The sequence below is a fragment of the Heterocephalus glaber genome, unplaced genomic scaffold (assembly GCF_053883595.1).
Source record: "Heterocephalus glaber isolate CG9 unplaced genomic scaffold, H.glaber_assembly_v1.0 deba00000546, whole genome shotgun sequence".
In the NCBI taxonomy this organism is placed as follows: domain Eukaryota; kingdom Metazoa; phylum Chordata; class Mammalia; order Rodentia; family Bathyergidae; genus Heterocephalus; species Heterocephalus glaber.
In genome coordinates, this window is record NW_028258147.1 from 37,849,604 (window position 1) to 37,921,692 (window position 72,089).

At 39.8% G+C, this 72,089-nt stretch overlaps 1 protein-coding gene, 1 long non-coding RNA gene, 1 other non-coding gene and 1 pseudogene across 3 annotated transcripts; 3 read left to right on the top strand and 1 right to left on the bottom strand.

Annotated features, from left to right (window-relative positions):
- The first annotated feature begins 7,137 nt into the window (after positions 1–7,137).
- Positions 7,138–25,774, top strand: Steap4 (STEAP4 metalloreductase). Its single transcript, XM_004862403.3, has 5 exons — positions 7,138–7,266; positions 18,115–18,572; positions 19,229–19,756; positions 20,976–21,140; positions 22,455–25,774. The coding sequence occupies exons 2-5, from the start codon at positions 18,117–18,119 to the stop codon at positions 22,752–22,754; spliced, it is 1,449 nt and encodes a 482-aa protein (XP_004862460.1). The 5' UTR covers positions 7,138–7,266; positions 18,115–18,116; the 3' UTR covers positions 22,755–25,774.
- A 6,780-nt stretch (positions 25,775–32,554) lies between these two features.
- On the top strand, positions 32,555–32,880 carry LOC147829683 (Nuclear RNase P). Its single transcript, XR_015448824.1, has one exon.
- A 15,358-nt stretch (positions 32,881–48,238) lies between these two features.
- LOC147829684 (uncharacterized) lies at positions 48,239–66,473 on the top strand. Its single transcript, XR_015448767.1, has 3 exons — positions 48,239–48,569; positions 61,582–61,701; positions 64,321–66,473. It is a non-coding gene; the product is annotated as an uncharacterized LOC147829684 (long non-coding RNA).
- On the bottom strand, positions 59,560–60,480 carry LOC101702147 (eukaryotic translation initiation factor 2 subunit 2 pseudogene; annotated as a pseudogene).
- Positions 66,474–72,089: the final 5,616 nt, after the last annotated feature.

Consider the following 72,089-nt stretch of genomic DNA (forward strand, 5'->3'; position numbering starts at 1 on the left):
CCCCTTCAAACCATTCATTCTTCAATCATTCAACATTCTTTATTGAGACCCTACTATGGGCCAGTCACCATTCTAAGTGTTGGATGTACATCAATGCACAAATTGCACACACACACACACACAAATGTTTTTTCTTTGTGCTTATGTCACCTCTGTTCCAGAAGAAAAACAAGTCATAAACCTGGTAAAGAACATACACTGTGTTAGAAAGTAATGAGCATTGTGGACAGAAGGTAGAGCCAAGTAAAAGAAAGCAAGCATAGCAAATTGGGCGTGTGTGTGTGTGATCTTAAATAGGACTGCTTCCCTGCTTTCTTAAGAATGATCTCCCAAGTTACATTGTTAAGGGGGAAAGCAAGATGTAGAAGGATGACACTAGTAGGCTGCCACTTGTATTTTTAATAAATACATATGCTTTTACTTGTGTAGATACCAAATCGTTTCTCTGGTGTGAGAAACTGAAAGTGTTAATAAGGATCAAAATGTGTACTAGATAATGTGAAATAGGAAGAAAAGGTCCAAAGGGGAAGGGGAAGTGGGAGGGGCAGGGGAAAGGAAAGAAGGGAAAGGAATCAATATAAGAAAAGGAAAAAAATACATATGCTTTTATATGTATTGCCTGTCTATGAAAGGAGCTCAATAAATCATCAACACAGTTGCCTGCATGGAACTCAATGTCTAGAAGAAAAATATTTTCAATGTGCCCCTTTTTATTTTAAATTTTGCACTTATGCAACAATTCTTTAAGTATTTTAATTTGTTGTTTATAATGAAGTTTATATAACCCAAAACAATCAATTAGAATGAAAATAACTGTTCAGTAAATAATCTGTGAATATAAAAAAATCTAAATTTGACACTGCCAAATCATCTATATTTTATACCATAAGCATGATAGTAAGTTTTACTGTTATCTTTCAAATACTCCCTAGAAGGAAAAATAACTCTCAGAAAGTAATTGGTCTTTAGAGTCAAAAATATGTAGGGAAATGGCCTAATATTTTTGCTATTCTTGTCCTTTGTTTCTTTTATGATGATTTCTTTTATGCTAATTTCAATACTAGTTCCATTTGAAAGTTCCGGGCTGCCTTCATCTCCCCCACCCCCACTCCTCTTTGACTTGTGAAAATCTAAGTAACGTCCTTTACTGGCCCTGGACACAGCTCGACTAGACTGGAATGGCCTTCACAAGTGGTACTCCAGTACTAGCAGTAGCCACCAGCCATCTGTTGACTCATAGCTCTACCGACAGCTTAATATATCCCTTTGTGCACTAAGAGGCCAGAGTGCCGCTAAGGTGGCCTATCTTCAGTTTCTAAGTTACCAAAAGAGAATCTCTGTTAATATCAGCTGCATGTATCAAAAAAATATTAACTTGAAAGTTTCTTCACTTCTGTAAATTATTTTGAATGCCCTGTTCTTTGATGGCATCATCACTAATTAACCTCCTCAGAGGTCAGCAGGTATGGCGGGGGCCACCTCCAGATTTCTACTGGTCATGGCCAATGCCCCAGGAGCCTCCAAATTAGCAAACTTTGTGACCCAGGTGGATCACAAAGATAAAGAGGACCCAGATAAAGAGGACAGGGATTCTTTCCCCATTTTCAGTTCCTAGGGGTAGCTACAGCTGGCTGTGAGAACAGGCTTTGTCACTGACTTTTAAAGATATTCATTGGTCTCTCACCCTCAGGTCTTCTACTCACACCTTTTTTTGAATCACAGTGTTAGGCAGCAAGTTCACCATTAGCAAGCCTGGAGACAGCCAGCCGTGAGCTACCTGAAGAGCAAAGATATAATTTTTTTTCCCTTCGCTTTCTTAATCATTAGCTATAGGTAAAATCCACACAAGCATGTGGTTTCAAATTTTAGCTTAAAAGAATGTCACATTCTCTAAGTGTGCTGATAAGGTTTCTGTACAAAGTCTAGACCTTGGGTAAAAATTTGGAAAACCTCAAGGTCTCAAACTAAATAGAGACATCTACCTAAGGAGTAAACAGGGACCCACTTCTCTCTGGAGTAGGTAAACTTGGCCCATTTTATTCGTACAAATACAGTTACCTTGGAAAAAGGAAAGGATATTCTTTGAAAGACCCAGTTGATTAGAAAAACATAACCTGAGACCTCATTCAGTGCAACTGTGGCTTTGGAGCTTGCATTCAAATCCCTCCCACATCCCGTCGCTTTGTAATAAACTTTACCTTTCATTCTCTATGATGGCTTATGTTTCCTGCCTGAAATCTTTTGTCAAAGACACAAAGAATGAAGAATGAAGGTATATGGCCATTTTCCTGGGGTGCTAGGACCTCATTCTGTGAGGACCCTGACTTCCAGTAACAACAGCTAGGTCCCTTAGGCCATGTCTTATTTTTAAATGCTTGTGGTAATCCCTGACATCACAACCCAGCCTAGTCTCCCATATTGTCACAGTCTGGCACGTTTTCCCATCAGTGCTTTTTTTGGGTCCAGGTGGGTGGCAAATGTTTGGTTTTGCTTCCTGGTCTGGGTTAGCTGGAATCCAAGAAGTTGGGTAAAACCAAGTCACTGGCCTGAATTCTTCATTTTACCCTTCAGTTTCTGAGGATGAGGGAAAAGGAGAGAAAGAATCTGTTTGTCAACTTCACAGAATACGCAAGAAACAAAAAAGGAAGTTTGCTGAGAAAAGAAATTGCATTTCAAATTTACTAGGAAGTAGCTGAAAAACTTTAGTCACGGAAATCAACTATTTTCTCTAGTCCCAAGCTTTCTAAGAGAAAAAACAGACAGGATTGTTTTGTTTGTTTGTTTGTTTGTTTGGAACCATGAATGTCAGCCTTATTCTGACTGCATGATAGAGGAGTGTGACCAGAGAAGCTCTCCTGAGCAGAGGCATTCTTACCTACCTAGTCCCATTTATTAGCCAGAACCACACAAATACTTAACAGGCACCTGATTATTGACTCTTGTAACTAAAAATCTCAGAATATAGAGCCCTCCTCAGGTCTGAAGCTCCAACAACTTTAGAAGTCTGTCTTCTCCCATTTCCTTTCTCTGCCTTCCCCCAAAGTGGTTTCTTTCTCAGGCTTACTTTCTCCTCACAGCAATGCAGGTTCATATTCTAGCAATTCAACACCAGGTGTGCTATTTTCCAAGATGTTTTAAGGACTCTTATTGATCCAGCTGAAATTGTATCCCTTCATTAAACCAGGGGCTCTGCTTTGATTGGACAGGCCAAAGTCAAGCTCCTAGATTTCCAGTAATGTTGTCAATTTAACGTGCATGGTGAGGTCCAAGATAGTGCAAGGGTGTTAATCAAAGGAAAATGAAGACATAATTAGCAGGGGGGAAAAGTGGATGCTGCAGGGCGAGGACAACAGGAGGTCAGTGAGGATCAAGGGGCAAAGTTTAAAACACTCATTCTTAAAACTCATTCAGGGTGATGTTTGAAAGTGCTTTCTCAAACTGTGTGCCCTGTCCTAATTCCTCATCTTACCTTAGTCCTGGCCATAGGTGATAAGCAAGCAAGAGACAAAAGATTCCTTACAGGATTTTTCAACTTGATTAGATTCAGAGGCCCTAAAACACACTTCTGGGTGTGTCTGTGGAGATGGTAGAGGCATGACCTTGGGGATTATATCTGATCCCTAGCCCCTTCCTCTCGTGGCTCTTCCTCTGCTATTTCCCAGCTGCCTTGAAGTGAACATCTTTGCTCAAACATGCCCTTCCACCATAATGTTTCTGCTTTGGAGCCAGTCAACCATGGATTGAACCTTCTGAAACTAGGTGCCTCTCCTGTAAGTCAGTTATTTTGTCCCAACAATGGAAAAATCTAATACATAGCCATACTCAAAAATATATTACCAAAGACCTGAACATCCCATTATTAGAGATTCATTTCTTTAGGTTAGGAAGAAACATCTTTATAAGTACATCATCTTTTTCTCTTTTATTTTTCTCTTGTTTTCCAAAAACGGGGCAAATCTTTAAATGAGTAAGAGTTTCTCACACACATATCTTGACGATGATAAGCAAGTCAGTCACTTCCAGGGCCAGTACCTGTTGGAAGCCCCATCCTATAATAAGGTGTGGTATCTGTAAGGAGAGGTCTTCAGGAAGAGAGCAAAGGACCAAGACCAGAGAGAGAATGGAGTCCCTGAAAAGAAGGAAAACAACTTAGAAAAGGGGACATAAGATACTAAAGGCAACTTTTACTCAATTGCTTATGGATATTTAATGAACATTGGTTTTCATCAATTTGTGCAAATTCTGTCATCTGGGGTATGTGAAGTAGCAACTGGTGAGTGATAAAGCAGGAGGAAAGGTTCAGGACATAGCACACATAAGAATTCCTAAACAGGAGCACTTTGAGGGGGCACAACGTCTGGGAAGGCTTATCTAGATTCTCACCATCGGGCTACAAGAAAAAAGATGAATCCTGCCAAAAGCAAATCCTTGGGTATTCGGGATACTGGGATATTTTGGAAGTTTAATTTCCCCATACACCAGGGGTTTAAAGGAAAGTTATGAATTGTGTGTCCCTCCTAGTCCTATGGGAGGAAATTAATCCTTAAATGGTAAGATAAATAAGTCAACTGCCTCTTGAGGTAAGGACTAATAAAGACAAATTTTCCACCCATCATATGCCACTAATTTCATCTTCCTTTTTTGGGATTTTGGCTGCCTTTAGCAAAGAATATATCTTACATAACTGAAATAGATCTGCTTCTTATACCAATCAAATTTCAAAATTTTTCATTCACTTAATAGTGATAAAGTTATGATTCTGTTATTAGTTGGAAGCTGCATTTGGGAATATAGTTGTCATTGAGTTGATTTATAATCAATCCAGACAATATCTGGAAACCAAAGTGACCTGCACCATAGCTGCCAGCTCTCTACTTCTGGTGGCAGACAGGTAAAGGGCAAATCTTTAAATCTGTCTAAAAATGTTCCATACGTATGTTAATAATAAACTACAAAGTCAGTCACCTCTAGACTAGCACCTGTGAAAGCCCCAGCCCATAATGAAGCATGGTACACTTTAAAGAGAAGCCTGGGGGGAGAAGGAGAAGGGACCTGTACCCTCCCCATATGGGGAGAAGTCCTTGAAAAGAAGAAAAAGCTTAATTTCCATTATATCAGGGTTTAAGGAAAAACTAGGAGACATAAATTTTGTGTCCTTACTAGGCCTAAGGGGAAAATCAACTGTTAAACTACAAAATAATTAAGTCAAGTGACTCTAAAATTTAGTGCTAACAAGGCTATTTACTAGTATTTTTAGTTTGTTTATTTGAGACAAGATGTTACTATGCAGTCCAGGCTGGCCTTGAACTTGCTATGTGCCCCAGGCCAGCCTTAAACTCGAAATACACCTGCCTCAGCCTCCCAAGTGCTAGGATTATAGGCTTGGGCCTCCAAACCCAGTCATTAGTTATTTTATGTCACCTTGCTCATAGCTGACTTTCTTAACCAGCTGCCAGTCAGCTGCAGAAACATACCTCACCACTTCAGTGAGTAGCCTTCTGTATGTAAAACGGCTTGCAGGGAAGAGCCTTCAGGAGGTGTGTGAGGGGCCAGAATGTCTGGTGCCCCGGCAACTCTCTCTTCATAGTAGCTATTTGTTTTATATTCCACTGGCTACTAATAAGTCTTTGTTTTGGTCGTAAATATCAGGATCGATGCTTTAAGAATCAAGTTTCTGTACCAACAAGCCTTAAAGCCAGACCTTAAGCCAGAGGCAAGTCATCGTAGCAATGCACTCCTGCACTCCCACTCTGCAGCCTGAAACCCAGCATCCCCCCAGTCTGCTGTTCATCTCCATCCAGTCCACCAGTCACGAGGCTCCTTAGGGACACACCTGTGAGCCTTCTTCCCTGGCACACACCCTCCACATCAGAATCTTCAACTGGGAATTCAGATGCTGTAAAATCAATTAATTCCTTTTTAGGTTCTTCCCTGGCCTAAGATTACTATCAGATGAACTCTGAAAATTATAACAATCTGTGGTAAGTTTATTAACAAATGCAATAATACATTTTCTATGTGAAGCACTGTGCTCATCTGGGTGGAGAATTCCTGGCTGAGCCTGCACTCCTGGGGAGCAGACACATTCACAATAACAACTCTCAGATCTAAACACTGAGGTACACCATAACCTACACTGTGTGGAACAAGAAAACATTTAATTACAACTAATGGCCCAACAAGACGTCCTAGAAGACAAGGCATCTTAGGTGACTCTGTGAGATGCGTGGAGAGAATTACAGTCTAGGGGGACACCTCTCCCATGTGACCAGCATCTGGACCTTGGCAAGCACGCTATGGCCTTTAGGACCAGATGGCTGAGTGGGAGACAAACTCTGACAGCAGAGTTTGGACACACAGGAGTTCTTCCTTCCATAGGTCATCATGATAATGGAAACCCTAACCTGCTATAGCTGTGGCTTTTTAAGTCTGTCCACATTGAGAGATGCACCAATCCAACTATACAGGCAGTCGGCCCTCCACACTGTGGGTTCGACGGCTGGGGGTCCCACATCTTTGGGTTCAACCAACTACACCTCAAAAATATTTAGAAAAACATTTTAACCTGTACCGAACATGCAGACACTTTTGTCATTATTCCCCAATGCAGGGTAACACCTATTTAAATAGTATTTACATCGTACTATGTATACATGATAATCTAGAGATAATCTAGAGATGAGTTAAATTATACAAGAGGATGCGTATATGTTGCACACGGGCTTCAGTGTCCATGGAGTTTGGAATTAGCAGGGGCCCTAGCACAGTCCCCTGAGATAAAAGGGGGCAAATGTATGTAAGGTGCATACATTCAATGACTTGTCTACCTCAATTAAGACCCGAAAACTCAAGGTCATCCCAGCTTTGAGCCCCATTGAGAAGCCAGGGCTTTCTGCGGAGAACATAGAACATTTCCCTCTGAACCAGATGCCAGGAGAGCTCTGCCAGGAGCCCAGCTCGGGGTTTCTCGGCCTCCCCAAGCTCCCATCAGCTGGCTGCACCCCCAGATCCAAGGCTGGGGCGGGTGCTATCAAGGCCCGGGTAACATCTGCAACCAGAGCAGCACAGGATGTTCTGGTTCCTCAGGCTGTCTGGGATTCCCAGCTTGAACACTTCCTGGAAACCTTTCTTCACCGCTTCTCTTGCGAAATCTAGCGGGCCCTCCCTCCGCTCCTGGGCTTCTTATAACCGCGGAGCGAGCGGGCGCCAGCCCGAGCCGAGCTGCGCTTCCTCCCGCCTCCCGCCGCGCCGGACCAGGCCTCCCAGGTAAAGTTCCCTCGGGTGGGCGCCTCCGCCCGCTTCCAGCCCGGTGTCCCAGGTTCCAGGTCCCCGCCCCGAGCTCGCGGGCCCTGAGAGTTCGCCGGCTCCTTCCCGCTCGCTCCCCGGCGCCCCTCCCGGAGGTCCGCCAGGCTGCTGGGCGCAGTGCCTAGGGCGTTCGCGCTCCCGGCGCCCTGAACTCTCATTGCTCAGGGGCAGCATCCCGTGCAGAGTGCGGGAGGTCGGATTCTCTCTGTGTCTCGCTTCTGGGTTGGCGCGAATCTTTGGTGCCGATCAGAAGGGAGACAAGAAATGGGGGTTGGCAGTCTGTTCTATCTGAGGCTGATTGTTTGTCCCGACTGTACCCTCTTTGATCTGGATCTAAATTTCCTTAAGCAATTTAATAATTGCTTTTCCAGAGAAATATTGCTTAGATTGTAATTTACAATGAAAAGGAACTAAAGCCTCACTTCTCTGTCCGGAGACAGGTGGAAGGTAGCTTTGTTCTCTGGATGGTTAACTTGAGCACTTTCTCTGAAAAATGACTGGTGTAGTGGAAAATGAACCCTAAGGAGCATGCGAGAAGGCATGGAGAATGCTATTCTTGGTTCCAACTAGAAGCCGTGTCCAGCCTCAGTTTCCACAGATGTAAACTGAAAGGCTGTTGATTCAGGTGATCCACAAAGCCCAACGCTTAACAGGGAGAAAAGCCCTGTGACTTGAGAAACTGCAGTTTTGATATGTGTTGGAAAGTTCATCAATGCTACGGGTATAGCTGAGTAATTACTTTTTTGTAATGACACGGGTTCATTTTCCTAAGGAAACTTCTCAGCTGTGAAGAGCATTGCCCACAGGAGCGTCCTGAAGCCCTAGCACATTTAGGGTTTGGAGAATACTCTCAGCTTTCAAAGCCACTCTTCAGCCTTGCTGTGTGAGACTGTCTTATTCTCTATAAATGGCAGTCATATAAATGTCACTCACATAAAAGAATATTTTTTTCTGATATAGTGTGTGCAGTTTTATAAAATGCCACATTTATTTGAAGCAGTAACTTTTGCAAGGCCCCAGGTTTTTCAGAAGTCTGTGATTTAGCACCATGCAAGGCTCTACCTGCATGGATTCCACTTGCATGGTAAGCACAGCCAGCCCAAAAGCAGAGTGAAGCACCTCCTATCATCAGGCTCAGGCTTGAGGCTGTAAAGCAAATGGTACACATGTACAGAGAAATTGGGTCGCAGCACTTTCTCCGTTTGACAGCATTTATGGTTTTACTGAAGTTCAGAGAGCAACTGGAGGCTCAGAAAACAACATATACAAGGCCTGACCCCTAATTTAGGAATGATTTCTAGACATCGGCCTTGCTTAAGCTTGCTGACTATTGTTTAGAAGGAACTAAAACAGATTCTTATTAATCTGTAAGTAAATTGGAAATCCTAAGCCTTGCACAATGTTGTAAACAACTTTTACAAATTTAAAGTTGGAGCAGCCCTGAGCAATCATTCTGTGTTGCTTTATCTTTTAAAAGGCTACCCCTAAACCACCCTACAATCAGCAATGGCGCTATTAAATGGACACAGCTTCTCCTTTCAAGGTCTAAGGAGCCGATCTGCAGCCAGCCTCAGAGACACATTTCAGTGTTTCATGATCCTCACCATCTACTTCTCATCATAAGTAATTTAGGCACTTTTATCAACTGCTATTTAGAAATCATTTCCTTAGAAAATCTTAGGAAGACTGACAAACTATCAGCCAAACAAAAACCCTACAGTACAGCAGCCCGTCAAAGCTCCGGGACTTTCTAGGGCACCTTGTAGCTAGTTTCTCCAGGCTGTCTGCACAGAAGAAGTCATTTGTTAAGCGCCTACAGCTACATCTACCCATAAGCCCTGCTATGAGACTCTAGAATACAGTGATTAATAAATTTTTCTGGGTGGGATTTTGGGATTTTTTTAAAGCTTCAGCTAGAAAATAATAGAAATAAGATTTACAAAGACAAACTGTTTGACTCTGCTTTACAGATTCAATGGGAATAAATAGTTCACTGTGAAGACTTCCTGAGGAGTTCCACATGATATGTTAAACCTACTCAAAATTCTTTCAGTGTTTTTTTACAACATTTTCCAAAATGGCTTAAACTAACACTTTTCTTTTGTTAAGAAGAAATCAGTTCAGGGGTGTGGATTTAGCTCAGTGACACCACGCCTGCCTTGAAAGTGCAAGGTCCTGAGTTCGATCCCCGGTACCAAAAACAAAACAAAACCAAAGAAGAAATCAGTTCTGCAAGGAATAAAACTAAATAAATAGCTAAAGGATAATTAATGCTTAAAACAATATGATAAAATATACTTGGTCTGTATGTATAAACAATTTGTTCTTTCAAAGCCAGTAAGGCATTTAAAGAACAGAGAATGTACATGCTGTTTGAAGGTTACCGTTCAGAAACACATCACTTCAGAAAGAATGCATTAGGCCACCAAAAAAAAAAAAAAAAAAAACTCCATTCTAATTAACCAGGCAGGACATTGACATCCTATTCTAAATTTCTCTCTGCAATATTCTAGAAGAGTATATTTAGCCATGTGGAGAGAGGTTTTACCACATTGTACTTTGACAGTCACATACTTCTGGAAAGTTATTTTGAGAGCTATGTTTCCTTTATGTGTAGATTATATGGTCAGTCCTAATCTCAGAATAAAATAAAGTTCACTTTTCATCTTAAAGGAAAATGTGCTCAAAAGATAATTTTGAAAAGTAAGGAACTATAAGTCTGAATAAAAAGACACCCAAGATGTGACTTAACTATATCCCCTGTTTCTTAAAGAGTCATTAGTAAAACATAAACTAGATATTCTTTTGGGCCTCAGCATTCAATTAAAGAAGAAAAGCTGCATTAAGAGTGGCTCTGAGGCTCCTCGAAGAACTGCAATGTGTGAATGGCCTCAGCACTGTAGACTCTAAATAGGAGGGGATAATTCACAGTTCAGCACTGATGATGCATCTCTTATTGTTATATATATATATATATATATAGGAAACTTTAAGCCCAAATTAAATGGTGGCCAAAACAATGGAACAGGCTTTGGTAAACTATCTTGTCCTGTTTCCCAGGACAAGTCCTGGGAGTGTCCCTCCTCTGGGTCTCCAGCCTCTCCGAGAGGCTACATTATCACTTTATCCCTGTTGTACAGCATAGAGGCTGTTCAGTAAATCTCTGCTGAAAACATGAAGTAATGCCAAGTAATTGGAGATAACACCAAAAAATCTTTGGCAGTTACTGGCAGTTATGGACAGAGTACCTGAGTATGGGTGCTGCCTGCACTGGATTAGTTAACAGGATCAGAGTGCAATGTCAAAGTCCAGATCCTAGCTACCCAACATTTGGGGGAAAAGTATGAGATTACTTTGTATGGTACAGTACATATAAATAGCTCAAATGTTGTAGTTACTTTAAGTAGAAGAAACAGTAGGAAACTTGCCGTTTCATTTTCCTTTTCTTTAGTAACCTTATTATGTTGCTACACTGGGCATGTTTTTAAAATAAATTTACAACTATAATACTTAGCATTCTAAAAGAATACTTTTGATTCTATCTCATTTAAAGAGTAGGTTGAGGAAAAAGAAGTTAGGTTGGCAAAGGAGTTATTATAGTTAATAATAAAAGTGTTCCAATTGCACACTTTTCCTAGATTGAGGTGCTAAAGTGTGTTCACCCTACCCTTCAGGCATACTTGGAAAACTAGAAGATTGTGTTTGGGGATAGTGGTGCACTATGAACAAAATGTTCCCTGTATCTATTTCCATAAGGGAAACAAGAGTCTAAATAGATCAGTTTTACAGCCAAAACTATCTCAGCTCTGTAGGTAGATGGACAGGGCCTAGGACTTCTGCTGCGATGTGATAACCACATGAATTCCATTTTCATAAAGAACTTAGAAGCCTTCAGGGAAGGGAGGCCTCTAAGGAAAGAGATTCAGGCCTAATGTATAGTCACAATGGGAAAAGTGGTATCACCCTGCCAGCCCAATTACCCTCCCATCGCCTTGAGCAGGCTGCCATAGTTTTGGTGAGAAGGGGTGAGAGACAGGGAAACAGCCAACAATGCACTTTACCTGGCTAAAGAAAAAGAAAAGTCCCGATTTGTAGCACTGGGTGATTTTCATGGTTCAAATACTCACACCAGGGAAGATTTCAAGCTTGCAGCTGGCAAGGCATCTCCAACCATACCACTGAAAGGGGCTGAGACTAAAATCTCAGGGATGTAGCTGAGTGGTAGAGTACATGCTTAGTGTAGGAGAGGGCCTGAGTACTTCGGGAAGTAGTAAGGAGATACTCTGACACAGAATGGAGTTCCCTGCAGCGAGGCTTACAGGACAGGGTCAAAGCCACTGCAAAACTGCTCTATCCCTAAACTACAGTGGCAGTTTTCATATGTACATAGTTCCCAGCGACCTTAATATGAAGAAGACACATGCCCATTCATAGGAAATTTTGTTTGAACTAAGTTAATTAAAATTATCAAAACACTTCCCAGATGTCTCTGACTACAGCAGACCTAGAAAAGCAAAACCCCCTAATTGACATTAAACCTTAAGTAGATTGTTGCAGACCATCAAGTTAAGCAAATAATTGTGCAATGTATAAAATCACAAAAAAATACCACAAAATCAGCAGGCTAGATTGGTTTACCTAATAGTGGCAATCTACTGGTCCTGGTCCTAGTGCCAAATCTTTGGTGAACCCCAGCTTTGTGAGTTGTTCAGGATTAAGAATGTGAGGTGAGGCCACTGTAAATTATCCCAGACATGACTGGATCAGTGACCTTGTCATGTGCACCAGGATTGAATTAAATGGAATTGACCAGCCTAGACAGCAGCTAATGAACTTACACGATGAGATTCTTGGCCACAAAATCATAAACGCCTCTTAATTTATCTCATCAGATGCTGCTGATATCCAAATGCAGCAACATGTATGAATGAAATTTTGAGTTGAACTCGAAAAGCAACAAAGAACTTAATTTTTCTGTGAAGTACAATTGGAATCGTTAATAAACGTGCATCATACCTCACTGTCACAGCTAACTTGGTGGTAGTGAGATGTTGCTATAGAATCAATGTAGTTACAGCACGGGGCATCACTGCTATCCAGCTAGTGATCAAGAATTTGTGTGGAAGTAAAAACTGCAGTGAGGGGCCAAGTGGCACCACACCTGTCTCACAAGTGCAAGGTCCTGAGTTCAATCCAGTACAAAAAAAAAAACCTGCAGTGAATATTTAAGTTTTTTAATTTATTACACTCAAAGCTGCATTGCCATTAGTCCCCCTCAAAATGCTCCCCCTCTTCAAACGTACATATCCCATCATTCTTGCCACTGTCTAAGAAGTTCTGAAAGTCTTATTTCTTGAGTGTTTTTTACAAGGGGTGATTAAAAACATAGTGAATGCTCCCTCAGAGTCTCCTCTGATACAAAGGCAGGCCCCTAAAAATGTTGCACTGTGTCCGCCTCCACCTTAGTCACCAAATCTGGCATCATGCATGTTCTGACTCTTCCCCAAAGTCAAAATGACCCTGAAAGGTAAACATTTACAATCAATTCAGGACATTGAGCCAGCCATGTCAGTGCAACAGTGACAAAGAACAGTGATGTAAAGGTTATCCTCAGTTGTGATCTTGTTGATTACTATTTTCTTTTGTGTCATTTTATTGGCTAACATAAAAATCAACCTCAAACCAGGTGTGGCGGTATACACATATAAGCCCAGCACTCTGGGAGACTGAAGCAGGATTATAAATTCAATCCCAGTTTAGGCAACTTGGTGAAACCTTGTCTCAAAATAAGATAAAAGAAATTTTAAAATTTTTAAAGGACGAGGGCTGAGGCTCCATGTGAAGGCCCTCTGTTCATTCCCCCATATGACTGGGAGGGAGAGAGAGAGGCACCCCACCTCTCTGAGTAAATTAGGTTGTTATGGTATGAATAACATTGTCTCACAAAACAATTGAAATAATTTGTTTTTCAGAAACAAATCTTCAGTTGTTTATTTAAACCAATAAACTTAACTACTTCGTTTTGTTTGGAGTATTTTTAAGACATTGGATTTTCTAAGTATAAGGATTACATATGATTATTCTAAACCTTATATGGAAAAGAGAAGAAACTAGAATGGCTATAATAATTTTGAAAAAGAATATAGTAGAGAGAATCACTGTACCTAAGTTTAAGATATTATATAGCTATAGCCATTGACATCATGTGGTATTAGAATAGGAACAGATATTTGGATCGATGGAACAGAATAGAGAACCCAGAAACTAACCCACACCTACATGAACAATTGACTATTGTGTGTTTGTGTGTGTGTGTGTGTGTGTGTGTGCTGAAAATCAAACTGAAGGCCTTATGCATTCTAGGCAAGTGCTCTCCAATTGAGCTGCATCCCCAGCCCAACAATGAATATTTTACAAAGGTGCAAAAACAATTCAATGAAGTACAGTATTTTCAATGAATTACAAGATAGCACTGTTACACAAAAATTAACTAAAAATGGATCATGGATTAATGTGTAAAATTTAAACTTTTAGAAAAAATATATAAGTCTTAGGACTTCAAATGAGTTTTTAAATATCAAAAGTAAACTGAACATTATCTTTTTTTGTTTTTTTTTTGAGACAGGGTCTCACTATGTAGTTCAGGCTGGCCTTGAACTCACTATGTAACCCAGGCTGGCCTTGGACTCACAGGCTTGTCTCAGCCTCCCAAGTACTAGGATTACAGGCATGTGCCACCATTCCTGGCTGACATCATCAAATTTAAAAACTTTTTTCCAAAAAATAAATAAATAAATTAAAAGTCTTATTCTGTGAAAGAACCTAATAAGACATAATAAATAAAACAAGCTATGGGCTCAAAGGACTCATTTTTAAACTATATAAAAATAATCAAAACCCAAAGCTAAAATATATATTCACTTAGAAAATGAGCAAAAGACATAGAGAACTGTCTCACCAAAGAGGACTTGCAGATGGCAAGAGATCATGTAAAAACATGTTCAGCATTATTAGCCATTGGAGAAATGCAAATTGAAACCACAATGAAATATCAGAATAGCTAAGAAATGCTCCTACTCACATGTTGCTACCACAGTGCAGCCACTCTGGAAAACAGTACGGCAGTTTCATATAAAGCTAAATGTATACTTACCAGATGACCTAGCAATTGCACTGCTGGCCCTTTATCCCAGGAGAATGAAAGCTTATTTTCATGCAAAAATCTATACAGGACTGTTCATGGCAACTTTGTTTGCAATGCTCAAAACTGGAAACTATCAAAATGCCCTGTATTAGATAAAGAGTTAAACAGCGCTGCGGATGTACTCTGTGGTCTGGGATTCAATCAACAAACAATGGTACACATATAAATAAAATAAAAACACAATACACACAGCATCTCAGATAAATCTCAAAGGCGTCACACTGAGTAAAGAAATGCCAGTCCAAAAAGTCTTACACAGTGTGTGTTCGTTGATGTAACATTCTTGAAATGGCAAAATTGTGCAAACAGATGAACAGCCTGCTGGGGCTGAAGCTGACATGGGGAGAGGGAGGGTATGGCTATGGAGGATGAGGGTATCTTCATGGTGTTAAAGTGCAGCAGTGAGCATTCAAATGCACACCTGAGATACGATGACGTGGAAATGCACATGTACGTTGTACGTGTGTCGGTGTCCTGGTGGGATATTGCACCATACTTGTGTAAAGACTCCCACTGGAGGGGAACCAGGAGAAGGGTGGACAGAGCCCACCTTTACTGTCTCTTGAAGTCCCTGCTAATCTATAATCATATATATGTATGTGTGTGTGTGTATATATATATATATGTATGTATATATATATATAAACTTCGGGAAGTTTTTGTAAGCACTGATTTGTTAAACATAAGCATTTAAAGTGTATAATTTTTGTAATTCTATTTGAACATTTCCATGTGTTTCAAATGCTGGAATCCTCAAAAAAGCCTGGAAGTGGCCTAGGCCTCTCTGCCCTCTGGGAGATGAGGAAAGCGGGTATCCACACGCCTGCCTGGCCCTGACATCCTCTCAGGGAGGCCTTGTTGGGAATATCCCTGCAGGCTGCACTTGGTTCGACTCCTGGTTCCACGGGTGTGACTCACATTTACACGATTCTCAGTGGCAACTGCTGCTTTGCATCTGCGTCCCTGGGGGGCTGACCCTGGATCTATGTAACAGTCCCATGGGAGGACTGCATCAACGTGGCATCCTCCCCAGAACTGCTAGAATGTGCTTCCATGGGAGGGACATGTCCTCAAAACCTTGCAGGCCGAGAGACATACCTATTGCATATGCTATTACACACCTGAGGCTTATGGGGTGCCCACGGGGCTGAAGGAAAGGGAAGACCACAGTATGTTATGTTCTATTTTAATCCATCTTTTCTTAGTAAGTCTTCTTCCTATTTACCACCTATCTTATTATTTTCTTTATTTTTTCCATTGAAGCCTTTTTTTAAAGTCTTGGAACAAGAAATCTTACTAGTTCCATGAATTTATGATAATGCACAGCTATTTTGAATTACAACTGTTTCTGCCATGAATATAACAGCTTTCTTTACATAATACTTATTGTAAAATGCATTCTTCACTTGATCTCCCTTGTAGTGCACAGTATGTCTACATCCATTTTTGTGAATTCTATTATTAGGATATTTTCCCAAGAGTTCAAAATTAAATTATTCCAAAGAATCACCAGAATTTTTGTTTTTTACGTTATTTATTTCATATTCCAATTGTGGTAACTTTACATGTGATGGTAGTTTTTTTGTTTTTTGGTTGTTTGCTTGTTTGTTTGAGACAGGGTCTCACTATGTAGTTCAGGCTGAGCTTGAATAACTCACGGGTAGCCCAGGCTGGCCTCTAACTCATGGCAGTCCCCTAGCCTCAGCCTCCCAAGTGCTGGGGTGACAGGCGTGCATGGCCATGCCTGGCCAAGTAATTTTCATTTCTTAAAAACATCATCAAAGTATTGTATTTTTCTGAATTATCTTGTGAGCAAGGGCTCTGTGCAGTTAATTTATTAAGGAAATGATACTAAGGAACTAGAAGTGGGGGCAGAGGATGAGGAAACAGGGGAAAGACAATACAAGCATGAGTTAAGCTGGCCACAGCTACAGTTGGCCAGTGCTCTGTTCCCCTGTGTCATATAAGGAGCCTTAAGAAACATGTCAGAACTGGGTGCCAGGCAAGTCCAGCATGGTGGTGCACACTTGTAATCCCAGCACTCAGGAGGCTGAGGCAGGAGGATCACTGCTAAATTGAGGCCAGCCTGAACTACATAGCAAGACTCTCTCAAAAAAGAAAACAAAAAACAAAATTGTGCACCAGAATAAAGGAGAATAGTTTATCCATGGAATCCTGCTCTTGTTGGACTGTAGTACTGAGAGCTATACAAGCACATGAGTAGCCCCAGGACAAAAATCAAGGAATATAAGATGAGGACCAAAATTGAGTTTCTGTTAGGCAGTGGAAGCTGGATAGAGCTCAGACAGTGGAAAAAGCACCATGAAGATTTGAAATGGAGCTGAAGATGTGGCCAAAAAAGTATTAACCTTAGAGTTTCTGTAACATACATGAGGAATAACCAATTGCCTAATGAATCACTAATGAATCACTAGTGATGCTTTAATGTCCCTTTACCATTTTTGCATCTTCCATTTGCTCAGTGATTTCTCCAAAGTTTTGAGAGTGAAAATAAAATTTAAGGATTGGAGTAACAGCCCGAATATGCTACACTGAACTTCCAAGTTGCATTTTAAGAAGAAAATAGTAAAATAAATTATGAACGAATTACAAAGAAGAGGAGGCATTCACACCTGAGCTGTTTTTTATATCTGCATTTTGATAAATTCATATGTTCTATAGCCATTTCATGTAGTAAGTCAATTTGGTCAACTGAAGGCTCAGGCTCCTCTACACAGCCTTAAAAGTCTTTCTCCTGTACACAGGCAGATGTGAGTGTCCTTAGAGAGACATTAGCCCAGGATTTCTCAATTAACTCCACACAGGAAAGGGTGCTGTAATCTTCCTTCCAAAACTCTTTAAGGATTAAATCTGTATCTGAGACCATCTGGAAGCACAAGCAGCCAGCCTTTAGGTCATAACTCAAGACTTTGTTCATAAGTTAAAACCAAAATTCCACTTGTAACCCAAGTTGCTCATATGTCAGGGTGAATGTGGAGGGTCACTGTGAGTGGGGTGGGTAAGAGCTTTCTAAGTATCATAAAACCTTATTACAGATAATTTTTATATATTTACAACAATAATGGTTCCAAAAATTCTCAGAGAAAAATCTGTCCAAGAGCTCATTATCACAGAAATTATAAGCCAATTCACTTATATTTAGTGACACAAAAGTCCTAAATAAAACATTAGCAAACATGATCTAGCAGCTTTTTAAAATACAGTGCACATGGATCAAATGAGGATTATTCTAGAATACAAAGATTCATTCTATAAACTTAATATTTGAAAATCTGTTAATATAAATACCATATTGGGAACCAAAAGTGTTTACTAAACATACTATCATTGCAATATAAGTCCATAGTTTAAAACATGCACCAGTATCCAGCATTTCTTTATCCAACAGAAAGTTTTTCACTGGTGATTTTGTTAAATAAACTATACATGACAATTTTTGCTCTTGCCTAATTTTGGGAGGAATATACTTGAAATAATTAGAAGATTAGAACATCAGTTAATTACACCACTTCCTGGATATAATTATAATTAATTTATCCATGCCCCACCCATTCATATTTTTTATTTTTGTGGTTTATTTTCAGGAATGGAAAACCCTTGTGCAAATGCACTTCCTCTTATTATGAATTCTTCACAAAAGCAAAAGACTGTGTGTATTTTTGGAACAGGGGATTTTGGAAGATCTCTGGGATGGAAGATGCTCCAGTGTGGTTATTCTGTTGTTTTTGGAAGTCGAAGCTGCCAGATGTCCAGCCTGCTGCCCAGTGGTACAGAGGTCTTGAGCTATTCAGAAGCAGCCCGGAAGTCTGACATCATAATCATAGCAATCCACAGGGACCACTATAATTTTTTCATAGAACTAACTGAGGTTCTCAATGGGAAAATATTGGTGGATGTCAGCAACAACCTCAAAATCAATCAGTATCCAGAATCTAATGCAGAGTACCTTGCTCAATTGCTGCCAGGAGCCCATGTGGTAAAAGCATTTAATACCATCTCAGCCTGGGCCCTCCAGTCAGGAGCACTGGATGCAAGTCGACAGGTAAGATTAAGTAAATTGCCGTCTGCTATTATTTAAAGGGTGATTCTTTTAATGTGCACTTACCCCAAAGATCTCAAAATAAAATGTCTAATCAGTATTTCATTTTTCTAATATATGCCAAGAATAATTTCCTTGGGTTTGACCATGAAGGGTAGTTGATTGCTGTGATTCATTTCCAAGTGTCTACACCCTCAGATGAATGTAACTGTATTGTATACCTAAAATGTACTAATAAACTTAATGGAAAAAATATAACAAAGTGTCTACACCCTCAGCTTTTAGTTTGATGGAATGGCAATGACCTCAGTCTCTGGAAGCCTCTTTTCTGTACTACAAGCTAATACAGCTTGTTAGGTATCTTTTTGCAGTCCCACTACCTTGTACAAAACTGGTTTCATTTATGCCCAGAGATTGAAAGCAATCATGAGCAATGTGACACCTACACATGCAGAAGGAAGATTGAACTACTCTCACTGTGGAGAATTGAGTCTTATGTCAGTGTGATGTACCTAAAACCACCCTTCATTTAACAACCTGGTACTTAGCTATCCAGCACAGTTCACTACTACATGTGATTCTGCATGGTGTTTATATATACTTTCAAAATAATTATTAAAGAACAAGCATCAATACAGAATTAATTATTTTTAACCCAGGTGTTTGTCTGTGGAAATGACACCAAAGCCAAACAAAGAGTGATGGATATTGTCCGTACTCTTGGACTTACGCCGTTGGATCAAGGATCTCTCATGGCAGCCAAGGAAATTGAAAACTACCCCTTGCAACTGTTCCCAATGTGGAGGTTCCCCTTTTATTTGTCTGCTGCACTGTGTATCTTCTTCTTCTTCTACTCTGTTATAAGAGACATAATCTACCCTTATGTTAATAAAAAGGAAGATAATACATTTCGCTTGGCCATTTCCATTCCCAACCGTGTCTTTCCAATAACAGCACTTGTACTGCTTGCCTTGGTTTACCTCCCTGGTGTTATTGCTGCCATCCTGCAACTTTACCGAGGTACAAAATACCACCGATTCCCACACTGGCTCAACCACTGGATGCTCTGCAGAAAGCAGCTTGGCTTGGTAGCCCTGGGGTTTGCCTTCCTGCATGTCATCTACACACTTGTGATTCCTATTCGGTATTATGTACGATGGAGGTTGAGAAACATAACCGCTACCCAGGTAAATCTCTTTTCATTTATATCCTCCTACTCCCAAATCCAAGAGGAATATTGCTATATCATGTTTTGCTTCACAATTACAGAAAATGACTCTTGTAAGAATATTTTTTAAGGTGACTAGAATTAAAAACATCATGTCTGCGTTTTTAATGAGTCCAGTTGAAATCTCACACAACTATAGAGAGTACAAGTTAGGTCCCTAGGCTCACTTGGATCCAGATCTGTATTCCCAGGACTCACTGCAACACTGACAAAGTTTCAGATTTTGGGCTTCGGAAACCTAATGACACTTACTTGAACTCCTTTGGGTGGCAGTCAATAAATACAAACCCAAGTTTTTCCAAACCTTTCTTTTATGCATGCTCCTTACATTTAGAAGTCAAATCTGACTATCTTGTAAAGAGGCTACTCAAATACACTGCAGCAATGCAAACAAGTTCATGAAAGGTTGCTTATAATGCCCTGAATGCTTTTGACTTGTAGAAAATTGTCTTCAGTAATAATAAAACTAAACAATTCTGAGCAAATATCAAATACCATGTTATGCATAGTTAAAGACTCAGAATCAGCTTAGGGAGTCTTAGAGCCCTCCCACAGGAAGTGCTCTAAGCCAGTTCTAGTTTAGAAATACCTGATTTTGACCGATTCTGGTGCAGACTGCAATGACTTAGTGATGAGTCAATAACTCATTGATGATACCTCTGTGGGATTCTTTTTTTTCTCTAACAAATACATGAATATTTCTCAGGAAAGAGTCTACAACAAGGGCCTGATTTCTCTCAACCTGTGCTATGAGAGACTCCCTGTTATATTATGACATAATCAAGGTGAAAGTACTCAAACTCTGTGTGTGTGAATAATCAGCATATACAGCAGATATGATATATTGTAGAATTATAGAATTCTGATGTATTGAGAGCATACAGTTTTGTTTGGGGTACAGAAAGCCATTTGTAAAGAAGGTTTATGTTTACTTTGTTTTAGGATTTATAAGGTAAATTAAAACTCCCTACACAACTTCTAGAATCAAGAATTATAATAAAATGCCGGCAGAACATACTTTTTTAACAAAAATATTTCTAAGTGCATTTATTTTTAAATGAACAACAAGAAATGCATACAATTTGCTTTGGGCAAATAACCCATGTTTCAGTTCCCTTAAAGTATGGGCAATTTGTAAAAAATGTATTTTTACAAACTGCTTATAATTTTTTTCTTAGGTGATAGACAAGAAAGACGATCCCTTTATCACTTCCACAGCCTGGCTCAGTGATTCATATGTATCTTTGGGAATCCTTGGATTTTTTCTGTTCTTACTCCTGGGAATCACTTCCTTGCCATCTGTCAGCAACATGGTCAACTGGAGAGAGTTCAGATTTGTGCAGGTAAAGATTTGAAAATTTAAATTTAATATTGCAGTATGAGCATGGCTTTGCAAATATTCTCATTTATCTCTCGTACAAGGCCTAATTTTTCAAGTTGCTCCATCACTTCTCTAGCAATCTCACTAAACATGCACATCTAAAAATTCTGAGCTCTGGTTACACACAGGCGTAGTGGTTTGATTTCCTCATGGGGACACCTTGCCATGATTTCCAACTGCTCCCAGAGCCACAGCTAAGATTCTACAGTGAAAAATGCCAAGAATTATTAAATTCTGTGTTTGGAGATGTGCTAGGTACAAGCTCAAAAGAAACCCAAAGACAAAATTAAAGTTACAATATGGACATATTCATAAAGAAAGACAGCCCTTGAAAAAACAAAGTTAAAAATCTTCGAAGTGAGATTTGATAGATACGTTCACTTCGGACTTATCACTGGTCTGTAAGAAGGAAAATTGTGTTCTCCCGCACGACAACCAACAGACACTTCATTCAAGCCAGTTAGCAATTATCCCTGTAAACCAGTGATTCTCAAAGTATGGCACCTGCAGTATCAGCTTCTGGGTCACCTGAGACGTGTTAGTCACACAAAGCCCCAGTCCACAACCAGACCTACTGAATCATAGGCTCTGGAGGCAGTTTGTTTTAACAAGCCCTCCAGATGATTCTGAGGTGCAACCACTCCGAATCAGTGTAATAAAATAAACCATTAGTCATTGAAATTAGATTTGGATGTCAAAGTTTGTGGTTCCTGCCAAGGACCAAATGCAAGCAAAATTTGCTCATGATAATGCCTTCACTTGAGGCATTAAGACAAAAGCAAACACTGAGTTTTAGAATTTAGTGGCACACACACACACACACACACTCACACACACACACCCCGCCCCGGAAAAAAAAAAACTGCAAAGTAAAATGTGGTAATTGCTCTTTGTGTAATAGGTAACATCTGTTTTTGGACAGTTACATAATAGTGGAGAGCTTGAAGTCATAGTCATCTCTGACCCCCAGAAAAGATGATAAATAAAAGAGTTTACCAATGGCAACCAAGGAAAGGTACATTATTTATTCTAATTCACAGGAGTTTCCTCCTAAGGAAACTTTTCCATGCAGCCAGGTTAAGGTGAAGCCATTTTTAAGCAACAATCTTTTTTTTTAATGCAATATTTACCATCCTAAACAGTTAATCACTTATCAAAGCACCCTTAATATTATAGATTTCAAATGTTTATGACTACTGACAAATAAACTTCATTGGTTTTTAGTGGTTTAAATGAAAATAATGTCAATATGCTTTGTTTGTTTGTTTGTTTATAGTCCAAATTGGGTTATTTGACCCTGACCTTGTGCACAGCCCATACCCTGGTGTATGGCGGGAAGAGATTCCTCAGCCCTTCAGCTCTAAGATGGTATCTTCCTTCAGCCTATATCTTAGCACTCATCATTCCCTGCGCAGTGCTGGTGATCAAGTTTATCCTCATCATGCCATGCATAGACAATACCCTCACTCGGATCCGCCAGGGTTGGGAAAGGAACTCAAAGTGCTCTAAATCAGCACTGTTTGGAAAATCAGATGTTTCAAGCAAAGCTGAATGTACCTGGGCTTCTGAACTGTAGTATTAAATGTTTAGAGAAAAGAAATGGACACAGTTAAGAAAGCTTTATTTCCCCAGCTTCACCTGAAGTTTATCAACACAGAAGGAAATTTTGCCAAATTTTGAGAAACTCACAGATTCAATTTTATCTAGAGTTAGTGGTGAGTCAGTGCAGGGCCTTACTGCTTCTTTTTCTGGAGGCAGTGGAGCTACATGTAGGATGGAGATTAGCTTTGTGGTTTCACACAAAGAATGTTCTTTGTTGTGGGCAGCCACCATGACCTAATGTCTTGCAAAATCCAGGAAAAGTACATGCAACTTCCTGCTCTGATTCAAGGGCTGAGTTAAGAGATAGAAAACAGCAGCCTGATGGTGGCCATTAATGCAGGCCTTGCTGGGTATGTCTGAAACAAAAGATGCAAATTGGCACAGTAATTTTTATTTTTGGTGCTGAGGTCAAACCCGGGGCTTTGCTCATACTAGGCAGGTGCTCTGCCCAACCACCTGTACCCAGAGCCCTGCAATAGTGAATTCCATACTTAAATGTATACCTTGGTTTCCCTTTTACCACTATGGGTAGCTTCTCTGGGGAACTATCTTATGACACAACAAAAATTGCACAACTGATTGGAAATGACCATGCCTTGGATATATCCAAATCTACATAACTGTTATACAACCCTTTCCTGTATAAGGAACGGGTGTGGGAGAGATTGAGTAAGACTGGAATGGATATCCTTTTGAGTTTTTCTCGATATGCAATAAACAAGGAAGGATTGATGCAACTCTTGTGCAAAAAGTTCAAATAAACCAGAACTTTAGATAGCAAGCTAAACAAGTATTGTCAAACTTTACTATATTAGTTTTGGTATTACCTAGCTATAGTGCAATGCTTTACAAATTATATTTTCTAGATATTATTCAATAATAGTCATCTATGAAATTAATTTCTAATACAAGGATATAACTTTTACAGTCTTAGTCTGTTATAATTTTAAGCAGTAAAATTATATAAATTTTCTGAAAATGTAAATTTAACCAAGGTATAGATGAGAGACAATTATGGACAGTTACAGAGCAGAGAGGTGTGAACATCAGTTGTTATGAGACTTGGTTTATTGTCAAATCCTTGCTGGAATGTAGGGTGGTTCTCACTGTTTTCCATGCTGACAATGCCCTTTCCAAGGTGACCTTCAGCAAGATCAGCCTTCCTAGCTCACAGGTGGTGCTAAAAAGAGGCTTAAACACAATCTTCTTATATATCACCTAGCTAACTAAGAGGCATTGGGTTTAGCACTTTTCTACTTCATCTACAAAGACCATTTATTTTTTTCTCTCTCTCTTTTTTAACTTTTATTGTTACATATTATACACGACATTTTACAGTGATGAAAATATGTTAAGACATCACCCACAATCCAGGGTATTTTTCTATAAAACTTAAAAATGGTTCTATCAATACTATATATTCAATTTTACTTTCTTCTTCACTTCTTAAATGCTTCATTGTCTTAAGTGGCCTAGATATTTATTTAATGGCTACCTAATTTTACAGCAAATAGGGGGTTCTTTTTAGCCACTGCCCTAATTGAGCATATAGGCTATATCTATATTATACTAAAACAAAAAATATTCAGAAAATATCTTCTGCCTTATAATATTTTTCCATAGTATCAATTATCTCCTTAGAATGCTTGCCAAAAATGGTAATTATGCAATTAGAGAATGTTTTCTAGTGTGTGCTAGGCACTGCCAATTTAATTGTAAAATGATCTTATCAATACCATTAGCATTAGATGCGGGCATTAGTTTCATCAAATCATTTTAGGTTTGGGGTTTTATTTCAATTTGTGTTTTCTTAATAATAGTTGCAAAGGTACACAGAGCATATGATCCTTTAATTTATTCTTGACCAACCCAAGCAAGGATACATAAAGCTGAAAGACTTTGAGCAGCTGTGGTATGTGGGGCTCCCTCTGGGGCATCAGTGAGAAGACAAACATCACCACTCATCCATGTTATGCAAACAGCCACTCATGGCATGGCTGACTGGAGGAGACAGTGACGTTCGCATACCATCCAGACTGGTCTAGGGAAACCTTTGGAGCTAACTGCACTCCCATTGCAGGAACAGTCACGGTCCCATCACTAACAGTAGAAAATGCTGCACCTAGGGAAAATACTTATCCATAGTAAAAAATAAGCCCTTCTTTTCCTAGACTTGGAGAAATGCTCAATCCAAGTACTTAATAAAAGTCATCCATCAAGCCTAAGTTAAAGAACAGCCCTTAGGTTTGGGCAAAAAGGCTACATTACCTGACCCTTGGCCCAGCCATAAGGGCACCAAGCCCTACTTCCTGACCAGAGACAGCCAGCTTCTTTCTTCCATTCCTTTCTGCACCCCTCCCTCCACTTTGGAGGAGGCTGCTGTCAGATGTATCAAAGCCCTGGCATCTGAGGGTGCTTGAGGGCACCTGACAACACAACTCCATCACATAGTGCAGGCACACGATGGAGTTGGTTATGATAATAATGAATCAGCATGGATGACTGTACACCTACCACACAGCCTGCAAGGTCTCACAGAATGTTTTGTCTTAGCTAAACTGATAAAGTACTACTATAAGTTCTATACTTGAAATTAAAGTTTGGTTCCTGCTTTTGTGATGCCTGTTCCACCCATGTTCTTTTCTCTGGGAACCTCGCCTGACCAGGCCTCCCTTCAGCCCACCAACTCAGACACACTTAAAGCCAACAAGTAACTGAATCATAACACAGCTGACTTCTCCAATTTACCTAAGGCAGAGAACAAGTTAGGGCAGGTGGAAATAAGTGCTTTACGTGCACTCTATTCCTTTTGGCACATCTAAACTATGCTACATTTTAAAAGTTAGACTGAACTTCTTTATTGCTGGTATGTTTCCTGTATTCTAGGAAAATTTTTGTTACATTCATAGACCATTTGTTCTTGTATGCTTTCTCCATGTTGAAAAAAGATGAACTTTTGTAAATGTGTATGCATTAAAGATTACTTTTGAAATATTTTCTGGTTTTGTTCAATTCTGATTTTGATTCATCAGATTTCAAAGAAAGTGATGGAAAGGTTTTGCATCCCAGTGGTTCCAGCATCTAGGACTGAAAGAACTTCCTTTCAGGGATAAGGAAAAGCAGGGGCAGCGCATGGGCTGGCAGTTCTGTGTACTGTTTGCCTGCACCCAGGCCATGCATTCCAGTATCCCGTGTACTGTGGTGTCCCTGAGGTGAGGTGAGGGGTCAGCTAGCTAAATGGGCAGGCTATCCCACTCTGGACTTCTATCAGAATTAGAGAAAGATTGTTTCCTTTACAAGCAGATGCCATCAGGACAGGGCTAATGGTTTGGTTTGGTTTTGTTTTTAGCAGTATAGAAAAGTTTATTAACAATAGAATGATATCTTAGTAGATAACACGGGATTAGTAGGAGAATTAACAAACTGATTATGAGAAAGAAAATAGTACACTTAGAAGCAAGGGAACTGAATCACTCCCTTCCCCCCATTCAACTGTAATTTATTTGAATTTGGGGGGTTTTATTTATTGGTACATATTAGGTGTACATAATGGTAACATTCTCCTGTACATGATACATCTTGCTTCCTCATTTTCTCCCATTCCCCTCTCCTCCCTTCAACTCCTCTTCCCCTCCTTATTTAAAAAGCTTTGGAAAATGTTCAAATGAGTAGGGGAAAAAGGAGGAGAGGGGAAAGAAAAGAAGGGACAAGAAAAAAAAATGGAAACGAAGAGCTAATGATTTGACAACCCAACTTCAGGCTGGATCAGACTGCGTGACCTGACACTGAACACTCCACAAATGGATAGCTGAATCTTCAGTGGGTACGACTGTGCTTTCAAAAACAAAATAAAGCTGGGCTGGGGGTTTAACTCAGTGGTTCCACTGCCTCCCTTGAAAGCACAAGGACCTGAGTTCGATCTCCGGTACCAAAACAAAACAAAACACAGCAAAAAAAACTGATAAATACAGAACTGACAACCTAGCTGGAAGCAAATGGAAATGCCCATACTCAAAACTACCTTACCCAAAAATTTATTCAAGAGCTCTTCATGCATTTATTGTTCTTCTATCACAAAAGAGCCACACACAGTGATGAAATATGTGTGATACATTTCATCTCTAGGAGCTCAAAAGATTCTGGAACTCCTCCTCAAATTAAGATATAATAGCACCCAAGGTGCTGCATGCAGAGGTCACCGTATTCCATTTCCATCACTACCATCAGTCCCAGCACCCCTGGCCAACACACACACCCCAGGAATCCACAGATATCCCTCAGGATCCTTTCCCAGTTTTCTGCAATCACAATCTAGAAAAATCCTCCATTCTAAAGATATGCTGTGTAGAATTTAGGAAAAGAAATAATTTATTACCTTACCTCAAGCTCAAGGCCAAACCCTGGACTCCCAAATAAGATTCAAATAGGAGAGAAGAGAGGCTCAAGGGTAAAGACATAGGTCAGAGAGAAGAATAAAGAAGAGCAGGATAGTGTTCCTGGCTCTGACTCTACTCTAACCAAGACTGAAAGTGTCCTTAGTACATGCTTTCTGCTACCAGGGAAACTTGGAAGGCTTTTCATGATGTTTATCGCATAATATTATGAGCAAAAAAAAAAAGCCTGTGCTAACCTGATGTGTATTATCTTATTTAACCCTCATAATTCTCTAAAGTACAATCACCAGGATCCCCAAAAGTTGTGGAGAGGACCTCAACCCCTCCACACAAACCATCACCACAGAGCAGGTTCATTGCCTCTCATCACAGAAAAAGAATTTCAGGACCTGTCAGTGAAAAGCAAAGGCAAATTTGTTAGGCAAAGTGGAAGAAGTACATATCAGAGAAAAAACAGGATGAGGGTGCTCAAGAGAGAAGCACTGTGGTGTGGGGTTGAGGTTATGTATGTGACCTTGGAGGTATCTTTTAAGATAGGTGATCTAAGAAGTTTTGCCTAAGAACATTCTTTTAATCTTTTGAACAGTTTCATCTTAAAGTCTGATTGCTGGCCTTGCTTTATCAATGATGTTAAGTATCTTTAAGGGATTTGAGTGTGATGGGCCTGCAGAAAAAAATAAACAAAGCTGTGGAATAAAACACACAAGCCTAGGGAATAAAGGTATGGAGTAAAGATATGGATAAACTTGGATCACTTTGGCCAAGCCTTAGAACTGTACTTTCCTTGTCTCCTTCCTACTTCTCTTTGTTTCTTCTATCCTACTTCAGTACTTTTATTATCCTTATCTTTCAGAAAACACTGAGTTTTAAACACTTAGTGCCTAGCCTAATGTCACACCACTAAAGTTTCAGGGCCATGCCAGCTCAACCCAATACCAAACTGTCCTCCAAAATTTCCCCTTTAATTCATGAATTAGGATAGGTTTAACCAAATCACGTGCAGCAACATTCTGAAACATTTTTAAAATGCAAAACTCATTAGCATTTTAAATGTGTCCTGTCACCCTGTTCTCAACACTGAGTTTACTCCTGTGGATTTCAATACAGCCTCCACAGCTGTGGTGAGGTAGGCCTTGCAGTTCCTGCCTTGAATTCAGCCCATTGCAACTCCTATTCCAGTCCTCTCACTGGAGTCTGGCCACCAGCTCTCCGGAGCTCCAAGGAGAGCTTTGTCCAAATGAGAGGAGACAAAGTCCCCTGACACCTGAAAGTGCAGTCAAGGAGGGTACAGCTCCCCTCCCACAGCTGAAAGGCAAATGTTTGCTTTGCTCTGGTTTCCATTTAATGCTTTCTGTACTTAGTGAATAAAACTATTTGTTCTTATGATTCATGGAGGAAATTTCACAACATCTTTCACATATTTCTTTAATGTTTGTTGAGGAAACTTAGTGTTAAAAGAAAAAAGTTTAGACCCATTTCCCATAACCTATAGCTGCCATTCTCTCAGTTTTGTAAATCTGAAGGGCTGTCAGACTGGACCTGATATAACAAAACTATTGGAACACGATCAACTGGAATCAAAGCTTCTCCATGAGTTTTGAGAGTCAAAGAGGTTTTTAAAGAGCACAGTCAGCGTATTAGTCTCAAACCCTTCCTTTCATACTGATAAGATAGAGATGAAAAAGAATGACAGAATTTCTACTCTTGTCTCCTTAGAGCAGAGTAGTAGAATCAGTGAAAGTGGGGGTCTCTCTCAACAACACAAGGGGCATCAGTAGAGTTCCTTCCCACCAGCAGTGCATGACAGTGTTGACAGCCACCAGGAGAAAATCTCTTTCATTTTTGGGCAAACTGGGCAATTACTAGTAAGTTCTCTCTTGCATCCAACCAGTTTTTCTAGTTGTACTTTTTTTTTTTCTGCAATTACTTAAATTCTTTTATTGGTACATTTTAGGTATACAACACACTTACATTTCTCATTGGGAACTTGTACCTTTATATGCTGCATCTCGGTTCTTATTCTAGTTGTACTTGTAAGGTCAGACTGAAGCATGATAAAGAGCACCAAAGCAGGCAAAAATCTAAGCAACATGTAATGAGTTTATCAAAGTCTGGGTGCAGATGGGCCAAGGGCAAAAAGATGATTGGCCCCAAGAGGAGGGTTGTGCAGTTGATATGAAGGAGTTTAGGTAGGGGAGGGGAATTGGTCAAGAAGGTGGAAATTTTAGAGTCCCGTGGCCTGGGGCTGGCTGATAAACAGGGTGGTGGTAGGAGCAGCAGGGTGGTGGTTTTTCATAGAATCAGCTTTCTTGTAGTTAAGTGTGGCAGCTGCTGGCTTCTTCTTATCTCTGTCCTCCTGTGGATGCAGGTATCAGGTCTGCTTAGGCAGGGGTCTGACTTGGGGACCTGTCATCCCTGCCTCTTTTGTTATAGAAAAGAATTTAGAAAGGGAATGGGATATAGATACTCATGACTTCTTTGAGCGTGACTGGGGTCAGCATGGGCATCCTGTGGGGAGAGAGAGAAGAGAAGAAAGAGAGAAAGGGTGGTTCAGTCTTGGAGAGAGGCAGTGGAGGTGTCAGGAGCATGATGACCTTCTGGCCCTTCTCAGGGATCAGCCGGAAGCTCCCGTGGGACAGCAGTGTAGTAGGAAGTCAGGAGGACTTGCCTAGATGTTATGGATCACATTCACTCCTGAACAAAATCTATCAAAAACTTTATTATGCGTGGCTCAATCAATAATAGTAGAAAGATTGGGACAAGGGGCTCTAACATGGGGAGAAGCCAGGGCATCCAGCCTGCTTTGAAAAGACCTTCCTAACCATTGATAGGACCACTTTTTGCCTGTTTTCTGAGCCTGGCAGCTTGATCCCGGTGGGGTGCTGAAGCTAAGCCAGCAGAAAATATGAGGGCCAGGGATATGTATGTGAGTAGAAAGGGAAGAGGGCAATATATAAGGGAGTTAGGCTGCTGGTGCGGCTAGACAGAGAATCAGGAGAAGGGTAGAAAGGTGGCTTTTGTCCAAGAAGAAGTAACAGAGGATTCCCTGGAATAGGAGGTCCTCGATGCAGAGGAGAAAGGATTCTAAGGAGTTGGACTGGGGGTGGAATCAGGGGAGATCGTGGCAGATTTCTCATAGGAATAAGGGAAACCTACATACGGGACAGGGGCCTGGCACTGGATCTAGTCCGAGGGTGTGTATTGATTGAGATCAGGAAATAGCCAGGAGGAGACTGAGAGAAGATCAGTGAAAGGCGGAAGCTCATCAGCCAAACAGGGCCAGGAGAAGGGTGAGCAGGTGGGCCTCATCTAGGGTGAGCGGGAGTGAGATCCCTCCAGCGACGAGATCTTCATCCAGGGAAGAACTGAAGCCAGGGAATCAATCTGAGGGTGGGAGAAAGGAAATGTTCTGCCCCAGGGCAGAAGGAATTCCAGCAAACAATCCTGAGGGCACTGAGCAATTAGAGTGCTGAACCCAAGGGGGTGGGTCTTTTGTTTTGAAAATGAGAGGGAAAGTAGAGGAACTGGAGGAGTTGAGGAGTTGGAGTGGGCCCTTCATTTCACATGGGGGATGATATGTAAGACAGGTAAGGGCCCAGACCTGGCTGTGTACTGTACATCCTGGCTGTAGAGCTGACTGTTGACTTGGAAATGCAGAGCCAGCAGTCTTCGGCTAAAGATGGATTGCATTGGATCAGCAGGGAATGGGTCAACTGCAAGGTCTTGTAAAGGTAATTGGGACTAGCAGCGGGGAGCAGCTGCTATTGCAGGGCTTGGAAAGAGAAAGAAAAGGAAGCCTAACTGGGTGAAAGGGCATAGGGAGGGGGAAGGGAGGTGTAGAAGGTCTTTCTATTGATTATCAAACAGGAGGAGGGTGAGAAGGAAAGAAAACAATTTGGTCTCTTCTGGGTAGAAAAGTTACAGAGCCAACTTTATCTAGTTAAGATAGGATTTGAGGGTGGAAATACGAAGGTGAGACCGTACAAGATTAAAGCAGACTGAATGAAAGGAGTAAATAAAATGAGAAGACACGCAAAAGTAAGGCATTCACATATCCTCTGGGATTTGGGTCAGTCTAATGGAAGTAGGGGAGATTATTTGTGACATTTTTATAAGGAAGAGTCAGGCATGTTGTCAGCTGGACACAGTTTTTGCCCAAGAACAATGAATTTACTGTAGGCTGACGGTGTTTGAGGTGTGGCTCTGGTCCCAGAGCCAGCAGAGGGCTTCCTGGGGTGCTGGTCCTTGACTGAGACCCCTTGTGGATGTGTACAGCGGTCTTGCTGGCAGCCAGGTACATGTCAGTCACTGCTGTGACACTGAGGGCAGGTTGCCAGGTGTTGATTTGTGTTGTGTTGGTATTTTGAATGAGGAGTGGGGGAATGACTTGTTGTCTAAGGTGTCTGAGGGGCCCCCTTGGGTTAACTCATAAAGGGGTTTGGTAAACATTGCAAAACCTGGAATCCAGAGACGGAAATTGCCAATGAGTCCCAAGAAGAAAAGAAGCTGTTGCACCATGGTCAGTTGGGATCTGAATAATTAAATACATGTGGTCAGTTGCGGGTGCAGAGGGAGTACTCAGGTGTGCTTGTGAGGGATGATGCCTAGAGATGTTACTGATGGGGAGCAAATTTGGGCTTTGGAGGGAGACGCTTGATATCCCCTCTCTTCTAGGTGTTGAAGGAGAGAGAGGGTGTCCTGGTGGCGAGAGCAGGGAGAAAGGCTGCAGAAAAGGAGGTCATCAACTTATGGGAGCAAGCAGGAAGCAGAAGGGTGGAAGGAGAGGAGGTCGTCAGCTAGAGCTTAGCTGAAATAGTGAAGGCTGTCATGGAACCCTTCAGGCAGGACAGTCCAAGTGAGCTGCTGTGACTGGTGGGTATCTGGATCTGTCCATGTGGCAGCAAAGAGGGGCGGTGAGTCAGGATATAGCAGAATGGTGAAGAAAGCATCTTTAAGATCAAGGACTGAATAATGGGTAGTGGAGGGGAGGATAGAGAAGAGAAGGGCGTAAGGGTTGGGGATTATAGGGTGGATAGGGAAAACTATCTGATTGACAGCATGGAGATGCTGGGCCAGGTGGTATGACTGCTCAGTTTTACAAACAGCAAGGATGGAGATGTTGAAGGGAGAGTTTGTGGGAATGAGGAGACCATGTTTGAGGAGGCATGTAATGATGGGCTTTAATCCTCTAAGGGCTTGATCTGACAGAGGGTATTGGTGTTGGGCTGAGTAGGGATGATTGTCCTTCAGGGGAATGTGGAGGGGGCTACAGTGTATGGCAACAGAGGGGGTGGAAGTGTCCCAAACAAGTGGGCTCAGGGAGGGAGAGGAAATTGGGAAGGAGGGCTCAAAGCAGGGAGGGGCAAGCGGAGGGTGAGGAGGTGGAGGAAACCTCATTAGTGGGGCTACAAGCTGAGTGTGTCACAACATTCTACCACAGCCCTTGGGAAGGTATGAGACTAGGGCCCTGAGCCCAAGGGAGGTGAGTTCCCAGAGAGTGGGGCTCTGCTTGACAGCAGCCTGGGCAGCAGGTGGTGCCAGGGCTAGTTTAGGTGGCAGACAGTTTAGTTAGATGTCTCTTCAGAGGAGTGGGATGGGGCAGGTGGTGATGACCAAGGAAGCATGGGAGAATGTGTGGTTTTGTAGCTGGTAGAGAAGTGGGGGAGTCTTAAGCAGCCTAGATATGGTGTCATCAATCCCCACAACAGGAATGTCAGCTGAAAGGAGCTGGCCTGGGAACAAAGGGTGGGTGGAATGAGTCACTCCCATATTGACCAGGAATGATACAGTCTTACCTCCCACCTTAAGCTTTACCCAAAGTTCAGCAGCTGTGAAGGTCCAGGGGGCATCTGAGCCCTTCAGGGAGTGTCAGTCAGTGGAGGCCCAACCGATTAGGTCTTAGAGAGCCGTTTTGTCTTGTGGGGTGTTCTGGGAGGGGATCCCCACAGCAATTCTGGTTGTCATGGGACAATTCATCCTCCAGAAAGGGCCTCCAGACGTAGGACAAGGCTTGGAAGTCCAGTGCCCTGACTGCTGACACCTGAAACAAGGTCCTGGGGGGCAGATTCCCCCATTGGAGTCCTTGGATGGCCTGCTGGCATCCTTTCTGGATTTTGGATTTCTTATGGTGGAGACAAGTAACTGTAAATCAGAGATGTATCGCTGGTGAGCAGCCTCACCCCGGCTGCTGTAGACCCTGAAGCCCTGGGAAATTAATTCCTGTTGGGGAGTCTGAGGGCAAGCCTCCATCTTTTGGAGCTTTTTTCCAGTGTCAGGAGCTAATTGGGAAATGAAGTACATTTTGAGGATCAGTTGTCCCTCTGGGCTCTCTGGACTAAGGGTAGTATACTTTCTTAAAGTGGCTACCAGCCAGGACATAAACTGAGCTGGGTTTTCATCTTTGGACTGGTTAATCTCCTTAAGTTTATCATAGTTAACTGATTTGTGGGCTGCTTTCTGTAGCCCATGGATGAGGCAGGTTATCATGTAATCTCTTGTGCTCTTGGCAGGACAGGTGTTTTCCTGATCTCTCTGGTTGAAATCTCATTGAGTCCTGACTCAGGGACAGCTGTGGCTCCATCCTGTAGCTGAGGTTTGAGCTGATTGTAGTCATCAGCATAGGCCTGCAGGAAGGCCCAGACCTGTTCCTGCTCCTCAGGGGAGAGTGTAAAAGTGAGGGTGACATTTTCATTGTCCCAAGTAAGGTGATATGTTTGAGCTAGGTATTGGAACTCCTGGATGTAGGTGCAGGGATCAGAGAGGAAGGAGCCAAGGTGGCAAGTGATCTGGGAGAGGACAGTAAGAGAAAAGGGGACATGAACTTGGATGATGCCTTCCACACCTGCAACCTCTCAGAGGAGAAGTTGAGTGGCAGGGGTTAAAGAGGAGCCAAAGTAGAGCCCAGAGCAGGTGTGAGAGGGAGTGGAGGGAGAAAGGTGGGCATAGGGGTTGTCAAGGCAGGAGCTTGGTCCAGAGGAGCAGAGGGTACATGGGGTAGGGTAGGGGAGACTGGTGGTGATGGGTTGTCAGGTGAGGGAGGGTGAGGTGCAGAAGGGAGGGTATGTAACAGTGGAGGACCAAGGAAAGAGGGGTCGGTAGTGAGGGCTGATTCATGGTCAGGTAGGGGCAAGGAGGAAGTGGTTGAAGGTATAGAAATGAGGAGGAATTCAGCTGGGGCACAGGAGGTACAGAAGGAGGGAAGTCTATGAATAGCAAAAAATGCCTGGACATATGGGACCTCTGACAATTTTCCTAGCCAATAACAGTAATTATCTAGGTCTCAGAGGACAAGGAAGTTGAAGGTGCCATTTTCAGGCTATTTTGACTTGTTATTTAATTTACATTGTGGCCAAGCCATATTGTAAAAATAAATGAGATGTTTTGTCTTCAGGTCAGGAGTGAGATGGAGAGGCCTGAGATTTTTTAAGGACACAAACCAGGGGAGAAGAAGGAGGAATAGAGGAAGGAAGGTTGTCCATTGTGATGTCTGACATTGGGAAGATGCAGGCTTTGGAGAAAAGGAAGGGACATCATCTCCAATGGATTTCCTGAAGCCAAGAGAATGGACAGACAACCAAGTCAGGTGTTCCTGAGATTGGGTGACATCGGGGAGTCAGACTCCCAGGAGTGTGACCAGGACTGGGTTTGGACACAACTCAGGCTAGGTCAGACAGAGCACTCTGGGCAAGAGCAGGGGGTGATTATAGAGTAAGTGTTACTTACCTGACCTGAAGGGGGGGCCTGGAGTAGCAGCAAATCGAGGCAAGGAAGGGCCGGAGGTCGGATGTCAAGAGTGACCTCAAGGTGCCCCAGTGGAGTTCAGGGAGGGAGATCAGACCCTCCTCGGTGGGGAGGGAATCTCAACCTTCCCGTGTGGGCCACCAGATGTAAGGTCAGACTGAGACCATTGAGGTAGTCGAAATCTAAGCAACATGCAATGAGTTTTTTGCAGTCTGGGTGCAGATGGGCCAAAGGAGAAAAGACCATTGGCCCCAAGAGGAGGGTGTGAGCAGTTGATATGGGGAGTCTAGGTAGGGGAAGGGACACTGGTCAAGAGAGGGGAAAATTTTAGAGTCCCATGGGTGATAGGCCTGGTACTAGCTGATAAACAGGGTGGTGATAGGAACAGCAGGGCTGCGGTCAGGTACAGCAAGTTTTTCGTAAAATCAGCTTTCTTTTAGCTAAGTGGGGTGGCTGCTGGCTTCTTGTTACCTCTGTTTCCTTTGGATGCAGGTAGTGGATCTGCTTAGGCAGGGGTCCAATTGGGGGAACCTGTCAGTACTTCTACCCATTTTTCTTATAAAGAGATGAGGGCCTTTATGTTTTTGTAAATTATACACTTAAATACCAGGACAGTATCAAACTTTGCTACGGAAGTTTCAAACTTTTTTATTTTTATTTCATTAATTTTTTTAAGTTTATTTTTTATTTTCAGTGGTACTGGGGATTGAACTCAGGGCCTTTCTATGGAGCTACATCCCCAGTCTGCTTTTATTTTTCATTTTGAGACACAGTCACACTAAGTGAGTAAGTTTCCCAGCCTGAGTTCAAATTTGGAATCCTCCTGCCTCAGCTTCACACTTCTTGGAATACAGGTATGCACCATCACACCTGGCTAAATTTCCAAATTTTTAATTTCAATTTCTGAGTTTATCACAGATTTATAGCAAACACCTCACAAATGAGTGATATCTACAGACCACACCTGGGATAGCACTCGATAGGGCTAGCAACACACCTTGGTTTGGTGCCTTTGGAAACTGGGACCTGAGGCAAGAATTCTAGTAATAAGCAAACAGCTTATTCTAGAAGTTGAATCATTAAGTGCTGGGAATGGAATAGACAGAGCAGGGAAGGAATAAAGTATGAATTTTCAACCCAGTGGCCAACTGGAGCTCAATTCTGCTGGGAAACCCTGGGAGGAAAGTGTTTCATATAAAGCAAGCTTATCACTATTGAGGGGAAAGAGAATTAATCTGCATCTACCAACTCCCCTTTATCACTGAGTGAGAGACAATTTCAAGGCATTCATTTTCCAGCACTTCTGACTTTTCCTACACACTCACTACATATTCCACCATGTCCAGGAGAAAGGCCTACAGACAAAGTGTAGCAGGTTGTAAAAGAGAGTGTCAAAAGGAAGTTGGTAAGGGCCGGGGATTTAGCTCAGTGGTTTTGCCACCTGCTGAACAAGTGCAAGGACCTGAGTTCAATCCCCAGTACCAAAAAAAAAAAAAAGAAGTTGGCGTGGCACTAACAAGTACTGCTATACATCCCAGAAGAAAATTATGCAGAAGGTATGAACAGCATTCATAAGGGAAACAAGACTCTTCAATGTACGAAAACATTTTCTACTTCATTCATTATGAGATGAATGAAAATTTAAACTGCATTGAAATGCCATTTCTCACCTGGCAGATGGGCAAAAATCCAAGTCTGAGCACTCACTCTGCAAGTGGGGCTGTGGAAACACCTATCCTTATACAGTGATCTGGATGTATGAAGTAGGACTGCCCTTATGGAGCAAAATTGGGCACAATCTTTCAAAATCAAAAAATACCTAGTAAGTTTTGACCCAGGAGATCCTACTTCAAAGAATTTATTGCAAGCATTTGAGATTAAAAATAGGCATTACTATTCATTGTGTGTGTGTGTGTGTGCATGCGTGCACACGCATCTTTGTAAATGAAAACATTGTAAGAGCAGCACACAGGCAACAATTTAACCCCTCGTCTGTGGGAATGGTTAACCAAACTGGTGCTTTCACAGGTTGGAATTTGATGCAACTGTTTGAAACAAGGCACATTCACATGTGTAGAAGATGTCAAAAAAAATATTATGAAGTAAAAAAAAGATACAAGTGAGATAGAGACAGATAATCTATATGTATATCTATTGATAGATAGACAGATGATAGATAGATGATTGACAGATAGGTAGAGAGTATGGTTTCTTTTGTAGCTGTGTATTTGCTTTTAATTGCCCAAAGAAACACTACAAAGATCCAAAAGAGTCACTCCTCCTCTGAATCGTGGCTGGAGGAGTGGGAACAGACACAGAGTGCTGTCTTTTACTTTTTACTGTTGTTTTGATTTTACAATTACACAACTGGTTTATGTAATTGTTAAAATGAATTTCATTTAAACATTAATTCTTTGCAGGAACAAAGATGACACAATAGCAACCCAAAGCAATCCGTAACTTCTCCAGGACCTGGAAGTGACACCCCTGGGGGAGGGGGGAACTATTAAGAAAGGAGAAAGAGAAGGGAATCTCTGGGAATCAAGACAGCTGAATCTCTGGGAATCTTTAGCTTTCCATGTGGAGGAAAGAATAAAGCAATCTGGAATGCTCAGCTTGGCTCCACAAGCACAAGGTAAGCCCAGAGAGGGCTGGCACCCCAGTGAGGAGCAACAGACCCGCAGTGCAAGCCCTCAGGAAAAGCCTATGGTTATGTGAGCTGTAAATACCATATGGGGTTTTTACTCTGAAAGTGACTCCTTCTGCATAGCAGGTGAGCTTTGGAGAAGAAATTCACTGCAATGCCTGCCATATTTAGGAATGGTGTAATCAGAAGTTTGAGAAGGGGTTCTCAAGACAGCTACTCCAGGAATCAGAAGTCACAGAACAATCACCATCCTGCAGTGACTGGTGGGAGACAGTCACAAAAGGCAGTTGCAGAGAGACAGCTAGTCACAGACCCCTGAGAAGTTTAAGCAGCCCAGGCTGTGGAAGACAGCAGTCCCATTCTCAGTGATTCGAAGCCAGGTGGGTCACAAGTGACTTCCTGAAGGGTGTGGGTCTGAAAGTGCTGGGAATGAGTACAGTGAACTGCTTGGCTCCCCTTCTGCCTACCTCCAGCACAGAACACAAAACCTTGGCTTTCCCACCTGACAGTGTGATCAGGAAACATCTCCATTTGGCTGTGTGCCAGATTCCTGGGTGTACGGATAGAAGGGACTATGGAGTGAGTAGGGCACCCCACAAGCCCACCGACTGCAAATAAATCGGGGATAGCGGCTTCTTGGGGAACACAGATCGTCACAAAGAAGCACTGAAAACTTGTGGAGTGAATACAGACCAAGGCAGACAACATGCCATGAACTGATGCCACCCAGTGGGGAAAGCAGGCAGGACTCAGCACTCACAGAACAAAAGTGGGTGTAGAAACCCAAGTCCCAAGGTGATCACTATTAGTGAAACAGAGTATTTTTTAAAAGATAAGCAAGATTAATAAACCTTTAGTCAAAATAATCAAAATGAAGAGAGATAAGACCCAAATCATACAATTAGAGATGAAAAATGGGATGTTACAACACACACCAGTGAAATCCAGTTTTATGGACTACTTAGAAAACCTATTCTCTAATAAATTGGAGAATCTAGAAGAAATGAATAAATTTTAGATACATATAACCTAACAAAATTAAACCAAGGTAATATAAAAAACCTAAACAATACACATTCCCTATTACAAATGTGATCATTATGTAGCAAACATGTACTAATAAAAAAATTAAAAATCCAAATAGATCCATAACAAGCAAGGAAATTGAAGCAGGAACAAAACTCTTCCAACAAAGAGAAGTCCAGGACCAGAACGATTCATAGAGGAATTTCACCATTCTTTTAGAGAAGAAGTAACGTCAATGCTCCTGAAACTATTCTATGAAATAGAAAGGGGAAAAATGTTTCCAGACTCATTTTATAAGGTCCTCAATACCCTAGTACCAAACCTGAACAAGGACACAACACAACAACAACAAACCTATAGACTGACATCCTTGATGAAGATAAATGTAAAAATCTTTAATAAAATACTCATCACCCAATTTCAATACATTAAAAAGACCATGTACCATCATCAAGTTGGTTTTATTCCAGGGATGCAAAGAGACTCAACATATGCAAATCAGTAAATGTAACACACTACATGAATAAAACCTAGGATTTTAAAAAATCACATAATCAGGGGCCAGGGACTTAGCTCAGTGGTTTCGCCGCCTGCTGTGCAAGCGCAAGGACCCAAGTTCGATCCCCGGTACCAAAAAAAAAAAGTCACATAATCCTCTTGGTGCACAAGAAAGCCATTAACGAAATTCCACATCCCTTCCTAATAAAATCCCTAAAGAAAATGTATATCAAAGGATCATTCCTTAATATAGTAAAGGCCATATATGACAAATCCACACCCAACATCATTCTGAATGGGGAGAAGCTCAACTCATATTCTGTCATATCAGGATCAAGGCAAGGATTTCACTTTCACTGCTCTTATTTAATATAATTCTTGAAATTTTAACTATAATAATCAGGCAAGAAAAAAATAGAAAGGGTACAAATAGGAAAGGAAGAAGTCAAGTTTTCCTGGTTCGCAGAACTTGTAGTCCAATATTTCCAAGACCCTAAAAACTCTAGAAAATAATTTTAGAACTCCTAAATAATTTTAGCAAAGTAGCAGGATACAATGTCAATGATAAAAATCAATAGCTTTATTATACATAACATTATACATAATAGACTAGTTGAGAAAGAAATCAGGGGAAAAATTGCACTCTGAATAACCTCAAATAAAATACAATACCTAGGGATCAATCTAACCAAGGAGATGAAAGACCTCTATATTGAAAATTGAAGACACTGAAGAAAGAAATTGAAGAAGACACTGGAGATGGAAAGACCTCTCATGTTCATGGATTTACAGAATTAATATTGTCAAAATTACTAAAAATTATCTACAGATTCAATACAATCATTATCAAAATCATAGAACTTGAAAAAATTCTAAAATTCATATGGGACTCTCGTAACTTTCCATGACCGCCCATGCTGTGTTTCCCAGACACAGCATGTATCTTTGCTCTTACTTTCTTTTTCTATTTACTTGGCCCAAGCTCACTCTGCAGAGCCAGTTTCTCTCCCGCTCTTCACTTCTACCTTCTCAAATAAACTTTACCAGCTGATTTAAAAAAACCTTTAATAAATAAAACAAAATTCATATGGAAACACAAAAGACCCACAATATCCAAAGCAATCCTAAGCAAAAAGCAAGGCTAGAGGCATTACAATACTCGTATTCAAATTATATTACAACACCATGGTAATAATAGCAGAGTGCTACAAAAAAAATACACAGATAGACCAATGCACCAGAACACAGGACACAGAAACAAACCCAATCAACTACAACCGATTCTGGGCAAAGGACTCAACAATATACATTGGAGAAAAGACATCCTCTTTCACAATTTGTTCTGGGAAAAGTGGGTATCTACTTGTGGAAGAGTGAACCTAGATCCCTATCTCTAGTACAAAAATCAATTCAAACTGGATCACAAACCTAGGTATGAGACCTAAAACAAAACTGCTAAAAGGAAACATAAGGGAAACACTTGAAGCCATAGACACAGATAAAGAATTCTGGTATAGGACTCTAATCGCACGGGAAATAATAGCCAAGAGTCAATAAATGGGACCACATCAAATTTAAAAGTTTCTGCACAGCAAGAGAAACAAGAGAGTAAGGAGACGGGCTACAGAACGGGAGAAGATCTTTACCAGTTACTCTTCCATTGGAGGATTGTATGTAGAATATATAAAAAACTCAAGCACAAAAAAATCAGATCACTCAGTCAGATCACTCAATGGGCAAATGAACTGAACAGACATTTCTTTTTTTAAATGACCATAAATATATGGAGAAAATGTTCATCTTTAACCACTAGGGAAATGACAAGCAAAGCTACATTGCTATTCCATCTCCCCCTAGTCAGAATGGCTGTCATCAAGAATACTGATGTTACTACTGCTAATAATAAATCCTGGTGAGGATATGAGGGGAAAGGGACCCCTGCTACATTGCTTGTGGCAATGTAAATTAGCTTAGCCACTAAGAAAATCAGTATAGAGATTTCTAAAACAACAACAAAGAAAACACCCTAAACTAGAGGCACCACTTGATCCAGCTATGCCAGTCCTTGGTGTATACCCAAAGCAATTAAAGTCAGCATACTGTAGGGGTGCCTGTATACCCATTTTACTGTGGCACAATTCATAATACTCAATATATGTAGCCAGGCTAGCTGTCCATCAATGGATGAATGGATAAGGACATGTAATATAAATACACAGTGGGGCACTGTTAAACCACAAGGAAGTACAAAATTCTGTTGTTTACAAGAAAATGAATAGATCTGGACACTGTGATGAGCAAAATAAGCCCGACTCAGAAAGGCAAATATTGTATTTTCTCCCTGATGTGTGGAATCTAAAAAAGACAGCAAGAAGGTACAAGAAGACTATGATTAGGCAGGAGGAAGGGAACAAGAAGGATGGAGAGAGGTGTGTTTATAGGAGGTAGGATTTGAGAAAAATATACTATAGACATTGAAAGCACTCCAAAAATGTCAAACCAGGGGAGGGGGCCTCAAAGGGATGTGATGCATGTGGAAATGATCCATGTATGAGCCAAGTACGTGGCAAGTATGCATGAATCTGCCAAAATGAATCCCATTAATCTGTATAACAAATAAAGAGTATCAATTAATTAATCATTTAATTTATCATATAACCCAGCTAAGTCTTTTTTTATTCACACTCAACCTTTCCAGTTCAGTCTCTCATCTTATATAATAATTTACAAATTCTTCATCATCATGGTCTCCTTCCTTCAGGTCTCCTACAAATACTTCAATGTTCTTTTTAAGATGTAGTTGGTTAAAAAAAAAACAAGAACTCCAGATGAAATATAGCCAAGTTAGAGTACAACGTGATCATGCTGGAGGGGGAGTCTTCATTTAGGTACTAAAAGTTTTCACGAGTTTTTCTCACTTGATAATCAGATGTAATTAGGATCAGAGCACATAATATGCCTAAATTTGTTTCACATAAAGCATTTGTCTGATTTCTATACAATCTTTCCCACTGCTTCCAACTCCACTTCCTTCCACCACCAATATCATCCACAAACTGCAATGCAAAGCAAAAACAAATAAGCACTCTGTATCATCTCTGTAATAATTCTATACATCTAAAAGTGTTTTAAAGTAGAAGTCTTCTTATTTTAAAATAAACAACTCAAGCTATCCGTATTAAAGTGTATCATGGAAATTAACCTAGCCTCCACCTTGGAAGAGTCCTTTAAATATTAATTCCACTTTCCAAAATATGTGCAATCTAAATATGACTTCAATTCCCTAAATATGACTTCCATGTCTTTATTTGAGATTTTGATAACAAATATAGAGACATTTGATCTGCAACCTCTAACTACGTCTACAATATTTCATGGACTGGATGAAACCTAGAAATTATCAGATCTTACAAGGTGACTTCAAAGGTGTGAAAACTGAAGTCCAAGAGGATAAATTTCTTCAAGGTCACACAGCTGCACTGGGCCAAAGCAGAATTAGGCCACCAATGACTTGACTTCCATGCTAGGAGATTTTTCTGGACATTTTGGGAGCAGGTGATTTTGTTAAAAACAGATTCACTGGAGAGAGATCAAAGGGGCAAAGGAACAGACTGATCAGAAACAGGTATATCCAGCTACCAATTTTGCGCTTCTCAGTCAGTGATAAGTACTTTACTTATAACAAAATGACCAGACTAAAGAAATAGCATATCCAGTGGTATGTTACATTATGATTATTGGAATACTCATATGAAGAAGACTTTGTCAAAACTGTTTTAATATAATAAAATCGCTTTTTATAAAATGGCTAAATATAGCACATAGTCCTCAGTAGCCATCATGGACTGTACATACTCAGATAACCATTCAAGAGAACCTACTGCCAGGGGTATAACTTACTGACAACATCCAACAGCCACATTTGGGACTGTAGCATGCCATTCCCAGCCAATGGAGGTGAGTGACTGAAATCCCCCAACTGATCCAGCCTGCCTAGAGCCCCTGTTTTCTAATGAGTAGCATTTACTTGGCTATCTCCCAAAGTCCAGCCTGTTTTGCACAGCTACCCTAACCCTAACTCTAACCCTAACCATAACCATAACCATAACTCTAACCCTAACCCTCTGAATCCCTTTCTACCCAATTTTCCATCACCTTTATCTTTCAAGGGTATAAAACCTGCAATGCAATATGAAGGCTTCCTCCTGCTTTAGCTTTTTAGGTATTTTCTCCAATAAATCTCTTAGCCTGGGACTGAGGATAGAGCTCAGTGGTAGAGTGTGTGCTTAGTATGAATAAAGTCACATGTTCAACTCTCAGCAGCAAAAAGAAAAACAAAAAGACCCTCTTATCTCTTACCCTAAGTTACTGTATGTTTCTTGGAAGACCCAGCAAGCACAAGTATAAAAGCTGAAAAAATCAAGTATTTTGATTAATAACGTCTGAATAACTGTAGCATTTTCTATGCCTTTCACCCAAATACCCTCCTCAACAGTCCATTTCACTGATTATTGCGCATTAAGTCAAGCACAACCAAGTGAAAATGCACATAACAGTACATTGGGAAGGTGCACCTCTTTTCTCAAGATCTAATCCCCTATTATAAGAGAGAAGACTGTATGCCCTCCTATAGACCTAAATATACATGTAAAATGCCCTTACAAACACATATGTGGAAGAAAATGTTTCTGTTTCACTGAATATCATGAAGCTGATAGAGAGGGGTGAAATATGGTGAGAAGCTAAGGAACAGAAAATGCTTGAACAAAAGTTGAAGATGGCTGAACCTGAGAAAGTTACAGATTTAACCCTTCTACCCCCGCTGAAAGAGGACTGCAGAATGAAGTATCCCATATGCTGAGAGATGCCTACTACAGTAAGTTTGCATAAGATACAGGGTTTTAACAGGAACCTTTATCAATGTAGTGAAGTACTCTGAGAAACATCTTCAAGACCACCAAAACAAAGTGCCCAAATTTAGGCAACATTTAACACCACTATCTGGTAGCCAGAGGGACCAGAATAACAATATCAACCACCAAAGATACAGTACCAGACCCTCTGTCATCTTCCAGGCCCAAGTAACTTCTGACTTCTGCTTTGATAAAAGGACAAAGTAGAATAACACACAAAAAAGTTACTTGGATAGGTGGGTGGTAGTTCACAAGTTACTCTGACCTAATAATGGCATTTCTTATACATAGGAGTTATGTAGAAAATTCTATGGAAGGGTAGAAAATGAGAATCAATCAACTTCAACAAATAGGGAGAACAATGAGAAATAAAGACTAAATTAAAAGAAAAACACTAATACATTCCACTAATGCTTAGTAAGAAAAATGGAGAAGGAAAGGATACAGCTCAGTGGTAAAGCAGGTGCTTAGCATCCTTGAGGACCTGGGTTCAATCCCAAACACCAAAAAAGAAAAACAGTTTTTAAAAATATTCACAAGAAAATAATACAAATAGACAAAGGCAATCCAATGTAAGTGTAATTAGAGAACCATAAAACAACACATAGAAAATAGAACTGTGAAAAGCATTTAAAATTGTAATTCAGGCATGTTTCTTGAATTTAAAAAGTTTTGGATCTATGTAACAAGGAAAATTAATCCCAACCAGAGAACACCAGATATATCTTATAAAATTACTGAACTTAAGGAAAAATTCCTCTAGGCATTCAGGAAAAATAAAACTTACATTCTTGTAAACAGAAATATTTTATAGTAGAAAATACTGGAGAAAGGGCCAGAGATTTAGCTCAGTGGTTCTGGCGCCTGCCTCACAAGTGCAAGGTCCCAAGTTCAATCCCTGGTACCAAAAAATAAAAAAGAAAGGAAAAAATACTGGAGCAATATTTAAAGCTATTTAACATTTTTTAAAATAAGATGTAACAAAATATAAGCTAAGCATTTTATATCTGGTCCAATTACTCTTCAAATGGAAAAGTCACCAAGATTTGTGAACATACTAGAAATCAGGAAACATTTTTCCTAAAAGCCCTTCCTGAAGAAGGTACTGTAAGACTACTTAACACAAGAGGGTTGGAAAAGCTTCAGGATAAAGTTGAGATGTAAACATTAAATACATTCAAGTATAGAACAAAGACTAAAAGATAGGCTGACAAGGGGCCAGGGATTTTAGCTCAGTGGTTCCAGTGCCTGCCACTCAAGCGTAAGGTCCTGAGTTCGGTCCCCGGTACCGGAAAAAATAAATACATATACATATATATATATACACATACATACATACATACATACATAAAGATAGGCTGACAGAATATAAATTCCAAATGCTCTGAAACTGTGCAGATAGTAGAAATAACAACAATGGGAAAGGAAGGTGTGAAGGTTGATTATGTCAACTGAGTAAGAGATGCCAAATAAATTGGCTCAGCAATACCATACCCTAGGGTATGGAAGACTCACCCTAAGGTGGCTTGTTGTCTGGATGGAATAAAGGGAAAATGAAGAAAGATGGATCTGTTTCTGTTTCTTCGGAGGAGCTCCAGTCTTCACCTTCACCTTGGGTGTCATCTCCTGGCTTCCAGCACAGACTCTTCAGCTTCAGTGTGGATACTTCAGCCTTTCAGCATAGATTTTCACCCTTCACAGACCCATCAGCCTCCTGATATAGACCCGTGTGGGACTCTGCAGTGAGCTCCAGACCTTCAACAGAATCCTTCAGTCTCCAATGTGCAGACCCTCTGTACTTTTCCCCATCCAACTCTGTGGACAGCCATTGTAAGCCAATTTTGTAAGTTCTTACATATTTGTGTATCTTGTATTGTATCTATTTCTCTAGTAAACACTGAATTATACAGAGGGGAAAGGGTACATTAAGAGTAGATTAGATATGAACATGGGTATACATACATCACTGTGTTATGTGTCTTTTAATTCTTTGGGGAAGATAACCAGCAGGGAAATAGCTGGGTCAAATGGGACTTCCAGTCCTAGTTCTTTGAGGTATCTCCATACTGATTTCCACAGTGGTTGCACCAGTCTGCACTCCCACCAACAGTGGAGCAGGGATCCTCTTTCCCCACAACCTCACCAGCATTTGTTATTGGTTGATTTCATGATGGCAGCCACTTTCTGGGGTTAGGTGGTGTTACACCCAGTGAGAGAGAACCAAGCAGAGACTGATATTAAATCCAAACAGGACTTTACTACCGGCCAGAACCCAAGCCAAGCATCGGACTGGAGCTCCAACTGGGGGGAGACAAACATGTTTTATACACCTTTGAGGCCAGCAGTTTCTAGGCCCCCCTATGGGATAGAACTAGCAAAGCAAGCAAAAGGAACAGAAGCAGAATGTCCTGCTGTTAGAACATTTGTAAAACAATAGTTGATTAATTGTTGTTTCTAAAAGACTTTCTAAGGGGAGGAGGTTTCTAAGCTTCCTCCTTCTAAGTTCATCTAAAGGGCAGGCAGGTGGGTCAAGCAGCAATATGGAGTCTGTCTTGCTAACTAGGGTCCCTCAGTGGAATCTCAGTGTTGTTTTCATTTGCATCTCTCAAATGACCAGAGATGTTGAACAACTGGAGACTGGATAAAGAAAATGTAGTTTTTTTATAAAAAGGAGTGCTACTCAGCCATAAAGAATGAGAAATTAGAGATATTTATAGCTAAATGGATGCACATTGAGGCGATACTCTTAAGTGAAATAAATAGGATACACATGTAAATACCAAATAGTTTCTCTAGTGTGAGAAACTGAAAATGTAAGTAAGGACTAAAAGGTATAACAGATAATGTGAAATAGGAAGGAAAGGGGCAAAGGGGAAGGGGAAGTGGGAGGGGTAGGGGAAAGGATAGAAGGGAATGAGATTAATATGAGAAAATGAAAAAATGGAAACTAAGTCTTTGTAAATAGGGAGAGGTGTAGGAGTTGAAGGGAGGGCAGGGGAATGGGGAAAAAAATAAGAACTAAGATGGATTTCATAAAGGTACAAATTTCCAGTGATGAATGTCATTATATTGTATGCTAAAATGTACCCAAAAAATTAATTTTTAAAAAAAAGAAATTTGATGATGTCTGGGGTTGGTGGGGAAAGTACTGTTCCTCCATGAGACAGTCTCATTTCTAGGGATCTGCTTCCAAAATATTCTCATAAAAATACAAAATGACCTTACAAAATATATTTTCAAGTGGAAAGATATAAAACAGTATGCATAGTATGGTAACATTTGGATTTAAAAAGAGATTATTGCCAGGCATGGTGATGCACACCTGCAATACCAGCAATTGGAAGGCAGAGGCAGGAGGATTGCCAAAAGTTTGAGGCCAGCCTGGGCTACATAGTTCAAGACCAACCTGAACTATATGGCAAGGCTTTGTCTTGAAAAAAATTAAATTAAATTAAAAAGCGACTATTAATAGGTACATGAATTTATTACATTTGAACAAAAAAAAATGAAGAAAAAATTGATTGCTAAGTCAGTGGGTCTCAAGCTTTACAGCACATAAAATTATCTTTAGGACCTAACTCCTAAAGTTTCTGATTCAGAAGCTCCTGCTGGAGCCTAAGAATCTTCCTTCCTGGCAGTTCTCAGACAATGCTTGAAGCAACTGTTCTTGAGCTCACCTTACTCTCAAACTGAAAATTGAAAATTTGCAACTACTAATGATAGCAGGTTGCTTCGTTTAGTTGGGAAGTACTGGAGATGGAGCAGAGGGTCTTCAAACTGAAATACAGCCTCAGCCCTTTTGTGTTCTTATTTTGAGACAGGGTCTTTCTAAGTCACTAAGTTGCCCAGGCTGTCCTCAAATTTGCAATCCTCCTGCCTCACTCTTCTAAGTAGCTGGGATTACAGGCACATGTGCATGATATAGTAACAATTAGTATCATTCATTTAAAATGAGTTTGTACACATACAAATATAAACAGACATCTTTTTTGCATGAGGTAAGCCAAATACGTAATAGTATAAAGGCTAAGTGAAGGACCCTAGTTAGCAAAACAGACTCTGTATTGCTGCTGAATGACCCACCCGCCTGCCCTTTAGATGAACTTAGAAGGAGGAAGTTTAGAAACCTCCTCCCCTTAGAAAGTCTTTTAGAAACAACAATTAATCAACTATTGTTTTACAAATGTTCTAACAGCAGGACGTTCTGCTTCTGTACCTTTTGCTTGCTTTGCTAGTTCTATCCCATAGGGGGGCCTAGAAACTGCTGGCCTCAAAGGTGTATAAAACATGTTTGTCTCCCCCGAGTTGGGGCTCCAGTCCAATGCTCGGCTCGGTCCCAGCTGGTAATAAACTCCTGTGTGGATTTAATATCAGTCTCTGGTTGGTTCTTTCTCACTGGGTGTAACATTCTTGGAGGCCCCAGTGAGATAGCCAGCTGCTCTGGAGGTTATTATCTTGGAGCCATTGTTTCTTTTTAGGAGAGACCAGGATCAGACATCGGCAGTGTTTGGTCCCTCTGGACACCCGTCTGCAAAATGAGAGGCCATCCTGACAGTATTCTGGGGCTCCAGGTAAGCCGGTCCCAGTCGGGCCCTATCACTGACCGACTGACCCACAGGAGTTTATCGGAAAAGCCTCTAGAGAAAAGAATCAAATGATTCTTAGTGCACTGTGGGTAGTAGGTAGGAGGAAGCTAGACACGCCACAGGTTCCCCTACCCAGGGTCTCTTTGCAACAGCAAACAGACTCACTGGGTCAGAGTCCTCGGAAGAGCAACTCCCTGGGTGGGGTCCAAATCCATTGGGCCCCAGAGGTTTACTTGGTCAAAGTTTGTTTTTGTCTGTTTATTGTTGTCTGTCTGCTTGCTTTGTGCACCTTTTGTATTTTCACAGGCTAAAATTATGGGTTCCTCACAGTCCACAGAAGAAACTCCACTTGATTGTGTCTTGAATAACTTCAAAAAAATTTATTCCACAGATAGGGAAGATGAATATGCCATAAAATTTTCTAAAGACAAATTACGAACTCTGTGTCAATCAGAATGGCCCAGTTTCAGAATTGGTTGGCCCCTGGTGAAAACTTATTCTGTGCACATTGCTCGAAAGGTTTGGAATGTGGTCATGGGAGTCGGGGCCCCACGACATCTGGATCAATTCCCACATATAAACATTTGGATCCATATGTTGGAAGATCACCCTAAATATTTTATACAATGTACAGGTCCTGATCGACCTTTAGCAACCCTGAATTGGAGGAGAAGGGATAATTGAAACCTACTGGAAAAGAGCCCCACTCTGATGGTTGTGTCAACCAGTAAAGGTGTTCTCCAGTCTACCCCTGAGGATGAGTTGTGCTGCCCTCCCCCTTACCACGCGGGTGGAATTGGCTCCAGGAGGAGGGGCCCTAAATCTCCCACTGCAGACCCTCCAGTTCTGGACTCCTCCTTGGACCAGGTCCGCTCACCTCCCCATACTCGATCGGGACAGGACTATGGTCCATCAGCCCGTCCTCCTCCTCCCTTTTTCCTTTAAAACAAACAAAGTCCTGGGGAGGATTGATTTATGTCCCTTTTACAACTAGTGATCTTTACAATCGGAAACATCAGAATCCCCCCTTCTCTGAAAAACCTCAGGCATTAATCTCTCGTCTTGAGTCTGTTTTCCATACTCATCAGCCAACTTGGAATGACTGCCAGCAGCTTTTACAGATCCTGTTCACCACTGAGGAGCAGGACCACATTTATCAACAGGCAGTTAAAGAGGCCCTGGGGCCAAAACGCAGCATCACTCCCAGAATTCCAGGGTATTCAGCTAGGGTTTAAACAGTGGTTCTGTCACAATGCCCCAAATGGGACCCCAATGATGATGACTGTCAGAGGAGGCTGGGGACCTACCGCCAGCACTTATTAGGGGGACTCCAGGCAGCTGCCAGAAAGCCCACTAATTTGAGTAAAGTAAGTGAGGTTCCCCAGGGAAAAATGGAGTCTCTGGCTGCATTTTTAGAGAGACCCTTGGAAGCCTATAGAGTTTTCACTCCTATTGACCCAGAGACTCCCAAAAATACAGCAGCTTTAAATTTGGCCTTTGTTTCCCAATTGGCCCCAGACATTAGAAAAAAATTACAAAAATTGGAGGGATTTGAGGGAAAGAATAGAACGGAGCTCCTGAGCATAGCCCTGAAAGTTTATGATAACCGTGATACCCCTGAGAAAGTCCTAGCCAAGAAACTGGGGAAAGTCACTGTTGCTACACTCCAGGCACAAGAGACAGTCCCTCTGGACAGAAGGAAGGGGAAGCCCCTCAGGGACTCACACCATCCCTGCTTGGGGAAGAACCAATGTGCTAGAGGCAAGAGGATTGGACATTGGAAAAATGAGTGTCCCTATCGGGAAAAAGGAGGCCCCTCCAAGAAGGACAAACTGGAGGTTTTGATGATATAGGACGAAGAGGACTAGGGGGGTCAGAGCCCTTATCTGTTAAGCCCCCGGGAGCCCAGTGTAAAAGCCAAAGTAGGGGGCAAAATTATAAATTTCCTGGTCGATACAGGAGTAGCACATTTGATTCTGACCCAACCACTAGGGCCAATGACCAAAAAAACCCTTTTGTTCAGGGAGCCACTGGGACCACTACTACAGACTTCCCTTGGACTACAGAAAGGACAGTGGACCTTGGACCTGTAAGTTTCAGGTGCTTTCCAGCAGGGGAAAAGCTGACTTAAATACATCCCTATACACAAAGACTACTGGTTTGTATGTGTCCATCTTGTATTCTGCAACTTCACTGAATTTGCTTTTCAGTTTCAATCCCTTTACCCACTGGCTTCCTATTATATTCTGTTGTATTCTAGGGCACAGAAAGATGAAAGGTAAGAGAAGAGAAAAGCATTTCTTCCAGCTTTCTAGTTCTGGTCAGCATTAACTTTAGCAACTTTGTGTTCTAGTTCTCAGCTTTTTTAGGAAAAAAAGCTGATTTCCTGAGAGCGGCTAGCAGCCTCCAGGGGCACGCTCCCTGAGGAGGTTGAGGTGTAACTACTACAAATCAGAGAAAGAAAAAAAATCCAGCAGGAGTGAAAATGCAAGGCGGGCTCCAAACCAAAAATGGTGTTATACTGTCACCTGGTGGTTATGGCCAGTACAACGCCAAGCTTTAGTGAAATTCAACATTAATGTGTTGTAGTACAAAGACCACAGATTATCTTCGAAGTTCAAAAAAAAGAAAGACATGTTAGTTAACAAGAAAAAAAAGAATACCATGTAATTTTAAGATAAAGGAAAATACAAATAAGTAAAATCCTTTTTATATTCCTGTGTGACACAGTCACTCTTAAAAACTGGTTTTCATTAGTTCAATTTACTACTACTTTAACTTTTCCAAGGATTTTAAGGTCTCATTTTGTTCCTATATAAGTCAGCTGTCCACTTTCTTTTTTCAGAATTTCTTTTTTTCTTACCCATTGCATACTTGTTTCTGGTTGTTTTATGCCAATATTTATCTTTCTGAATTAAAATTTTCATTTTGTCAAAAAGAAAAACATATTTTAGCAACTTAATATTTTTTTGGGTCAGGTAACAAAATGAACTCTGATAAAATCAAAGTTTATCCACGAACTTCTCTAATTTTTCCAAAGTTTTCCTTTTAATTTCAATGAGCATAAAATTATTTACTTACTTATTGGTACATGCTTTCACTACATAATGTTTACATTCATGTTAATAAGTAGGTAAATGTACTTAACATATATTAATTCTTATTCTCTTCCTCTCCTCGTCTCTCCTCCTCCTTCTAACTCTAGATCCCCTTCCTATTTACAAAAGATCTATCTTCTGGTTTCCTCTTGCTATCTTTTATTTTGTTGTTTTAAATTATTTATACTTTGGGTTTCTCATATAAGCAAAGTTGTACAATATTTAAGCTTGTATGTCTGTTCACTTAACATTATGGTCTCAAGGTGCACTGATTTTCCTACAAATAACTCAAGTGTATCCTTCATTATGGCACAGCAGCACTTCATTGTGTATAAATACCATATTTTCTTTATTCATTCATCTGTTGAATGACATACAGGCCACTTCCTAGCTTTAGAAGCTGAGCTGCTACAAACATGGATACACACGTGTCACAGTGGTATGATGTCTTCAACTCTTTTGGGAAAATCTAAAAGGGAAATAGCTGGATCAAATGAAATTTCTAGTTTCAGCCTTTTGTTGTTGTACCAGTTTACATTCCCAACAAAATTGTAGCATGGTTCCTTTTTCATCCCCAGCCTCGCCAACATTTGTTATTGGTTTTTGTTTTGTTTTGTTTGCTTGTTTTCATTTTATGATAGCCATTCTTTCCGGAGTAAGATGGAACTCAATATTGTTTTGTTTTGTTTTGTTTTCTAGAATTTAGTGTTCATTAAGTTATCCAACAACAATAAGGCAATTAGAGCTAACAGGGATATGCTTTTTTATCTAGCAAATTCTTTCTATTTAATCATTTTTCCCTTTCACATTTGCTCTTGGGTCTTCTGCTGCAATTTCCTCATGTCAAATAAAAAGGAATCTTCATAATTGCAATAAGAAGAGAGAAGATAATTCTGTGGAGGGAAATTATTCAAGGCAGGAGGACTAAAATTACCACTCTTAATTGGTTTTCTATTTCTATTGGGTACACGAATTGTCATTTGAGAGCTGAGAGTATATGTTAAGCTCCTTGGGGAACAATAATGTGTTTGGAGAGGGACCAGGGAAAAAAACAAGAAAAATTATTGCTTTTCAGCTTGAATTGCTATGTAGATTACAAGAATATAAGGATGAATAATAAGGACCATTTGCTTGCTAATGGTCATGAAATTACATTCAGCTGTAACTGTATGTAAAGCTCACTTGGAAGAAGTATGCAGGGATAGTCTTGGATCTAGACCCACCCTGTAGGTCTGCTGCTTCAAAACGCACAAACTGAAGGTGATTTTTGGTCATCTCTTGCTTAATATGCTTCATTTTCGAAGAAAGTTGAGGTGAAGTCAAAGTTTGAGTGCTGTTCCTAGTGTGATCAGAGTTTGGGAAAAATTCACCAGCCAGAGCACAGGTTGTTATTTTAGGAAGTGATGTTTTTGTGGCTGTAGTCAGATCCTGGGCATCCTTGTCACTGTGTGACAGATGAGATTCAGCAGGTTTGCTCGAGTCTTCCATTCTGTGGCACAGCGTTTGGTTTCTGGTCCTCACATTTGATGTGGATGTGTTCATTTCTCCTGCTTGAGTGGAGCAGAGGTGTGGTTTGGTAACTTTCTTTCTTGTCCTTCTTAATTTACTGATCCTGCTGGCTTCAGCCTCACTACCTCCATTTTCTGTTGTGTCCTAGTAGCGACAGGCTCTGAATCCAGCCAGATGGTCCCAGAGCCCTGTGGGCCAAGCACGTTGGAACTCAATATTGTTTAATTTGCATTTCTCTTATGGCCCAAGATGCTGAACATTTTTTCATGTATTTATTTGGTCAGTTGTAGTTCTTTTGAGAAATGTCTATTCATTTCAGTTGCCCACTTTTTTTATTGAGTTTATTATTTTGTAGTGTATGGATTTTTTTTTTAGTTCTTTGTAAATTCTAGATATAAGTTCTCTGTCAGAGGAGTAGGTAGCAACACTTTTTCCATTCTGTAGGTTTTCTTTTCAGGATATTGACTGTTTCATTTGCTGTCCAGAAGCTTTTAAATTTGATATAATTCCATTTGTTGATTCTTGATGCTGGCTCTGGTGTAACTGAAATTCTGTTTAGAAAGTCCTTTCCTGTGCCTATATTTTTAAGAGTTTTACCTATTTTATCTTCCAACAGATTGTTTCTGACTTAATATATGTGTATTGCATCCATTTTTATTTTATTGTGCTGCATGGTAATACACATGAGTCTGGACTCAATCTTCTGTGTGTATGTAACCAGTTTTCCCAGTGCCATTTGTTAGAGAGGTTGTCTTTCCTTCAATGTCTGTTTTGGGCCACTTTGTCAAAGATCAGATGGCTCAATGCCCCTGGGGGTGTTTCTTCATCTTCTATTCTGTTCCATTGCTCTACATGTCTCTTTTTTTGTGTCATTATCTTGCTGGTTTTAGTCATTGTAGCTTTGTTGTACAACTTCAAATCCAAGATTGCAATGCCCCTTGCTTTGGTTTTGTTTCCCACAATTTTACTATCCTGGGTCTCCACTAGTTCCATATAATCTTAGGATAGTGCTTTCTAGTTCTGTAAGGAACAATGCTTTTATTTTGATTGGGACTTTATTAAGTAAATATATCACTTTTGGAAGTATGCCCATTTGGACATTATTGGTTCTGCCTATGCAGAAACAGGACATATTTGCATTTTCTGGTGTCCTCTTCAATCTCCATTTTCAGAATACTGTGGTTTTCATTATACAGGTCTTTCTCTTCCATTGTTAGGTTAATTCCCAAGAATTTAATTTTTCTTGATGCTATTGTGTTTTTTACTGTATGTTTTTCTAATTTCTATCTTGGTGGGTTCATTATTGGTGTACAGGTACACTATTAATTTTTGTGTGTTGATTTTTGTATCCTGCTACCTTGCTAAACTTGTTTATTAGTTCTATGAGTCTTTTGGTGGAACTTTTGTCTTCTATGTAAAGAATCATGTCATTTGCAAAGAATGATAATTTGACCTCTTCCTTCCCTATATGTATCCCCTTTATTTCTTTCTCTTGCCTGATTGCTCTGGCTAAAGTTCCAAGTACAGTACTCTATTGAACAGGAGTAGTGAGAGCGGACATCCTTGACTTGTTCCTGATTTTGGAGGGAAAGCTTTCAGCATGTTTTTCAGCATTCAATATGATGTTTGTAGGTTTGTCATAAATGGCTTTTATCAGATTGAGATAAGGTCCCTCTATAACTATTCATTTTTTATCATTGAATGTTGAATTTTCTCAAAAGCTTTTTTTTACATCTATTGATATGAGAATGTGAGTTTTTTATTCTTGCTTCTGTTTATGTTATGTGTTACATTTATTGATTTGGTTAGGTTGAACCATTCTTGGATCCCCAGGATGAAGCCTGCTTGGTCACAATGATTGGTCACAATCTTTTTAATGATTTATTTCATCTTATTTGCCAGTATCTTGTGGAGGATTTTTGTGTCTATGTTCATTAAGAGATTGCCTGTGGTTTTCTTTCTTAGTTGGATCCTTGTCTGGTTTTGAATAAGGGTAGTGCTAGCTTTCAAGAATGAGTTTCAAAATACTCCTTCCCTTTCAGTTTCATTAAGGAGTTTGAGAAGTGTGGGCATTATATCCTCCTTGATGTTCTAAATTTCAGTGGTGAATACATTGGGACCTGAGCTTTACCTAGTTGATAGGTTTTTATTACTCCTCAATTCATTGTCTGCTACTGGATTATGGAAGGTTTTTATACCTTCTTGGTTCAGTTTTGGCAATTCATATGTGTCTAGGAATCTATACATTTTATCTGGATTGTGCAATTTGAGTACAATATTTCACAGTATTTACTAACAAACCTCTTTAACCTTTTTCATTTCTAATGCTTTGATAATTTTTTTCCTTTCTTTCTTTTGATAAGCTTTGTAAATTTAATGTATTTTATTTTTTTCAAAGAACCAGCTCTTCAGTTCACTGATTCTTTGTAATGTTTTTTGTTTTACTCTCAATTTCATTAATTTCCACTCTCATCTTTATGATTTTCTTCCTTCTAGTACGTTTGAGTTTGAACTGTTTTCTTTTTTCTAGGACCTTGAGGTTCATTATTAGATCATTTATTTGAGCTCACTCTGTTTTTCTAGTATAAACATTAACAGAAATAAACTTTCCTTTAACAACTGCTTTCATTTTCCAATATGTTCTAGAATGTTGTGCTGGCATTATTGTTTGATTCTAGGAATTGTTTCATTTCTTCTTTGATTTTCTTCTGTGACTTATTGAGTGTTCAAGAATGTGTTATTTAATATCCATGTGTTTGTAAAATGTCTATGGTTTCTTTGCAATTCGTTGCTAGTTTCAGTGCACTGTGATCAGTGTACATAGGATAATTTCAGTTCTTTTGTATTCACTTAAGTAGAATAATGGACTAGTATGTTGTCTGTGTTAGAGAAAGCTCAATGTGCTACTGAGAAGAATGTGTATTCTATTGTAGTAAGGTAGATATATAATAAGTCCATTTGATCAAAGCTGTGGTTCAGCTCTGATTTTTTTGTTAATTTTTTATTTAGGTGATATATTTGTGAAAGTGGGATATTGAGGTCCCCCACTTGATTGTTTTGGTGTTTATTTGATATTTTATGTCTAATAGTATTTATTCTATGAAGCTGGATGCACCAGTATTCTGTGCATATATTTACATTGTTATCTCTTTCTGTTGAATTGCTCCCTTAATAAGCAGTGATCTTCTTTGCCTCTTCTGATCAGTTTTGGCTTGAAGTCCGCTATGTCTGAGAATAAGATTACTTGCTTTTGGGGTCCTGGTACATGGAATATTGTTTTTCATCCTTTGATTTTTAGTCTATGAATTTCTTTTTGGATTAAGTGAGTTTCTTGAATACAACAAACTGTTAAGGTGGGTTTTTTTGTTGGGTTTTTTTTTTGATCCACTCTCCAAATCTATGTCTTTTAGCTGGGGAGTTGAGACCATTTACATTGAGAGTTATTGCTGAACAGTATTGACATTTCTATCATTGAGTTATTTTTCTGTTGTTGACTCCTTTCTGTTTAGCTGTTCGCTTGTTGGATGTATTAATTCCATCAGAAATTTTGGCTTTATTCACTTTATTGTCTCTGTCTAGGATATCTTTGAGAATTTTTTAGAGTGCTAGTATTGTGATCATGACTTTCCTAAGGTGTTGTCATGGAATGTCCTCATTTTCTGTTGATTTTGAAAGATGGTTTTGCAGGATTTATTTGTCTAGGTTGAAAGCTGTTTTCTTTTAGGGCTTAAAACACTTCATTCCAAGTTCTCCTAGCTTTTAAATTTTGTGCTGAAAAGTCTGCTGTAATCCTAATGTTTTTACCTTTGTAGATTTTTTTTTCTCTGACAGCTTTGAAGTCCTTGTGTTGGACTTCTGGGGTTTTTATTATAATGTGTTATGGCAGCTTCTTTTTTTGTAATTATTTGGTGTTAAATAAGCCTTACTTACCTATACATTGAGTTCATTCCCCATGCTTGGAAAGTTTTCTGCTATGATTTCTGTAAACACATTTTTTAATTCTATTTATGTTGTCCTCTCATTTTTCTCTAACTCCATTTAGTCTAAGGTTAGTCATCTAATACCCACTGGATCAATTTTCCTTGCTCTCTTGTCATTTTTCAGGTATCTCTGAGTATATCATCTTGTGTTTCCATTCTGACTTTGAAGTCTGACACTGTCCTCACAAAGGTCACTTCTGTTATTTACATATTCAATAGAATTCTTTATCTTTGAGATTAGTTTGACACCTTTTTATGAAGGCCATTTCTTGGATAAATTTGTCATTCATGTTTTGAATAGTTTCTGTGAGCTCTTTTAATTTTTTATTTGATTCTTCTATAAACACATTGGGCAATTTGTTAGTTCCACTTCCTGTTTGGTTATGTCATCTTGAGCTCATCAAGTTTCTTTGCTTCCTTTTTAATCATTTTGTACATCTCAGCTATTTGTTGTTGGTTTGCTCTCCATCAGTGCTCCTGGATCTGTTTTGGGAGAGTTGGGAGACTTTGGAAACATTTTGTTGTCTTTTTTTTTCTTCTTCTTCTTTTTTTTGTGCTGAGGGTTGAGGTCAAATAGAATGAAGAAACTTTGTTACTGGTATGGATTTCTTTAGTTAGGTTCTGTTTTCCAGCTGTGTGATCTTGGCTTTATTTGTTAAGCTATATTTTCTACTACTTTATCCTAGTCAGTTTAATTATGTTGGACCCTTTCACTAAGTTGTAGGGAGATAATCTCTGCTTGTTATAGCAGCGTCACTCATGAACATTGAAATTTGTTTTGACATTCTCGCCCTTTTACCAGTGACCCTTACAGACTGTGCTGTGCTGTCATTGGTGGTTAGCCTGGGATGTAGTAGGAGAAGTGAAGGAAAGAGGAGTAAGGAAAGGAAGGAGGGGAGGGAGATTGAGAAATTTTAGTAGGTAAAAAAGTAGATAGGAGGTCAAACTATGTTGAAGGTATTTTTATAACTGGAGTAAAAGGTTAGTGTTGAGGGAGTTTGAGAGAGTATTTGTGAAGAGTACCATTCAAGTTAAAGTCCTGGTCTACTCTTACTCTCTTTTGTACATACTGCTACATATACATCACATGAAAGGTGGACAGGAAATGAGGGAAGACAAGGAGATGGGGGAAATGAAAAGCAAAGAAAACAGAGCAGGGAGGAAAGAAGGTTAAAAAGAGAAAAGACTGAGAACTGAATAAAGGAAAAAACTTGAAAAATAAAGAAGGTAAAATAAAACAATACTATTTATAAAGAAGCAAGAACCAAAGCAAAGAAAAACCAAGAGAGAGTGCCCAACAGACACACAAACAAGAGAACAACCCCTCCCCTACGTGGCCAGCGTACCATGTGGCCAGTGGTCCACACAATTCCCTAGCACCACAGCCTTCCCAGGCCTGTAGGCAGCCAAGCTGGTCTCCCCTGCCTGCGGGCTGTTTAACTGCATCAGTGGGAGTGGCGAGGGATGTTGGTCTCTCAGGACCCACCTCCTGGCTGCCAGCCATGATGTGGTCATGGTCAACTGAAGACTTTTGTCTCTGTCCCAAGAACCCACCACATCCATTAATTTGGGAGGAAGAACATGTGAAATATTTGCCCCACACCCGATTTTCTGTCAATTTCTGGACAGCCTTCATTGAGTCTCCCTCCTTCTTTCTCCTGTATTATCTGGTATTGCTCCTCTTTCTCTAACTGGCAGTGTTGGAACTAAATTTCTCCCTTAAATAACAATGTCTTAAATAACAATTTTATTAGGTTATTAAATATTTTCAAACAATTTTACATAATTTTATTAATAAATAAGTTAATTTTATACAATTAATTTATAATTTCATTTTGACATATTTGTATATACACATAACATACTAGGATCATTTTCACCCTTACACTACCCTCATTGTCCTCCCTCCCAGCCCCCCAGTTCCCTTGCTCTTCTCTAAGTCTCCCTTTTATTTTCACGTTGTTTTTCCTTCCCCACTAGATGTCACATATGTGAGAAAACATGAAACATTTGTCTTCTGAGTTTGGTTTATTTTGCTACCCTAATGATCTCTAGTTCTCCATTTCATTTTCTGCAAGTGATATGATTTTGTTCTTTATGGATGAATAACATTGCATCTTGTATATGGACCACATTTTCTTTTTTTTTTCCACTGTCATAGTAACTTTGTCTTGTATTATACAGAGGTCTGCTTGAGTTTTGGCACCCTGTAAGGATTTCACATCAAGCAATCACTCACCAAAGAATTTGGCAGCTTATTGGTCTTGTTGTAAATGCAGTGAAGTATCCATTCCAGTGGTAAGCCTATCCAGCCATTCCTCAGAACACACTTGGAAAAATCAGTGTTGATTAGAAACTAAGTTAGCTCTGGCACAGAATTGTGCTCACTCACCTGTTGACAGCTTGGAACCCAGTTTTGATACTGACAACAGAGCATCTGGAGTGACAAGCTCCACACTGTAAGACAGAGCTGGGTGTCCTTCTGCAGAACTGTGTCTGGTCATCAGCCTGTGTGACAAGTGGTGTGTTCCTTGATGTATCGTCTTAAGACATTGTCTATCTGTTTCTGTTTGGATCTTCCTTTGGTTAAAAGTTATTACTATCTATAGCACCATTTGCACCCAATTCTGCCTTAAAAATAAGACATTTGGGCTGACAATGTAATGATTCACAAATATCTGTAAAGTTGATAAAAGAAGTTTTCTTGGTTAGTACTTGGACAACCTGTAGAGGTTTCATGACAGATTTATTTTTCTGTCCCATATCCATATCTTGATTCTTTTCCTAGTGGTGCTGAACACTTGATTCAGTAGCTTCTCCTCTCTCTGAGCCTGCCCAAGCAGGGCCTTTCTGGTTACTGATTGAGATATCATCATCATCTTGCTGCCTTCATCTTCTAAAGCTTCCTCTTTTTCTAATATTTCATCTTCATTAGGGAACTTGACATTCTTCTTTTTCTTCTTTTTGTTGCCAAGCGTACTATCAAGATCACCCTCTCATTCAGCTGGCTCTTGAACATCACTTTCAATCTTAAGATCTTTATACCTTCTTCAGCTTCACCAATATGAGAAATCTTCTTCTACTTTTTCTTTTGATTAAAGAAATTCAAGTCATCTAGATCATCAATGCATCTTTTCTCCTATTCTTCTCTTCATTGGGTTCCACATCTATGTCCTGAGTTGGCTATAGCTCCACTTCTTTTGTTTCTGAGGGCTGGGTTACTTCTGTCTGGACATCCCCTTCCTCATCTAACTAACATAAAAGATTATTTTTCTTCTTACTTATAGTGGGGTCAAAAATCATCTTGTCCCCAGATGTGGCTATGGCTCAAGTGGGCTTGACACCAATGGGAAGTCAGATAGGTTAACCCCAGGACTCTGTGTCAGAGCTGCTCCTGCTAATACTTCTTCCAGAACCACACTCTATACCACATTTTCTTATCCACTCATCAGTTGGTGGACACCTAGGCTGCTTCCATAGCTTTGCTACTATGAATTGCATGACAAGAAGTGTACGTATGCTGGTATTTCTATAGCATGCTAACTTTAATTCTTTTAGGTATACATAGAACAGTAGTATAGCTGGATCAAATGATGCTTCCAGTTGTAGTTTTTTGAAGAACCTCAGTACTGATTTCCATAGTGGCTGTACTAATTTACATTCCCACCAACAATATCTGAGGATGCCTTTTGCCCTGCATTCTTGCCAGCATTTATTGTTTTTGTATTCTCAATGACAGTCATTCTAACTAAGGTGAAACAGAATTTTTATGTAGTTTTGATTTTTATTCCCTGATGACTAAAGACAAACATTTTTTCATGTTATTATTGGCCACTTATACTTCTTTTGAAAAATATCTCTTCAGTTCACTTGCCCATTTATTTGTATTTTTGGTGTTGAGGTTTTATGCTCTAAATATTAATCCTCTGCCAGAAGAATAGCTGGCAAGATTTTTCTTTCATCATTTTCAATATCATTTATGATATTTCTGCCAGTTACTATTTTAGAAGAATTTAAACTTTAGAAAAATTTAAACAACACTGTCATCTTGTATAATTGAATTAATATTAGAAAATTGGTTAGGTCATGTATTAAAAAAAAAGAGACTTGACTTGAGAAGATTTAAATTCAATTCTAGCTTTACCATTTGTTAGTGAGACCACAGGCAAGTTACTTCAACTGAATTAGCCTCAGCATAATCATCTGTAAAAGACAGGTTATACACATGACTCACAATTTTTAAAATATTCAATAGTGAAATGTATAAAAACGATTACATACTACAAAGCATCATATAGATGTAATAAATCAAAATAATATGGTTACATTAAGTTTAGTGATTTTATTCACAAAATTCTGCTTATTCATACCAGCCCATTGTGATATATATTTTCTGATGTTCATGCACAGTTCCTGTTCATTACCTCCCATTATGGTTGGGATCTGATACCCAAAACTCATGCTGATGGACTTCTTAGGAAATGATTGGACCCTGAGGGCTCTCACTCCATTGAGTGGATTCATCCATTGGTAAGACCATAGTTTGGTACATTATTGGGGGGTGGAAACAGGAGATAAGACCTAGTGTAGGTCATGGGGGTGACCTGGGGGACTATGTCTGGTCTCTGACCTATTCCTCTCTGGCTCTTCCACTCTTTCTCTGTCATCAGCCAACATGAAGTCAGTTCCTCTCCTCCACCGTGGCCTTCTGCCAAGCCCTTTCTGCTTTGGAGCCAGCGGACCATGGACTGAAATCATGAGCCAAAACAAATCTCTCCTTCTTTAAGTTGTTTTTCTTAGATATTTTGTCACAGATGTCAGATGAAAATCTGACTCACCTCCATAGCCTTTGTTATCTCCTAAATTGCTAAAATGATATTGGGTCACTCTGGCCTCAAAAAGCAATCTCTCTCTCTCTCTCTCTCTCTCTCTCTCTCTCTCTCTCTCTCTCTCTCTCTCCCCCCTCTTCTTTTCTTCTCATCTTCTTCCCCCTCCTTCTCCCTCCCGACTCCTATTGCTTTTCTCCTTTTACATGATTCTTTGTCTCCCCAAGGCAGACCACAAAGTGGGACATAGAAACTAAATATGATCTTCCCCTGCTTTCCTGACTCAGAGCTGACCATAAAGAATTGTCCAATTGGCCATGAAGAAATTGTCTGATGATAAGACCCCCAACACTGAAGAGATCCTGCCCCATGCCCATGAGGAAGGAATGATGCAGAGGGTCAAGAAGAACTTGGACAGGCCTTGCTAGGTTTCCCGTTCAGCCTGTTAGCCAGTGCTCTAATCATGCTTGTGCAACAAAGTATTTACACAAACCCAAAGGACAGAGTACTAAACATGTGAGCTTCCTTGAGGATAGTGCTTCTGGAGAGGGATGGCAAATCTTTTAGAGACCAAGTGCCCAAACTGCAACCCCAAACCCATTTATTTATTGCAAAGTGCCAACACTACAATTAAACTTGAATACTGAGGTTTTAGTTTAGAAAAAAACAACTCATACAACTCATGACATCGTCACAGAGAGGGCGCTGCATGCTTACTGCTGCATGGGTGCCACAGGTTCGCCATCTCGGGTCTAAGGCTTCAAGCCTCTTCCCCATACCTTGCCTGGTTAGTGTTTCCTCTTTTTTTGTAAGATCCTTTAAAATAAGACAGTAAATTTGTTTCCCTGAGTTCTGTGAGCTACTCAAGCAAATTTATAGCGAGTTGATCAGGGGCACAGGTAAAACAACAGAGGAATCTGAAGGAGGGGACAGGCTTGAGACTGAGCCACCAGCCTGTGGGACCTCTGCTATCTTCAGATGGGCAGGGTCAGAATGAAACTGAATTAGAAGACACCTGGCTGATGTCCACTTGCTCCAAAGCTGCTTGCTGCTAGTTGGGAGAAATCCACACATCCGGTGTCTGTGTTGAATAGGAAGATAAACAGACCCTTTGTTCACGCCTGACCAACACCCATTTCACTCATCTGTTGAACAGCCATTACATCATTACTGAAGATCTATTTGTTTCAAGACTTTGAGAGATTAGAAAATAATGGCCTTTGAAGTTTTAGAAAATGTATATACTTTGAAAAGTTATTACAAACTCAGCTTTATCTAAGAAACATTAAAAGTTGTCCTCTGCACTGACAAAGGAAGTGTTCAGCAGGATGTGGGCTAGATTGTGAATGAGTGAGGACATGTAATGATAGAAATAGCATTGCAAGGAATACTGCTGTCATACTGCCTAAAAGAACTCATTTGGCTCCTAGCCCTAACTCGTTTTGATAGTATCGTATGTGTATTATATGTGTAGATGTCATGTTTCTCTAAAGTAGGCATTCATAAAGCATATACAAGTCTAATATATGCCACAAATTAAATCTAGTGCTGGAGACTAACAGTGTGTTTCACTGTAATACTGTATGAAAAAGCCATACCAGAGCAGGCACAAAGTACTTCAGAGTCCCAGAAGAAGAAACATAATTAATTGTAAGTTTCATAAAGGCACAAGCCAGTTCATATATTTTATTCATATCACCCCAGAACACTGCATTTACAATATAACAATACTCAATCCATGAATGAGCAGATGAACCAATTACAAACAAAACATGTAGATAAGAACAGACTACCAATGCCACAGGAATGACTGGGGGGACAAAAGTGAAAAAGTAAATTGGAGCCTAATTCTTGGAGACATGGGATTCTGGATGAAAAAGATTGGATCTGAATATCTTCAAGGTCTATGATAAGCACAATTCACTTTTTTGTACCTTAGAAGAAACAAAGGCTGGAAACTGTACATGATGCCACACTTATTAGCCATGTGACCTTGGACAAGTTACTTCAACAGTCTGCCCTCAGTTTCTTAATTTTCAAACTGGGGGAGATACTAGTAAATCTTGTGGAAATTCAGTAAAAATATGCACTGGGTAGAATAGTAGGCTCACAGTACTTGATGAAATAGTAATACTCATATGAACAGCAAAACAAGACCAAGATCGGAAATGGTAATTGCTCCTTTATGAATTATTTACTTTTCCATCCAATCATCTTTTGGAGATTATGTTGTCCTTTTAAATTTATGTTTTATATAAAATAACTATCATAAATGCTACATGTATGTCCCCAATATTTAAAATCTTACTATTTTATTTTACAGAAAGAAGCTTACAATATTTTATATAGGCAAGTGTTAAGCAGGTTGTTAGACATTAGCAGGCCTGAAGGAAAACAAGAGGATCAAGACAACATGCTTCAACAGCTACAATCAAGATAATATGCTTCACCAGTTACCATTAAATGAAGAAAGAAAGACATCAGTGTATAATTATTATAAGACATCACTTATAATCATTTATTAGGTCTCAGATCCAAAAAAATGTCCCCACACAGCACAATGATATCTTACAGTTACATGACTTAGTAAAAATTTTAGATCTGTTCATTTTCAAAACAAGATATTTCGCATTCCTGATTGCATGACTAATGCATGGTGGTCCACTATGGTTTTAGAAAGGGAGTAAAAGCAACATTCTTTGAAGACTCACTCATATTGGCTTAGAGTTGATTTAGATTTTTCCCCTGGTGAGTTTCTCATGAGTTAAGCTCCTGAGATAATAGTAGAGTTCAAAGGGAACACTGGCTGGGTGAAAAGAACAAAAAAGACATTTTGCAACCAACATTACAAAGTAGCCTTTCAAGAAAATGTCGATAAGCAAGTACATCATGTAGACAAGGCAAAGTCATCACCATAGTTCCCCAAAGCCCAGGCATGACTCTCCTGCTGATGAGAAGATATCCAAACTCCCACTCTGCACAGCTGCCTCCTGCTGTGCCCCTGCCCACTTCACAAGCGGAGGTGAGTCTTTCTCTGTGCTCTGGCTTCACAGAAACCCTGCCTTACTCTGCATGGCTACCGAGTGTCTTCTATGAATCCTTTCATGAAGACACAGAATCCAGGAGTCGTCATCCACTCCTCTCCGTGTCCAGGTCCAGCCTGCTGGTGACATCTTCCAAATGTTCCTTCTCTAAAACGTTCTGCTATGTATAAGCTCAGCTCACTCTGTGCTCTACTAGTTGTAATTTTCCCCATATTTTAATTAATCATTACATACATAGATAAAATAGTATATTACCTTCTTTAAAATATTATTATAAAATTAAAGTTCTAATCAACCACTTCTCACCAATCCTGGATACTTTTCTTCTCTCAAGAGGGAAATATTTGAGTTTTATATGTACCCCTAAAGTCATTTTTTCTTGCATAATCATAGAAAACCTGGGTTTTTTAAAATTATGTGTTTTACATCTAGAAAAAACATAATACACATATTGTTTCCATTTTGTTATCCAACAACATGTCCTGAAGATCTATCACACAAATTTAGTTGTTTCTTTAAACAACTGTATTTGTTACCATTTGTTTAATCATACTCTTACTGGTTGACATTAGATTTCTGATTTATTTTGCAATATAAATTATGCTTTAATGAACACCTTCCTGTGTACCTTCTCCAAATGTATGTGACTACTAGTCATGGCGTGGCATCTCCCAGCAAAGTGGAGTAGCTAAAAAATATTTTTGTGGCATTTGTATTTATATAAAACGTAACTGACTCCTCATTTTCTTTCAGAATTTCAAGGCTGTACTAGTTAATTCTTTCCCCATGTCCCAATATTCCTCTGTGTATACCTGGAGATGAATGGTATTTCATGAGGTATGCACAAATTCAACTTCACAAAGCATGGGCCAAATGCTTCCAGAGAGTTGGGACAAATCATTTCCCAGTTTCAAATAAGAGTTATGTCCCACATCTCTCCAATATTAGCAGATTTATCATTTTTAAGCAATTGGATGGTATAGAATAATATTTTTTGCTTGTTTGTTATGGTACTGGAAATTGAACCCACGACCTTTGAACTAAACTACATCCCCAGTCCTTTTTTTATTTTTCATTTTAAGACAAGTTCTCACTAACTCACTAGGTTGCCCAAGCTGGACCCAAACTTGAGATCCTCCTGCTTCAGCCTCCCTGTATTTTTGAGATAGGATCTCACTATGTACCCCAGGCTTGCCTCAAACTTGCGATCCTCTGGCCTCAGCCTCCCAGGTTCCCAGATAATGGGTAGACCATCACAGCTGGAAAAACTACCTTTTAAAACAAGTATTTCCTTGATTACTAGTAAGGTTGAATATTTTCTTATGTTTATTATTTATTTGTGTTCTCTCTGCTGTGAAAATGCCTGTTTATATGCTGTGCACATTTTATTGGATTAGTTTTTTTCTCTCTGAGTACACATTTTTTAAAAAAAAATAAATTCTAGGTACTAATTGCTTGTGTATTAAATTTGTTGAAAATATTTTCCAGTGTGGCAATTTCCTCTCCTGTTGTTCATGGTGTCTTCCTCAAGCAAAAGTGCAGTTCTCGCACTTGTCAAGGTGGTTTTCTCACTTTGCTTGGGGATGTGATTTGTTACTATTTAACTTCATATTTCTTCATGCCTATGTAAGTGCATTAGTCGGGTTTCCTGTCATTGTAACAAACTACCTGATACCCACACCTGAAAGGAAAGAGGCTGATTTGGCTGACAGTTTCAGAAAGTTCAGTCTGTGCTTGGCTGGTTCCAAGTCAGGAACACAATGGAGAAGCAAAGCTGCTAAGTGCATGGCAGCCCGAAGCAGAGCAGAAAGGAAGAGCAAGAGACCAGATATGCCATAGTGCCCAAGGTCACACCTCACAACCCACCCACACACACACAAGTATGCTTCTCTAATCATGCGGGCAGCAGCCACGCCTTGCAAGTTGACACAATTAAACACGACCACTACATTAAACTTGGTCAATGGTTTCTGTTGTTTTCTTTTCTGGTTTAGTATGGTTACCAATGAATTGGATAGTGTGTCATTTTTTTCATGTTCTGTTAGAGTTTGTACAAAATATAAATAATCTGTTATTTGAAGACTTAGTAGGACATGCTATTTGAGAATGACAGAACTTAATGATGTTATTAATTTATCTCTTTTAATGTTTATTTTTGTTAGCACATGTTTGCAGCATGTATCAATTACATTCATCATGGGGAGTTGGAAAGTGTACATGACACATCTTAATTCTTTTTACATTTTATTCTCCTTTCCTCCCTCCCACCTCCCTCTAGCTCTTGCTACCCTTCCCATTTGCAAAAGGCCTATCTCCTTGTTTCCTGTTATCTTTCATTTTGTGCTTCATGTGTACTTTTGGCTTCCCATGTAAGAGAAACCATGCAATATTTAAGCTTGTGTGTCTGATTTATTTCATGTAACACTATGGTCTCCAGGTGCATCCATTTTCCTACAAATTATTCAAATTTATCCTTCTTTATAGCAGAATAGTACCCCATTGGATATAAATACCACCTTTTCTTTATCTATTCATCTGTTGATAAACATATAGGCTGTTTTCAAGATTTAGCTATTCTCAGTTGTACCACTATAAACATTGGTATACGTGTATTATTGTAATTTGATGTCTTTAACTCTTTTATGAAGACACCTATAAGGGGAATAGGTGGGTTTAGTTTCTTAAAGATCTCCATACTGATTTCCACAGTGGTTGTACTAGTGTACATTCTCAACAACAACATAGAAGGATTTCTTTCTTGCCACAGGCACTCTAGCATTTATCATCTGATTTCTTGATAGTATCCATTCTTTCTGGAACCTGTGTTGTTTTAATTTGCATTTCTCTAGTGGCCAGAAATATTGAAAATATTTTAATACATTTATTTGCCATTTATGATTCTTCTTCTGGGAAATATCTATTCATTTTGGTTGCCCATTTTTGTTTGCATTGTGTGTGTGTGTGTGTGTGTGTGTGTGTGTGTGTGATCTTTGTATATTCCACATACTAGTCCTCTGTTCAAGGAGTAGCTGGCAAAAGTTTTCCCATTCTGAAGGTTATTCTTTACTCTGTCAGTTGTTTTCTGTGTAGTGCAGAAGCTTTTTAATTTGATGTAATCCCATTTTCTGACTCTTCTTATTTTTTGTGAAATTAGGCCCTTCCAGACAACAGCTACATAGTGGGGCAGGCCCTAGCAGGAGGCATGCCTAGATACCATCCCAACTGTGCACAGGCCCAAGCCAGAAGCTCAACCAGACAACCGGTCAGCTCAGGTGTCAGAAGGCAACCATTCTGAACCCAGGAATTGGTACACTGGTGAGCTGCTGAGAACTGAAGTCCACTGAGTGAGCAAAAAGTTGCCTCAACAAAGGCACAGCAGGCTGCATCTGTTGAAATGAGAAGAAACATAAATAAGTCTCAAAACCAGACTTCCACATCACCTAAGGCAACCCCAAAGGGAAACAAGATGAAACAATCTGATACCAACCACCTGGACTCCCTGAACTGGCAACAAAAGAGGATCTGGAAAAAATGAAATCAAAAATAATTTCTAAGATAACAAAAGAGATTGTGCCCATAGTGCAAGACATGATTAATAAATCTAGAGTGGACATAGATTTTTTGGAAAAAAAAAAAAAAAAAAAGAGGAGCTGAGGAACATGAGGGAATCCCAGAACAGGAAACAAATGGACTCCATAAAATAGATGCAAACAGATTTCCAGAAGATTAAAACTCCATTGAAAGTTTACCCAGCAGAGGCAGGGCTGTGGGGAAAGAGGAACCCTGCTCCACTGCTGGTGGGAGTGTAGACTGGTGCAACCACTGTGGAAATCAGTATGGAGATACCTCAAAGAACTAGGACTGGAAATCTCATTTGACCCTGCTATTCCACTGCTGGGGATCTTCCCCAAAGAATTAAAAGAATCATACCACAGTGATATATGTGCACCCATGTTCATAGCAGCACAGTTTGTAATAGCTAAAACTTGGAAACAGCCCAAATGCCCATCAACTGAAGACTGGATAAAGAAAATGTGTTTTTTAATAAAATGGACTACTACTCAGCCATAAAAAATGAGAAATTAGAGACATTTATAGCTAAGTGGATGCACATTGAGGCAATACTCTTAAGTGAAATAAATAGGACACAGATGTGTAAATACCGAATAGTTTCTCTGGTGTGAGAAACTGAAAGTGTAAATAAGGACTAAATGTATAATAGGTAATGTGAAATAGGAAGAAAAGGGGCAAAGGGGAAGGAAGTGGGAGGGCTAAGGGAAAGGATAGAAGGGAATGGGATTAATATGAGAAAATGGAAAAATAGGAACAAAATCTTTGTAAATAGGGAGGGCTGGAGGGGTTGAAGGGAGGGCTGGGCAAAGGTGAAAAACAAGAACCAAGAGAGACTATGTAAAGGTGCAAATTTCCCATGATGAATGTCATTATATTGTACACCTAAAATGTAGCAATGATTAGAATGAATAATCGATAATGTAAAATAGGAAGAAAAGGTCCAAAGGGGTAGGGGTAGTGGGAGGCACAGGGGAAAGGAAAGAAGGGAAAGGAAAAAATGATGAGAAATGGAAAAAATGGAAATAAAGTCTTTGTAAATAGGGAAGGGTGGAGGGCGTGAAGGGAGGGCTAGGAATGGGGAAAAAATAAGAACCAAGATGCATTATATAAAGGTACAATTCCCAATGAGAAATATAATTGTGTTGTATACCTACAATGTACCAATAAAAGAATTTAATACAAAAAATAAATAAATAAGTTTACCCAGCAGAATGTGCCAATGTGAGGACAGAATTTCAGATATAGACAATAAGATTGCAATTAGTGACCAGGAAAAGAAAAATTTCTTAAAAACAGTAAGGGACCATGAGAAATCAATCCAGCAGCTGCTAGACCATGCAAAGAAGAATAACATAAGACTGATCAGAGTCAATGAAGAAACAGGAGAGAGTGCAGATGACATAAAAAAAAAAAACTTCACAGAAACAATGGCAAAGAACTTCCCAAGTCAGGGAAAAGACCTTGACATACAGATAAGTGAGGCATACAGGACTGCAACTAGCCATGGTCAAAAAAGAAAATCTGCACATAGGCATATACAATTCCAGAAACCCAATGGAAGAACAAAATTCCACAAGAAGACAAAAAAAAAAAAATCAAATAAAAAGGAAAGCCCATCAGAATCACAGCAGAGTTCTCAGCAAAAACCCATAAGGCAAGAAAAGCTTGAAGTGACATATTTCAAACATAAGAGAAAACAACCTCCAACCCAGATTTATGTACCCTGAAAAACTATCTTTCAAAATTGATGGAGAAATAAGATACTTTCATGACAAAGAACACCTGAAGAACTTCATGAATACCAAATCAGCACTCCAAAAAATTTTAAACAATATGCTAGGAAAAGACAATGAGGATCACAACCCCAGGAACCCCAGCAGAATGAATCCATCAGGCACGACAAGAAATAAAATGCAAAGGGGGTGAATCCAACAAAAAGTAAAAGTCATGACAAGAATAAGTCAGTACGTATCAGTTATAATGATCAATGTTAATGGTCTCAATTCACTCATGAAAAGAAATAAACTGGCAGAATGGATCAAGAAGCAAGATCCAACAATATACTGCATACAAGAAACACACTTAATTCAAAAAGAAACTCATACACTGAAAGTTAAAGGGTGGAAAACAATACTCCATGTGACAGGAACCCCAAAAGAACCAGGAGTAGCTATCCGCTTTGCAGATCAAGTGGATTTCAGACCCACACTGATTAAGAGAGACAAAGAAAGACACTGCATCCTTGTAAAGGGAACAATCCAAGAGGAAGTGATGACAATCATAAATACATATGCACCAAACACTAGTGCACCCAACTATACAAACCAAATACCAACGGACATGGAAACTGAAATAAGCACTAATACAATTGTAGTGGGGGACCTCAACACCCCACTGTCACAAATAGATAGATCAACTAGACAAAAAATCAACAACAAAATACTAGAACTCAATCAAACTCGAACAAATGAACTAAACAGATGTTTACAGAGTGTTACACCCCACAAAATCAGAATACACATTCTTTTCAGCTGCACATGGGTCATTCTCCAAAATAGAATATGTACTCACTCATAAAGTGTGTTTAAGTAAGTGCAAAGGAATTGAAGTTGTCCCCTGTATATTATCAGAACATGGTGCGATGTAATCGGAGATCAGTAGCAAAAGAAAACGCAAGAAATTCATAAACACGTGGAAATTGAACAACACACTTCTGAACATCAATGGGTCACAGAGGAAATTAAAGAAGAAATCAGACAGTATCTACAATTAAATGACAATGACAATACAACATATCACAATCCATGAGACACAATGAAAGCAGTCTTACAAGGGAAATTCATAGCAGTGAACACTCACATTAGGAAAACAGAGCAAACTCAATTAAACAACCTGATGCTGAACCTCAAGCTTCTAGAAAAAGAAGAGCAGGACAAACCCAAAGCTCATACAAGGGAGGAAATTATAAAGATCAAAGCAGAAATCAATGCAATGGAGACAAAGAGAATGATACAAAAAAAAAAATCAATGAAGCCAAGAGTGGGTTCTTTGAAAGAATAAACAAAATTGACAAACCCTTAGCCAACCATACCAGAAAAAGGAAAGAAAAGGCCTAAATCCATGCAATTAAGAATGAAAAGGGTGAAGTTACAATGGACCCAGCAGAAATCCAGAGGATCATCAATACCTACTTCGAGAACCTATACACCAATAAGATGGAAAACACAAAAGAAATGGACAGGCTCCTAGATGCATATGAATTACCATATGTAATTGAATGAAGAAGACCTAAAAATTCTAAACAACCCAATATCAATCAATGAAACTGAAAATGTAATTAAAAACTTACCAACTGGGCCAGGGATTTAGCACAGTGGTTTCGCCACCTACTGCGCAAGCACAAGGACCCAAGTTTGATCCCAGGTACCAAAAAAAACCACAAAAACTTACCAACTAAGAAAAGCCAGGGCCCTGA

Bases quoted from the DNA above. Each gene is read 5' to 3' on its own strand.
- Steap4 (XM_004862403.3), top strand. From the start codon at position 18,117: ATGGAAAACCCTTGTGCAAATGCACTTCCTCTTATTATGAATTCTTCA. The intron at 18,573-19,228 runs GTAAGATTAAGT...TTTTTAACCCAG, and splicing joins CACTGGATGCAAGTCGACAG to GTGTTTGTCTGTGGAAATGA. The intron at 19,757-20,975 runs GTAAATCTCTTT...TTTTTTTCTTAG, and splicing joins GAAACATAACCGCTACCCAG to GTGATAGACAAGAAAGACGA.